The sequence below is a fragment of the Lathyrus oleraceus genome, chromosome 2 (assembly GCF_024323335.1).
Source record: "Lathyrus oleraceus cultivar Zhongwan6 chromosome 2, CAAS_Psat_ZW6_1.0, whole genome shotgun sequence".
NCBI lineage: Eukaryota > Viridiplantae > Streptophyta > Magnoliopsida > Fabales > Fabaceae > Lathyrus > Lathyrus oleraceus.
Window position 1 is genome coordinate 217809730 of NC_066580.1, and position 72089 is coordinate 217881818.

Sequence of the window (72089 nt, forward strand, 5' to 3'; positions counted from 1 at the left end):
TAAACGTATCACCTCCAGCCGCCGTGGTTGCTATAACTCAGAATTGCGAGGTCTGTGGAATCCAAGGCCACACTCCTGCGGAATGTCAACTCTTGACTGGAATCCAAGCAGAGCAAGTAAACTATGCTCAAGGAAGCCCCTATTCGAATACCTATAACCCAAATTGGAAGAACCATCCAAACTTCTCATATAAGAGTAATAATGCTTTATACGCACCTGGACAGTCTCCAAATCAAGCCCCATCTATACCTCCGGGATATCAGAAACCGAATCCTAACAATAATACCCCTAGAAAATCCAACTTGGAAATCATGATGGAAAACTTTATAGCTTCCCAACAACAAACCAATAAAGATTTCTTAAACCAGAACATACACACTGGCGAACAACTTAAACAACTAGCAAGCAAAGTAGATGCCCTGGCTACCCATAACAAAATGCTAGAAACACAAATATCTCAAGTAGCTCAACAACAAGCACCTACTGCTGCACCAACTGGTACATTCCCTGGACAGCCCCAACCCAATCCGAGAAGCCAAGCTCATGCAATTATATTAAGAAGTGGAACGGAAGTGGAAGGACTGTCTGACCCAAGGATAGAAAACCAAAACCCTAAGAAATCTACTGAGGAAAGTGAACCTAAGGAAAAGGAAGAGAGTAATAAGGAAACCCTAGAAAAGAAGGAACCTTATGTACCTCCACCACCTTACAAACCACCTATACCTTACCCTCAAAGGCTTGTTAAAACCAAAGATGTAGGCCAATTTAGAAAATTTGTTGATCTCCTTAAACAATTAAACGTTACAATTCCGTTTACCGAAGCTATTACGCAGATGCCCTCATATGCTAAATTCTTAAAAGAAATTCTTTCTAATAAAAGGAAACTTGAGGATAGCGAAACCGTTACACTCCCTGCCGAATGTAGCGCTATAATCCAAAACATGCCCCCTAAACTCAAGGATCCGGGTAGTTTCTCTATACCCTGTCACATAGGAAAATTTGTCATCGACAAAGCCTTATGCGATTTAGGAGCCGGAATTAGCGTTATGCCTTTATCCATATGTAAGAAACTGGAAATGGGAGAATTAAGACCGACCAAAATGTCTGTGCAATTAGCAGATCGTTCCATCAAATATCCTGTAGGAATCCTTGAAAACGTTCCCGTACGCATAGGTCAGTTTTACATTCCCACTGACTTCACAATTATGGACATTAGAGAAGATGATACGACACCTATTATACTAGGAAGACCATTCTTAGCAACTGCCGGTGCAATCATAGACGTAAAACGAGGACGACTCACCTTCGAAGTAGGTGAAGAGAAAATTGAATTCATTCTTTCCCAATTCTTGAAAGCACCTGCAATAGAAGATACATGTTACTTCATGGATATCATCGATGAATGCATAAAAGAAGTAGAGTCAGGAGAAGACAAATCATCAGACTATCTTTTAGAGGACAAATCTAAACAATGCCTAGCAATAACACCGGATCCTACGCAGTGTCTTAACAAACCAACCCCTGATTTGAAAACACTTCCCAAAAATCTGAGATATGAATTCCTAGACTTAGAACTTGAACGACCTGTGATAGTTAATGCAGATCTAGGAAGACTCGAAACAGAAAAACTCCTACATATCTTAAGAAAATATCCAACCGCACTAGGATACCACATCACCGATCTTAAAGGAATAAGCCCTTCTATTTGTATGCACCGCATCATGTTAGAAGAAGACTGTAAAACCTCTAGGGAACACCAGAGAAGACTAAATCCGATCCTAAGTGAGGTAGTAAAGAAAGAAATAACCAAGTTATTGGAAGCAGGTATTATATATCCTATATCTGATAGCAAATGGGTTAGTCCTGTACACGTTGTACCAAAGAAAGGAGGCATAACCGTTATTGAAAACGAAAAAGGAGAAACTATAACTAAACGAATCGAATCGGGATGGAGAATGTGCATTGACTATAGGAAACTAAACAAAGCAACCCGAAAAGATCATTTCCCTTTACCATTCATTGACCAAATGTTAGAACGATTAGCTAAACATTCACATTTCTGTTATTTAGACGGCTATTCAGGCTTCTTTCAAATACCAATTCACCCTGATGAACAAGAAAAGACAACATTCACATGCCCTTTTGGTACCTTCGCGTATAGACGAATGCCGTTTGGTCTGTGTAATGCCCCTGCAACTTTTCAAAGATGCATGATGGCAATATTCGCCGACTTTCTCGAAAACATCATGGAAGTATTTATGGATGACTTTTCTGTATACGGACAGAGTTTCGAAGAATGCCTTGAAAACCTGGAAAGAGTTCTTGAGCGATGTGTAAAAGTAAACTTAGTACTTCATTGGGAAAAGTGCCACTTTATGGTACAAGAAGGCATTGTTTTAGGACACATCATCTCGAACAGAGGAATTGAAGTAGACAAAGCCAAAATAGAGGTAATCGAAAATCTTCAACCCCCAAGAACCGTGAGAGAAGTACGAAGTTTTTTAGGACACGCCGGTTTTTACCGACGATTCATCAAAGACTTCTCTAAGATAACTAAACCCTTAACCGGACTGTTGATGAAAGATGCTGAATTCATATTCGACGATAACTGTTTAAAAGCATTTCAAACTCTTAAACAAGCATTGATCTCCGCACCCATTATGCAGACACCAGACTGGAATGAACCATTCGAAATAATGTGCGATGCCAGTGATTATGCTGTAGGTGCTGTTTTAGGACAAAGAAAGGATAAAAAGCTTCACGTTATATATTACGCTAGCAGAACCCTGGATGAAGCACAGATGAATTATGCCACAACCGAGAAAGAACTCCTAGCAGTGGTATTTGCGCTAGATAAATTTCGTTCTTACCTGGTAGGAGCCAAAATAATAGTTTACACTGATCACGCTGCTATCAGGTACCTTTTAACAAAAAAAGATGCTAAACCTAGACTCCTAAGATGGATCTTGTTACTACAAGAATTCGACTTAGAAATCAAGGGCAAGAAAGGAACTGAAAACGTAGTAGCAGACCACCTCTCTAGACTTGAGAACCTTGAACCGGAAAGAACATCCATTAATGATGATTTCTCGTATGATAAACTCATAGCTACTTTGGAAGAGAACAACTCCAACATGCAAGTAGAAACCACCTTAGCTATATCTGTCACACCATGGTACGCTGATCTAGTCAATTATTTAGCTGCCGGAATAGTTCCACCTACTTTATCTTACCAGCAGAAGAAACGATTCTTCCACGACATAAAACACTATTACTGGGATGATCCCTTACTTTTCAAAAGAGGCCCCGATGGTATTTTCCGTCGATGTATACCCGAAGAAGAGGTAGAAAATATAATCCAACACTGTCACTCTGCGCCTTATGGTGGACACACAAGTACATCCAAGACCTGCTCTAAAATCCTACAAGCTGGCTTTTATTGGCCAACTATATGGAAGGACGTACATGCGGCTATTAAGGAGTGTGACAGATGTCAACGCACGGGAAACATATCTAGACGTGACGAGATGCCACAAAAAGGTATTTTAGAAGTAGAGATTTTTGACGTGTGGGGGATAGACTTCATGGGACCTTTCCCATCCTCTTTCGGTAACAAATACATACTTGTGGCAGTTGACTACGTATCAAAGTGGATCGAAGCTATAGCTTCTCCAACAAATGACACCCGAGTAGTAACTAGACTCTTTAAAAATATAATATTTCCGAGATTTGGCATCCCAAGAATAGTAGTCAGTGATGGTGGATCGCACTTTATATCCAAGGTACTCGAAAAACTACTACTTAAATATGGAGTGAGACATAGGATAGCAACACCTTACCACCCTCAAACCAGTGGACAAGTGGAAGTGTCTAACAGAGAAATCAAGCAAATTCTAGAAAAAACGGTCGCCACTTCAAGGAAAGATTGGTCATTGAAATTACCAGAAGCTTTGTGGGCATACCGAACTGCTTATAAAACCCCCATAGGGACGACCCCATTTAAGCTCATTTATGGAAAATCCTGTCACCTCCCGGTAGAATTAGAACATAAAGCCTATTGGGCTATTAGAAATTTAAATTTGAATTATAAAGCCGCCGGTGAAAAGAGAATCCTTGACATAAACGAATTAGAGGAACTCAGAAGAGACGCCTATGAAAATGCCAAAATCTATAAAGAAAGAACAAAACAATGGCATGACAAGCGTATATCAAGGAAAATCTTCAAGCAAGGCGACGCAGTACTTTTATTTAACTCTAGACTAAAGTTATTCCCGGAAAACTACGATCCAGATGGTCAGGACCTTTTCATATCACTAAAATCTTTCCCAGTGGAGCGGTAGAAATAAAAGGACAATCTACAGAACCGTTCACCGTAAACGGGCAACGTCTGAAACATTATCACTATGCGGAAACCAACGAGGATTCGCAAATTCTACACTTAGACGAAACGCCCCAGGACTCATAGACTATATTTAACAGTTTATTTGTCGAGCTTGCGACATTTAAACAAAGCGCTTAGTGGGAGACAACCCACGAATTAATTTGTTATTTTATTATTCTATTATTATTATCATTTCCCTATTTTCTCTTAATTATTCTTTTAATTTCTATTTAGTATTCATTATTGATTTATTAAAAAAAAAATATATATATATATATATATATATATAATAATAATAATTATTTTCTTCTTTCGGCATTTGGCCAAATCCTGACTTAAACTCATGTGTCTTTTCTCTAGCTAACACTAACCAGATGGGACATTTTGATCGTATGGGTATCAAGTTCAGAGGAATGGCTCAGAAACAAAAGTTTGAAGAACTAGCCGCTAGAGAGATGCTACCTAGTTTATATGCTGATGATTGGGCTATGACTGCCCTTGGACTGAGACAGAGTGTCCTGTTTTTGCTGAATCAGATAGGATGGGAGACCTCCCCTATCCTGAGACATTTCACCACCTACCGGAGACTCACACTAGAATTCCTTAGTTCATTAATCTATCTACCCAGCCATGGAAAAGGAATTAGCAGAGGTTTTATCCAGTTCAGAATGTTCAATATGGAGTACCAATTTAATATTAGAGACTTCACCAACCTTTTGGGTTTTCCTACCTCCTTTGATACATTCACTGTAAGCCAGGAAGAACTTTTTGAATATAGAGAGCTTGAACACTTTTGGGGTAAGCTGACTGGAAATGATGAGCCCGAAGAACATGAGTTTCTCTCTGGAAACATACATAACCCGGCTTTTCGCTATTTCCATAAGATCCTGACCCACACTTTATTTGGGAAGAAGCCAAATAGTACTTCAGTTTCACGTGATGAACTCTTCATCATATTTTGTGCTTCCCAGAACCGTCCAGTAAACGGTGCTACTTTTATGTTAGCTAATTTGGACCACCTTATCCAGGATGAGCGAGCACCCATTAGAATAGGCGGTTTGATCACTATGATAGGTAATGCTATTGGATTACGTCAGCCTATGCTTGACCTTAGCCCTTTTTGTGGCATTACTACTATGAGTATACCCTTCCTCTTCAACACTATGTCTATAGCAAACATAGGGTATGATGAGTTTGAGCTTATTATTGATAACCAGGTTCTCTGCCTATTCACCATGCCCGATCCTAGAACTAGTGTTCATAACCAAAGGAACTGGCTCTATAACCTGAATGAAACCCCAACTCCTGCTGGATCCACTGAATCCATCCAGGACTATGAGATTTGTGATGACTATGAGCACTATGTTGACCATATCTCTCAAGCTGAATCTGACCCTCAGACACCTTCCGGCTACTATGATAATGATCCTCCTCCTCAGCCTGTCCTGACCGAAGAATCATCCATGCCTGATCTCCGACATCATATGCCAGGAACAGATATTAAAACCGTCATTGAAGCTTTGATGTCAGAACAAGACGCCCTCAGGGAAGATTTCCACAACTTGAGACATGAAGTCCTAGAATACATGAGCAGCACGGCAAGTCAGTTACGTATGTTACGGCATCATGTTAACTCTTTTGCTCCTCCGGCCAGAGATCCGAAGATAGATGGAATTTAGTTCTTTCTTTCTAAGTTATTTAGTTTTAGGCTAGATTTTTCATTAATGTTATTTGAATTCATGTTCGCATTTATTTTCCTTTCATTTCATTGTTTTCCCTTCCTGTATTACATTATGTTAATTTTATTAAAGCTTTCATTTATTTAATTTATGCAATGGCTATGTTCTCTACTGTTCTACTGTTACTCAGAATGAATTATTATTATGAGAAATAGAATAGCATGCAACACAAATTAATTAGCTAAATTAAATAGAACAATCTAAAAACCAAATAAAACAAATAATCAAACTAAATTCATCTCCAGATTAATTATGTGAAGCGCTGCTGAATGCCCTGCCAAAAAGAACTGTGTGACGAGCGTCACACACTCCATGACGAACGGCACGCATAACTCCTGTTACGAACGTCACACCCTTGTGACGAGCGTAACACCCCTCAGACATGTGAACGTTAGGGAGCCGTTGGAGACGAACGTTACACCCCTTACCTTTTTACATTCCCCACTCACTTTTCATTTAACCACACTTAATTACTCTTCAACCACTTTTTCTTTCTATCTTCCAACCCTTCTCCTATAAATACCTACCAAAACTTCCTTCATTCACCACAAAACAATTCTCTCATATCAAATACATTTCTTTTCTTTCCAAATCATCCCTTCAAAAATTCATCACAATGGCGGGAAATCAAAATTTCGGAAATATCATCTTCCGATCCGGAGATGACAACTATCAGCAAGAGCAATTCGAACGTTTCCAACAGCGAGGCGTCGCTTCCACCAGGTACCCCGATTTAACTTGTTTACAACAATTAGGATTACTCCAAGGTATCGAATGGATGCTCCGCCTAGCCGACTTAACCTTCCTTTGCACTCATAATCAACCCACCTACCCATCCCTAACCTTAGAATTCTTAAGTTCATACGACTACACCACTCCCGCCGGTGAAGACGAATTTTTAACCGGTACCGCAACCTTCCGTATGTTCAACACCGAGTACTCCTTAACCCAAAACCAATTGAGTACCATGTTACAATTTCCCATAGAAGGTCAGGTACACCCCAGAATCCCTCCAAACTCAAACTGGAACACAGTTGGCGTTTTTGGCCTTTTTAAGAAAATTACCGGTATAGATACCTACAACTGGGAAGAACTCCTTCTCTCCCATATACATAACCCCACTATCCGGTACTTCATCCGGATCTTGCAAAACACAATTTTTGGAAGACCAAACAACAGCAAGGTCAACTCAAAGGAGCTATTTTTCCTCCAATGCGTCTTCGAACCGGATACTCAGGTAAACGCCGCCTCTTTTCTCTTTCATCATATCCGCACCTTATGTGCTAGAGGCCGACAACCCTTTATAATTGGTGGATTAATAACATCCATAGCACTTGGCCTAAACCTAGGGGATAAACTCCAAACTTTAGAATCCCTACCTCCCCTGTCTATGGATATCAGCTATTGCCGCTCCAGCCGCCTGATTAAAAACAGAGTAGGCGGAGGATATTATCTTATGGTGAACAACCAGGCAGTCCCAAGCGTTGTTCTACCAAATATCGCCCTAACTGATGTCACAAACCCCGACCGCCACCTCTATGATCTAAACGCTCCTGAAACCACCGAGCCTTTACAAACAAACCCACAAACAGATGAGTTTGAAGAAATGGAACAAGGTGATCATCCTCCTACACAACATTCAGCCCCGCTCAACCCTTCCGGTAATGCAACTGGCCCATCCTCCCAACGTCGTCGACGAAGAAGGCCTGCAACCAACGACGACATTATGGATGCTATCGATGGAATGCAGGCACAAAATGCAGAGATGATGCAGATGATGCGTCAAATGCAACAGCAACAGGATGCTCGGAATGCCATAACCGACCAGCGGTTTACTGAGTTGTTTAGCAGGTTCGACAACTTAGACATACGTCAAAGATCACCAGGTCCTAGAACCAGAGGCGGAAGGCAGCCTTAGTTGTTATTTTCTTTGCATTTCCATTTTGTATTTCTTTCCCTTAAAACATTGAGGACAATGTTTAGTTTAAGTATGGGGGGGAAACAATATTCTTCCTATTTCCATTTTTCAAGTATGTTACCTTCCCTTTCATTGTTATTTCCCTTTCTTACTATCTAAAAAAAAAAAAAAAAAAAAAAAAAAAAAAAAAAAAGAAAGTCCGAGTGTGAAATATTTCTATTATCTATTCCCTCAATTTTCTTGAGCCATAACAAAAATTTTTTTAACACACCCAATAAGTATAAAGGTTGCTTACTTTATAAAACTTGAGTGAAATCAAAACAAAATCATTACCATAACAACGCTCTGAGAACCTCAATATGTTAGATCAGGATAAGTACCTATTATACCGATTCCTTGAACTTTTAGTTCTATGGCAACCCCAAGTAGTTTATACAGAAGTCAGCACCATCTTAATAGCAAACTACGTGGAGAGCCGATGAATATAAGTGAATGATCCCCAAAGTAACCTAAGATATATAAATATATCAAGAAATGCACTAATTAAATTAGGTGATCCTTACCAGATCATTTAATCTAAAGGTTGCAGATCATGCAAAAGCACAATACGAAAGATCCATTATGAGTTGGTTCAGTAGGAATCTGGTACTGAACTTGGTAGGGCGGACTACGGTTCGATCCCCCACAATTTGCAATGGACTGAATAATGAAGTTATCCGACTTATGTACCAGAACTTCTAGCTAAAAGCGGATCAAAATCACTAACCGGTTACTCCACTATGTGCGCGAAAAGATAAAGGGCTTAATGTGATTTCGCTAGAATGAAAACGGGTAAAATAAGACCAAAGGAACCAGGATAGCTATCATAGGGTACTTGAACTGATTTGCATAAGGTAGGGTTATCTAAGTTGTAACGGTAGTTGTTGATGTCAAGATTAAACTCAAGTCCTCCTAAACAAAAACCCATTTGCAACCTAGTACGAATTGATGTGTGCTTTGAAATTTCATCTGGCTAAAACTTTTAACAAGTTCTATACTGAATTTTGCTTGAGGACAAGCAAAGATTTAAGTATGGGGGAGTTTGATAACACGAAATTATATCACATTTTAAGACTTAATTCAATTAGATTATATTATCATTTGCTTTAGTTTATCTCATTTTATCAGATATTATGCAGTATTTCCTTACTATTTATGTCAGGTATCCATTTTGAAGCAAAAGTGAAAAAGGGAAGAAAAGGAGGTGTAAAAGGGAATAAAAAGGAAACGAATAACAAAGACCAAGCCCAGCCCAAAGAAAGTGCACGTTATGCCTGTGACGGGCGTCACAAAGGTTGTGACGAGCGTCACACTAAGTACCCTCTCGTGACGAGCGTCACACATGGTGTGACGGACGTCACACCATTCCCTATATTTTTGGCGCAAGGAACTCAACTGACCACGTTGAAAGCTATTTCCACGCACGCTTAACCCTCGGAACGAAGAGACCGCGCATACGGAAACCCTTGGAAAGCAGTTACACCAGCAGCTGTATAAATAGCAGCTAATTGGGAAGTTTCTGGATCTCCGGTTTTTCCACGCTCATTTTGCCGAAGCTCTGCCAATTTTCTTTTCACGCTTTTTGCTTATTTTTTTCTTCTTTCCAGCACTTAACATTGTTTATTTTATTTATTTCTTTTGCAAGCTTTACATTCTTTTTCCCTTGCAAATTTACCTTTCCCGTTTTAGCTTTTAGATATTTTTCGCATAATAGTTTCTACACCGGAAACTATTGTGCAACTTTATACTGGATTTAACCTTACGTTATATTCCAGTTTTATTTCCTTGATTTAATTTACTGTTTAATTGAAGAATCCAAGAACAAATCCTACCGGCTTGTGGTGGAGTGTTCAAGACTATTGTATTACGCATTCAGGTTCTTTAATCATTATTTAATATTTTGTTTTATTATTTATCTATATTATCTGCCTGGAATGAGTCTGTTTATGCATGATATAAATTCTTATTTATTTAGCATGTCTGGCTAATTTGCCTAGGTATCGGTATGTAAAGTAAGCAGAATAAGGGATCAAGACTGAGTCGGTCTATCTAAACTTAAAATCAAAATCAATCTTTTTACGGTCTCAACTTACAGGTTTAATAACAAGATTTTTTACAAAAGTAAAAGACATAAAGAAGTTAAAATCAATAGAGCGAGAGTTTGAGATTTTAACTGGACAGTGTAAGTTAGGCATTAATTCTAGATCAGGGCGAGAGCAAGTTTTAGAGTTAATTAAATTCTGACCTTTTCCAAAAAGTATTTTTAAAGATTGAATGTGAGGACGAGAGTTAAGCATTTGGATTTAATTATATAACCTAAGTCAACAGAGCGAGAGTTTGAGATAAGGGTGTTTAAAACGGTCAGTATTTTCTTAAAAAGAGTTTCTGCAACTTTATTGCTTTCAAAATATGGTTTTTGACTTAATTATAAGTGACAACAACATTAATATAAAATCATGGTTTATTCAACAGAGCGAGAGTTTGAGATAGAACCTTTAACCAATAAAGTTAACCGAAACGATTCATTTTAAAGCCAAGAAACCGACAAAGACTTGATTCCCTAGTTTTGACGAACTACATACCGATATCCGTTTTATTAATATTTAATCTAGATATTAGTTTAGCTCTTAGTTTTTTCCCAAACAATCAAACATTTTCACCTTAGATTTACGTAGTAACCTTAGATAACGGTATATCGATTCATAAGTCCCTGTGGGATCGATATCTTTTAAAACTACGCGATCGAACTGTGCACTTGCAGTTTGTATCCCATTCTCGACTCACCCAGTTGAGCGATCAAATATCATCAAGCTCATACTTCTTGTCTTCAAATTTTCTTGCTCTCTTGTTGCTAGCTTCAAGGTCTCGGTCCTTCTCTTGACGTTCATCCTTCAGATTTTCATTTTCCAAAGTGGTTCGATTAAGCTTAAGTTGTAACTCAAAGTTTTCTAATTCGAGCTCCTTAATTTTGGAATTGAGCTTCTCAATGTCTTCAGGTAGTATAGGTTCTGGCTCGGGAACTGGAGAGGGATCAAATGGAAATGGGAGCTTAACCAGTTGAACTCTCTCTCTTACCCAACGAGTGTAAGGCTCTTTCACAAAGACATTCCTATTTCCAAACTCCTTACTGCTTCTAACAATTGTTTTCTAGGATTTCTTAATCTTCTTCACAATTGGGTTGTTTGCATCAATGTCATGCAAAATGAAAGGCTCTAAAGCTTCAGCTTTTGGAGAACCGTTCATGGAGAAATTGTGTTGCATTAGGGATAACATAGGATTGTAGTTGATGCAAACCCTAGTCCCTATCAAAAGAACATTAGGAAAGTCTCCAATGCTAACAATAATATTTCGGGTCTCCCAATCTCTGATATACCATTTGACATGGTTGGCAATAAGGGAAGTTATCTTTTGAGAGGGTTTAAGTGTTTTGGAGGTGTAGGGTCCTTTTTCAAGCATGTGAGATCTGAACCAAGCATGCAACAAATGTTCGCAACACAGAAGGGTTCCCCCTTTCTTCTCATGATGCTCATGGAGGGCTTAGTAGATATAATCTAGGAGAAAAGGTATTGGATTACCAGAGAGGAAGATTCTTACGGCCACGTGATCTACGAAACTGTCGAGATTTGGAAACAATATTATTTCATAAACCAATAGGGATAGCACGACATGGAATGCTTTCCGTTTTCCATCTTTCTCCAACTTCACAACTTATTCTTCAAAAAACCATCTAGAAAAACTATTGAAGACTCCCTTCTTATCCCAATCACTTATAACCAATTGGACCTCCAGACCCAAACCTGAAGCTATTCTCTTGGCAGTGATACCTTCATCAAACTTGGGAAATGGATCATGGTCCCTCTAATTCCGGCCCACAATTCTCTCTAACTCTTCCAAAGTAGGAGCTAATTGGGAGTCAGAAAAGGAGAAACAACATAGAGGTGGGTCGTAGAATTGAGTTATAGTCATAGTTGTCATTGGTTCCATTTTTTCATTCAAAATACTCAGGATCCTCCCATAATCGTCCACGAATTCAGTGAGCTTGATCACTTTGACACTCAACTTCTTCAAACTGTCAAGGTCTACTTTCTTGTAATTGAATTGAAATGTGCTTCTTCTTTCAAGATTCATTTTCTCTTGCAAATGACTTAGATCCCTGAAGCAAATGGAAGACGACTAAGAGTTTTTCTTTTTATGCATATGCAATGAATGTAGGTGAAATGCAATGTTTTTTTATACAAGTTCAGAGGTTCGAGATAACGAATGAAGCTGATTGCTTTCCAAAACAAGTTCTCACCGGGTATGATCTAAGGCTTTTACAAAGGACTCCAAAGTCATGGATCCACAAGAATGTTTAACGCTCATGGCAAATTCTTACTACGCATCAACTCTCTCAAGGGAATTTATTCTAGGCAAGGTTTTCGTATCGACCCTAACGGGGCATTAACCTCACGAATCCATACTACATAACCATAATTCTTAGTTGGCCAAAAAGGTTAAATGTTCTAAAAGGTCCTTAGAGTCATGGACCCCTATGAAAACATCGAAGCTAACGAGGTATTCACCCCATGCAATAACACTTTCAAAAGGGTCTACTCTAAGTGAGGTTCTCATGTCCAAGCTTACGAGGTATTCACCTCGCGAGTCTGCACTACTCAACCATCATCCTATCCTATGGTTCCACTCAAGACTCGGGTAGAAAGTTTTTACCTCAAGGTTTTGCAATCAGATATCCAAGTACCAATGATCCAATAGAGCCATATAACAATATAACAATAATGAAAGCATAAGGTAAAGAAAATCTACATAAGTAAACAAACATAAGCACACACAACAACCTAACTAGGCCTGATTCACTTAGGGGTGGGAGAGTCCCCAGCAGAGTCTCCATTTGTCATACCTCGAAAAATGAGAACGACCTCGCGAAGCGCAATCGCACGCTCGTGGGATGGACTTAACAGAGTCTCCATCAATCTTTATTTATTCCCATAGAGGGAAAGGGGAAATGTCGAATAAAACCCCTAAATAAGGACAAGGATAAGGTCATCACAACGAATGTCAGGGTTCGGGAGTCGGTTACACAAGGAGAAGGTATTAGCACCCCTTACGTCCGTTGTACTCAACAAGAACCGTTTGGTTAGTTGTACGTGTTATTGTTTGTTTATACTTCAGGCTTCTCGAGTTATTAAGAGGGTAAAGAAGAGGACAAAAGGTTTATATTTTATTAGTGATCCTGACAAGATTTCGCAATCCTGCTCCTACGTATCTCAAAAGAGAAGTCAAGGCACACGTAGTTATGGGTAAAAAAAGTATGTTTGTTGGTCAATTTTAGCGAAAGCTATCTTGTATTAATCGACGGAAGACATTGTTTTACCCAAAACAAGTAAGAAGCAGACATTTGCACCACATTGAATGGATTTACAAATCACATTCACGCCACTTATCTCAACTCAAAAGTTGTGGATGAAACATTGTTTTTCATCTGCTTAAGACAAAATGTCTTTCGTTTTTTAAAAGGTTTTTGGTTGTGCCAAAAGGGAATGAAAATTTGAATGAGTTTGATGTATTTTTGCCGATGCCGAGAGCTTGGATTAGTGAGATATCCATCTTGAATCCTAGTCTCAGGAGCTCGTGGTATTCATCCTGTTCCATTTCCAACTTTATTAAAAAAGTGTTTTGAATATTTTTATGTATTTTGAAGTTTTATTGGGAAAATGCACTCGATGTTGATCGAGGTTTGTTTATGGTTATGAAAAAAATTGAAGTGGTTTTATGGTTTGGAAAATGATTTGAATGCGGATGGTTGATAAATTCAGATAGTGGAAACAGTTTGAAAAGAAAAGTCAAATGGGTTGGTTTTGAGATGATTTTGAAAATAACTTGACGTTGGATCAAGCTTTTGACTTACCTTGCAAAATAGTTTTGAAAATGATTTGGGTAAGTGATTAGAAATTAATTGAAATCGATGGTTAAATATGATGGATACAAATGGTAATATGAAGGGTGCGAATTGGATCGCCAAGGGAGGCAAGTTCAACTGTAGTGACACAAACTCGAGCACAAGGCGTAAATCAAACGCCACAAGAAGCGAATGTACGTACAAGCATTCAACAATGATAAAAAATAAATAATAAAAATAAATACGAGAACATATACAATATTTACATCACACATCCACAACAAATGATTTAGAAAAATAAAGTGGAAAAAAATGCACGGATTAAAATCATGACGCAAAGACGCGAATCAAAGTCGCGTACGCGAAGACATGCAAAGGCAACCACAAGAAATTTAATTCCATATAAACATAACAATGTTGGATCATTGTTCTTAGCACAAATCGAAACATGCAAATTGCTAACGCATAAGCGATCATTGCAAGTCGAATCAATAAATAATAATAAGATAAAAAATCAAATTAAAACATAAAGTTGCGAATCGAAACGCGAATTGGTAAGTGAAAAAAAAAGCGGTTCTCCGCTATACTAAACCATCAAACACGTGTAAAATCGAAATACAACAAAAAACAAATATAGAACCGCACATAAACCAATAAAAATCAACCATTATCTTGCTACACTTAACATGATCATTGTAGTATGAATCAAAATCGTGTTAATCTAAAAAAACCCAACAATGTTGCTAACGCAAAAAAATACGATCATCGCAACCGGATCGAACTAACACAAATGTCACGCATCATGCATACATATATAAAAACAATGTACCGACATGATTCAATCCGAACAACAAACTAAATAAATCATATTAATACACTCTCTCTCTCTCTCTCTCTCTCTCTCTCTCTCTCTCTCTCTCTCTCTCTCTCTCTCTCTCTCTCTCTCTATATATATAATATATATATATATTATATATATATATATATATATATATATATATATATATATATATAACAACCACTTACGAAAACATTAGTGTAAATCCTACACACCGGTTTCTTTTCAAACTGCAATGCACCGTTGGTGTTGGGTTTATCCCCCCCCCCCCCCTCACCTCTCAGCATCACTACTATATATACAAATCAATTTAGGGTTTTTAGTAATTTTGAAAATCCATAAGTGCCCTTGGTGCTCATTTTAGAAACAAAATTAAATAGTATTAACTAAAACTGAATAAAATTAAATATTAAAAAATAACTAAAATAAAAATATAATAAAAACACCAATAATTCTATTTAATTTTTCTAGACATTCTAAAAAAATGCTAAAATAAAATAAAATTGGGCGCAAAAATGGCCGGAAAAAAAATTGACTGTACAAAATGATAAGCATGAAATAAACTTCTCGAAAATATACAGTATTTGATTTAATTTTGAAATATTTTTTTATCGGTTAACAGGCCTAGACTTATCAAAATGCGACCAAAACAAGTCAAAAAAATACAACGAGCATGCTAGGTTAAACTACGTCAAACGTAGATTAATATAATTGACGTTTGCAAGCTCGATTTTGAAATTTTACGTCCACTGATTTTACGCACAGTTGACATTCAGTTTGACCGATCTGTCTGTAAATTCGAGAGATTATTCTGACTGACAATTTGGACATTATGCATGTTACGATATGCATATGACGTTAATGATTCGATGAATGCGTTGATTCGGCGATTCAGGGTCAAAATTGGGGTATGACACATGGTCTCAAAATATTTGCAAATAAGACCTTAGTTACCTTGAAATTTATTTTCTGTGATGAATGTTATGATGTGCATGTATGCATGAATGCAACAATCACACACAAGGGATCACACACAAGGAAAACACAAATAAAGGTCAATGGATGGATAAAGTCATCATCAAGATCAATCATCCATTTTGGTGGATTTAGGTTCTTCACCTTATCAACATCCAAGTTCCATTGATATTGACGAGACTCATCAAATCAACCAAGAATTAAAGGGTTTGTCGTGAGTCATGAGCATGGAGTCGGGTTAAGAACTATCCCCAAAGAGTGTACTAAGGATAAAAACCTGTAGATCAGGTTCTAAAGTTCCCAGAGTCGTGATCCCATATATTGGATACTATAGGTTAGGATGACTAACTCATCAACCCATAGTATTCTCAAGAGAAACTCGTCTGAGTGTAGTATCGCGTAACAACTGTTATCAAGTCTATAGTTGAACAATCTCTGCACTACATCCTAAAATAAGCCAAGTTGGGTTAAATGTTGTATGATCCTCAGCTTCTCAGACCCCCAAATTAGAGTATGTAATGCCTATCAACGACTTACTCGTGTGACATCAGTAACTCCAAAGAGGTCTCCATTGAGCGGGGGATCTCATGTAAACTCTTTCAGGAGTACTCCTTTAAAGCCAACATGACTATACCACCCTCCTATCTTAATTTACACTCAAGTTTGGGTTAGAACTTATCTCACCACACAGAGATCACCAAGCACAACAGACAGAGTATCACACAAACAATATATACAAACAAACATCAAATGTACAAATATATACACATAAAAAAGTAGGCTAAACCCACTGAGGACTACTCCACAGCAAAGTCGCCACATTCTTTCTATAGCGGTAAATTTATGACCATCGAGCTATTAGTTAACTCGACGTTAATAAAACCAAAGTCGCCACCGCACTTTTATTGTTTCCAAAGGAAAAGGGAAAAAGTACGAACGAAACCCAAAGATAAGAAGTTTTCAAATCAAAACTAATAAAATGTGAGAGATTACAGGTAAGGGGGTTGGTTACACAGAGAGAGGTATTAGCACCCAAAGTGTCCTAGGTACTCCTAGGGAGCCCTTTTTTGTGTGCAAGTGTTTTTTGGTTGAAAATGATGTTTGATAAAAAGGAGTGAGGGGATGAGAAAAGAATTCATTAATTATATTTTGTGTTTCACAAGACCTTTTTATGCCTACGTACCAACATAAAAATGAGGGATCAAAACCTCGTAGTTCGTGGTAAAAATTTCAAAGAAGTTGGTAAATTTGTTTTAACAAAGTTTAAGAGAAAAGAGCACCAAAAGGCCAAAGATTTGAATGATATTTTTAGTTCTTTTTGTGTTTTGAAATTAAATTCAATATGATTAAGTTTATTTTCAAGTTTGATTTATAAAAATGTTTGAAAATTCAATGGCATAAGGCCAAAGTGTCTACTCATTAAAACAAGTCTAAGTTGAAAAACACAAACAAGGAAGGTTTGCAAAGGAGGGAGAGATTTTTAAATTTAATAAATAAAGGAGGAGATGAAGGGACAACCCTAGACAAAAATTGAAAGTTAAGAGTTGAAACGATCTGACCAATGGGATGCAATCCACAAGACAAGAATGTCAGATAGAAACTCATTTCCTTTGGACTTTTGAGCAAGCAACAAACATATGCAAACATCCAAGCAATGAATGTGAAGATCAGAGGCATCAAATAAAGATGGCCATAATATACAAGCAAGCATTCCAAAAGCAAGCAGTCTTCAAATGTCTTCAAAGGTATCAGATGAAATATTCCTTATGGCAAACTCCTATAAAAAAATCATCAGACCATAACAATAATAACACTCTAACACTTTAAGCATAGTGACCAAGTGACAGATGAACCAAGGCCCCTCAAGGTTTACATCAGATCAAAGGCACAATCAAGGGTAACTCAGTCTCAAATAGTGGCATTGGCCAACTCCTCAAAGCATAGGATTGTTGCCTACTTCTAAGTCCAAACGTTCATATCAAGTCCAACAATCCACCAGGATTTTTTTTAAGGTTTTTGTTTTTATTAAGTATTCTAAGGTCCTAATACCACAAACAAAAGAAAATCACAAGCACATAATATATATAATCACAAGATATGGCTCAAGTGAGCAAAGTGAAAAGGACTGAAACATAAACATCTTGCATCAAATGTAAATGAAAATGAATGATAAAGGTACTGAAACTTAAATTCCATTAAGTGAATGACTTTAAAGTAAAGCAATATTAATAAGAAGTTATTCAAAGGTTAGTGAAGAGTTCAATTTGTTTAAGTAATTCTTTACAGAACACTCAACCATTCATTCACAAGTATGAAGACATGAACCAAGACATCATCTATGAGAAGGGCTCCAACATGGATCAATCAATAAGTATGCAACTAGCTCTCAAAAATGGGAAAAATGTCAAGTCTTCACACAATGCCATGAAGAATGGGAGACTTACAATCTCACTTACAAGAAAGATATGCCATTTGGGACAGAATTACCTCTATGTTAAGCAATCGTAATTGGACTTATGTAAAAGTCAGAACTATCTGAGGTTGGGCAATAAAGATATTGGTATTAATGCAATAAAGACATTGTACTAGGAACCAAGCTCCTAAAACATACCACACACAAAAACAAAAGTGGGAGGGACCTATCTCAATCAGGCTCATGTTGATTCATCTGACGCAAGGTCATTGATGAATCAACTAGCATTTGACTTGTAGAGAAATCATTTGTCAATGATGGATTAGGGAAGAAGAGGGATACAGATGAAGAGGAAAGGGGAAATAGAAACCCAAATCGATCATAGGAGGAATTTCATCTGATCATTACTATCCATTCATTTTGAGGGATGAAATGTACATTTCATCAACCCCCTAAATCCAATAGTAATGGTCAAATGGAAGTTCAAATCAACCATGATTAAGGCCAAACAGAAAGTCAAACAACACAAGGTCAATCAAATGGCTCAACAATATTTTTAAACAATTAAACAATTAAAAATCAAATTAGAAAATGGAATAAAATGAATTTTAAAATGGGAAACACCTCAAATCCCCTCAAATCACAAAATAAACGGCCAAGGGATTTATCCTAGGTCAAACAAGGTTAAAGGACCTTAGAGAAAAAAATGAGAATTTTTAGAAAGTCAGAAGTATATAAAAATGTTTAAAAACAAGTCCAAAATCATTGAATTCACAAAAAATATCAAAATTAATCCAAAAAATGATTTTAATTCAAAATATGAAATATGAAAATATTTAATGATTTTTGGTGAAATTCCCATATTTTTTGGATTAAAAATGAAATTTATATGAATTAAACAAAATAGGAGCAATAAAAAGAAAATCAGAAATTAAAATAAAAAGCAAAAAACAAGGGTCATCAGATCTCTCTCATTAATTGAGGTGGCATATCTGATGGCCATGCGATTATGGTCCATCATGCACCAAGTCAAACGCACTGGAAAATGTGTCAAACAAAACAAAGGCTAGGATTAAAACGGTGGAGCAAGTTCAAATGGATGGGGAACACACCAACACATCACCGGAGCTAGGGCTCCAATCATCTTCTCCGGTGGACCTCATCGGACTAGTCCACCACCAAAGTTCATAAAAAGAAGAGATGCATACACTAATTTGAAGAGAAAAACACAAGGAGTTCAAATTACCCCTCAGAATTTCCAATTCTGACTATATAGAAAGATCGAATTGAAAATTGAGGAGTATGAACTGAGTTGCTTTGATTTGACCTCAAAGGAACTCAATCTTGTTGCCTACATTGGTAGGTCTACAAACAACAAAAGAACAAGAAATATAGTGGATAATTAAGGGAGAATCGAAGAAGAGAAAATTCTGAAAAATCACCTTCGGTTTGCTTCAATTGAGCTTGATCTTGCTTCCAATTTGGCTTGGCTTGCTTCTTCCAACTTTCAGGAAGTGAAATGGATGATAAAAAGGTTTGGATCCTTGGATTTTCAATCTGAAAACAGAAGTGAAATTGAAACTTGATTTCAAATGAAATCTTCAAGTTTATCCTATCAATGGAGGATAAGGAGTTGCAGGATCAAGGCTGGGGCAACAGGGTGCATATTCTGAGCTCAAGGGAAATGTATTTATAGCCAACCAATTACTTTTCACACACTTTTAATCATATTCCAAAAATAGCAATGTTATCATCCATGCTTGCATGGGGATCCACAAGGGCCATGAAATGATGTGAATAGGTCCAAAATCATGTGCAAAATATCCTGAAACAATAACATGAAGCCATGCATTAGTGAAATTAAAATTGGTCATGAAACTTTCCAAATGGGGCCATGCATTACACCCATGCGCAAGTCACTCAAAAAATGCTCCAAATGTCATAAACTTGGACTCTTTAGAAATATAACATGAAGGGGGACAACTTTGCTGTTGAAATTGTTTCCCTTTGGTGCTTGGATCATGATGAATTTTAAGGTGGAAGTTGGAGGAATCAAACATAGTTGAAAATTTTCTAAGTTAAAAGTTAAATGACCACTTCTTCCATCTTGAATAACTTTTTCTATGAGCTTCAAGTGAAAATGGTTTCTTATTCAAAGTTTCATCTCTTTCTATCCCATTCAATTTTGTCACAAATTTGACACCATTTTAATCTTGCATGAGGGAGTTATGTATTTTAGAAGTTGAGGAAAATTGTTTGTTCAATGATGGTGCCCCAAAATGACCTATAACGTTTTCTCTTGGTACATGCCCTTGCAAGTCGAATTTGACATTTCTCAAAGAAGAAAAGCTGGAGAAGGCATCTTGAAATTGATCATGAACCTTGTATGCCTTCATATCATAAAAATTGAGCAAGTTATGGTTCTTGTAAGTTGACCTTCTATCTAGGGCACAGACAAAATGACCTATAATCTTTCACCATAAAAAATAACATTCCAAGTAAAATTAGCTCTTGATGCCAACATGAAAGTTTCTTGGGATGTCATGAATAGTAACTTTTCTCTTGGAATTATTTTCATATGATAAAAATTGTAGGAGATAGGGTCTAGGGAACCCCAGATTTGACTAGTTGGCTTTTCTAGTCAACCTCATTGAACCAACTTGCCAACTTGAAATTATTTTGATATTTTGGGCTCATGGAGGATCATATATCCTTGAGATGGAGTATAATGAAGTATCCCATGATATCTTTGACCAAATGTTGAAAAAACTTGTTGAGGAAATCACACAAGATACCCAGATGAACTACGGTTTCCATGGCAAACAAGCTTCAAACTGCTGAAGAAATCTTGATCAAATGACAAATAAAGAACATGGGGATCCATATATAATGTTTAGAACTAATGTGGACCTTTTCTTGTTTGATCTCTTGCATTGAGGGTCTCAAAGCCTAGATATGAGTTTCATGAGGCACATGTGGATGCACACACTACCTACAAAAGAAATGAAACTACACTAGACTTATTTTTGATATTTTGGTTAGTAAATAAATAAAAAAAGTATGACATAATCACAAAGTACTGGGTGATCTCTCCTAATACAAACCCAATGAAGGAGGGGTGGGGAGAATACCAAGGTGTGATCCCAAAGACAATGCAAATGATGAGATAGAATGAGGAATCTTAGTGTCAAAATTAGGGTCTTAAAACCCTAACCCAGAAACCCATAAACAATGAACCCTAACCTAGGTTCAGAATGAACCCTAACAAGCCAGATGAACCCAAGGAACCCTAACCTTAACCCAAACCCAGAAATACCCTAAACCTACCCAGATTGAAATCAAATTCTCTTGAAACCTTAAATAAAAACCTTTTCAATCTTAATTCCACATTCGAACAATAAAGCAATAATCAAAATCCTGAAACCCTAAACCCCTCTTAATTTACAATCCCTAAATCTAATCATCAAACAAACACAACAACAATAACATTATGGATACAAACAAGCAGTAACAAAATAATAACGGATTTTTACCAACCTACGGAGAAGAGGCACTCTCCAGTTAAAAGGTAACAACTTTTTTCTTCTTGATTCTTTTTACCCCTCTGGATTTCCCTTCTTTTCTTTCTAAGCTCTTTTTTTTGTGCGAGGTCCTTCGGATTATGATGGTGGTTTAACTCAGATGATTAGGGTTTCAATGTGAAACCCTAATTACTATTTAATTGGAGTTTTAATGGAGGTTTCAAGGTTTTACAAAAGCAATAGTGTGCTAAGGGTTCTAATTTTCTTTTCCCGTCTTTCTGTTTTAGATTTAGGTACTTATAGAATTAAAATTAGGTGTGGAATTTAATTTAGATTGATTGTTTTACGAAGTTTTTCATATGATTGATTATAATAGGAAATATTCAATTTTGATTGATATTGCAATTGATTCAGATTAAAGATTTGACTAGATTTAAGATATGATATGACTTAGGGTTTTTGAAGTCTGATGTATTTGGTCCAATTTACTTGTAATTTGTATTATATAATGAATCTCTGAATGAAAATGGAAAGTTTTGATTGAATTTGAATTTGCATGTTTTTGATCCATTTGATTCCTTTGATTGTGCAATGTCGTACCTCAAATTTTGACCTCCTTTCTCCCCAACCTAAGATTAAAAACACTAACGCATCCAGAGCATGTATAAGTCATTTGGTCAACCTCAATGACCTAAAAAGTCAATGGGGGCCATTTTTACCTTTTTAAAGTCTTTGATCCCATCTTGATTAGCTATTTGAAGTTCAGGTTTTAGTTTGACATAACAAGTGTAATTATTGAAATGTTTGGATTAGTGATATTTAGCTTTTAATCAATTATAGGGTTTTCACTAGTGGTAAATTATTAATTGATTAAATTAATTAAATTTTGATTAATTGAATTAATAGAATTTTGTTAATTGGGTAAATGTATAACTAAAACATTTTTTATTAAGATTAATTATTTTAAGTAAGGGTAGATTAGTTTATACCATTACTTTAACTGTTTGTTTTGTTAACAAGTTTTTAGGCAATGTTTATTGAGTTTTTGTTTAAACTAGTCCAGGGGTTGACTGACCAAGCCCAATTCTATTGGGTCAAATGATTAACCCAAATCCACATTTCAACTAGGTCAAGCAAGACCCAAAGTCCATCATCCCACCAGGTCACACACATGACCCAATTTCCTAAATTTCCCAAATCCTATCTCACGCAAATTGGATGCAGAATCAGATAAAAAAGAAATTAATTTACAATAAAAAAATTCTATTATTCCATTAAGATATATTCAGAAGTAAGAATTACATACAAGACTAGACCAGATACATTACATACGAACTGTTACATTTATAATCAAAAACCTTGAATCAAATCAGGTCAACAATCTAATACAAAATTTCCTAAAACAAATCAATAAGAATTAAAATGAAAACCTAATTTTAAGTCAATAAATACCTAAATCTAAAAACAGAGTAGGGATGAAAATAAAAGAGAAGAAATCCCTAAGAGTGTCATTTCTTCAGCAACCCCTAAACCTCCATTAAAGCTCCAATCAAACAATAATTAGGGTTTCACATTGAAACCCTAATTCTTTCGATCTAAGACATAACACAATACCATCGATACCTCGCAAATAGGAAAAGAAGAAATTAGAGGAGGAAGAAAAGACAAACCGGATCAAGGACAATAAACCTAACCAAAACGATTACCTTTGTTTGACCAGAGAATCTGTCATATCCGTAGGTTTGTTGAATCTGTTGCACCTTTGCCTTCATTCATTTATTCGATTTACATGCCTCTGTTTGATTTATTCTGGAAGTGGTTTGAATTTTAAATTTAGGGTTTTTGGTGTTTGATTTCTGCTAAGGGTTAGGGAAGGGTTGATTTGTGATTGATTGGGGTTCAATCTGGACCAGATCAAAGGTTTATGGGTATTCGTAGGGTTTGGGTTCATATCAACTAGGGTGAGGGTTCTTAGCTTTAGGGTTAGGGTTTTGGGTTGATATGTTATGGTTCATTAGAACCTAATTAGGGTTCATCTGAACCCAATTAGGGTTCATCTGAACCCAATTAGGGTTCATTTGGGAAGTATAGGGTTCTAAGGGTATGGGTTAGGATTATTGAATATGAGGTTTTTGGGGATTGATAGATGATTTATGAAGTTTCTGGTTGAACTTCAATTGGAAACTAAGGGTTCGGAGTGGTTTTAGGGTGGTTAGGGGCTGTGAGTGGTGGCCGGAGGAAGGGGTTTAGATAGAGAAAGCAGATAGTGAGGAGAAGAAGAGAGGGGATGGGAGATAAAGGAAATTTGGAAATAAAGTAAGTATGAAGGAGACGCACTTGTCTACTCCCTCTATATCGTGTCTACGTCAAGCCTATGTGGCGTGCTCCCAACCAATCGTGCTGCTAACTCTGACCAACCGTGGTGTACAAGCACCTACCATCAATATCTATTGACTCTCAATTTTAACCGTTCCTTTGGTATACTTTGACTCTCTCTATGGACAACGCCAATGCGTGGGCTTCAGAGGCCAATGGTCCTCTCTCCAACTACTCGTCACACCTCCTTTTGGGAACCCCATTACTACTTCAGCACAAAATTAGTATTTAATTAATAACTGATTAAATTAATTAAAATAATTAATTTTAATAATCTTGAATTTTATTTTATTATTAATAATTACGAAAAAAAAGTTTTATGATTATGGTTTATTAGAATAATTCCACTATTAATTTTAGGATTAACATTTAGGCATTATTAGGAGTTAATTAGGGTTTAATCGAGATCATATCATTTTTCTTCGATAATTAATCATGTTTAGTATTCTCAAATCAAATTAATTACGTATATCATTCAAGTTAATTTCTAATATTAAATTAATTATGATATTTTTGTAAACTAATTAATTTAAAATAATCAATGCACACACTCAAATCATAAATCCTATGCCCTTATGCATTAAGTCCCTTTTATTTCAAAATTAAACTTTTCACAATCTAAAAACAACCAAAACAAACAAATATCTTCTTGAAGAACTACGGTGCTCTGATCCTTCACTTAATATGGAGGTACATAGGCATAAAATCTTTTCACTCTAGCGAGTAAGATAACTAAAAAAAAAAATTGTGTCTATCTCCATTAATCAATTACTTTCTCTAAATAATAAAATTTTCTTCATTAATAAATGGATAAGAATATAGGCAAACATTCCATTGAGTACAATAGAGGTGAGGGCTGCCTAATACTTTTCCTTTGCATAACCGACTCCCAAACCTTAGTCTCTCCCATTAATTTATAGGTTTTATCATTATTACCATGTTCCTTAGGAACATATAAAAGATGAAGGCGACTCTGTGATTTTTCCAACCGCGACAACTAACGACTCTTATAGGGAATTCTACTTCCCTTAAAAGAGTCCATCATAACCTCTAGTTCTAGGGTATTATGTGTTTACTTTCTCTATTTTATTTATTTGTTTATTTAGTTGCTTCTCTATTATTTATTTGATTTTTTTCTTTCCATATTTTATGTCTTTATTATTATTATATATTTTCATATCATTTGATGGGATTGTTATTATGCGAGAAGCTAAAGCCCCGACTTGAGAAAAATCTAAGTTAAGACATTGAACTGAAATGTTTTCTATGAGCTTCCGCATCTCCAAGATACATGAAAGCTGTTGTACCCCAAAATTTGCCCTCCCCTCTCTCACCTATGCATCCAATCACTTGATCATGAGATGACTTGCATACATTCATAATTCATCCACATGCATCATTCATCATGGATTCAGAAGAAATTTGGGCTCATAAAGCTAGGGTTTGTATAGACATCAAAGTTCAAGGGCATGGTCTAATTACATCATTAGCATAGGTGATGTGAAACCCTAATGATAATGGTGAAGGTTTGATTTCAACAAAGGTGTGTCCAGACAGTCTAGGGCCTTCAAAGCCCTAATTCCTCAAGGCATGACTTCATAGAGCTTCCCCAGGATTTATCTTGGTCTCCAAAGCCCTAATTAGAAGATGGGGAATCAAATGAACTTGGTGGCTTCATTGTGCATTCATGACCCTTCAATCTTTACCCTTTGTCATTTTTGCTTGGCCTAACCCTTCTTGGAGAATTGGTCTTGGTCCTAAGTCAATGAGTTTATCCATATGGTTGTGGATATGCCATTGGTCCTGATCATCTGAACACCCAAATCCCTTGTGCTTCAAGCCATTTGTTGCTCATGCCATTGGTGCACGAGCACTATGTTAAAACCCTAATCTTATGATCTCATTTCATAGCCTTGTTCATGTACATTATTAGTCAAGTTATTTTTCAAAAGTCCAAGTCATAAAACAAAACAATTTGGAAACCAACTTCAAACCATTTGTTAATCCATTTCATGTCATTTTAAACCATTACATGTGATTCTACATAAGAAAATACAAAAATTGACATTTTTTACCAATTGTGGACTTTGGTAACAGTTGACTTTTTGGTCGACTTTGACCAAAGTCAACCCAAGACCCTAATACCCTAAATTTCATAATGATCATCAATTCAATGTCCATTTGCAATAAAAATACAAAAAAAAAAGAATATTTGACCAATTGTTGACTTTGGTCAACAATGGACTTTTGGTCAACTTTGACCAAAGTCAACTCAATCCCTTTCCATCCTAAAACCCTAAATCTCCTAAACCTAACTCAAATTCTCATATCCCATGTTGATCATTTAGTGTCCAATTTTCTTGTTGCTTCATGAGGAAGTGTTGCTGCCACGTTGTTTGTTAAACCAACCAACAATGGCCTACATGAACCCCTAGCTGCAATGCACCCAAGTCAGTCCTGCAGGTCAGAAGTTGCGACAACTTGCAATCAATATTGTCTAAGTCAAAACCAAGCATGATCACATGAAAGCCTAATGCACAAACCAAGCCATGAAGTACTGCTGGCAAGCCGTGAACCAAATGAAGTTGACCTGCTGTAGAACTGCATGAACACACCCTTTGATATCCACAAACTGCAATGCATAACAACTGGATTAGGCCTGCAGAAACGGCACAATCTGCAGCATGACATGTACCAGCAGCAGTTCATGCATGTCCATAGTAAGGTCCTACATTAAACATGCCATTGCAGCAAGGTAAGTGTTGGCAGCACATCAACAATAGCCAGATGCAATACACATTTTGATGTTGCATATAACATGTAAACATTCTGAGCCAGCCTGAAATGGCATTCATCTGCAAAATGCATTTCAACCTGAAACGAAATTGACATAAAATCAGATGAGATTTACTTGCAATAGCTCAATGGAGTTCCACACGCATCATGTTTTAACATACCCATATAAACCATCATTCAACATTTAAAACACATTCCATTCTAACAGTTCATTTCATTGGAATTTAATTTCAACCACAAATGACTTCCAAACTCATAGCAGCCAATCCAAAACCACTTTCAGCAAGGGTTTTCCATGAATTCTACACCATGAACCATTAACATGCACAGGTGAAACACAAAATCAAGCCAAATACTTCACCTGCACATTAACACCAAACTGAAATCCATGGCAAAATCAACCAAGCATCCAGGTTCAGCAGTCCCCATTTCACTAACAAAATCCAGCTCAGTCAAGCCTACTACAATTGACCTATGACCAAAGCAAAAACCAGGAGTCTGCAATGGTCCTGCTTGACCTGTACCAATAAAAAACACCTAAGCCTACTGCCACCTAAGTCATGCTAGCAAAACCACCAGCCATGATAGTGGAAACAAGGTCTGATCCACAAGCCACAAGTATATAATCTAACCTAAGTTCCTTAAGTCAACCAACCATACAACATCAACAAAACTAAACTCATAGCATCCAAATCATCCTTTGCAAGTTCTTGCTGCTACACTACCATAGCAGGTCCACTTCTGCAGAAATTCCAATCCATGAGATGCACATGCCAAAAGAAATAACTTGCAATCAACACCAACATTGCTGAGTTGCAAAACCACCCAAGCAAAGGTAAATCAATGCCAGACTTGCACCAACATGTTGCAATGAAAGACCTGCATCAAAACTACACCTTGTTCAAAAAGAATCAAAGCAACAAAGCATGTTGACCTGCCTTCAAGCCACAACAGACCATAATAAATTGTTGGCAAAGCTACCAGCATTGGGCTTTCAAGCTATGTGCATACTAGATCTTGAGAATACCTAATTGTGTTACACCAACAAAACCAGATTACAAGACAAGACTATCATGGCCATTGACAACTACAGCTTATCCCCCAACTAGATTCATGGCTGCTACAACCAAGTCACAATAAGGAAGACATACCTCAAGGTCTGCAACAAGCCCAAATGGAGTTCCCAAACACGTTGAGTTTACTTGAATCATGAAGCATAAGGCATTGGCCCTGTACCATGCAATAGCCAAAATCAACATGAGCTGTGCACAAAAAAGCCACACTTTCCACCTGCTAAACTGAGCAACATACCTATATGGCATTGCAATACCAAGCCAACTTCATGTTGCAGTAAGAGAATTCAAGGAGAACAGGGTATTGAATACAAATAACTCATGAAACATTGAACCAAAGCATCACATTCATCATTTCAAAATACAAACCAAAATACAATTACCAGTTCAAAAGGTTACTTTAGATCTAAGGACCTGATCTCCTAATTCCAATTTAATGTGTCACCTGCTACAGCCACTTGGAGTATCAAAGCCATCATCATCATACTAAAGCCATTACACCTCATTTCAAGCCAAGCTAAATCACTCAAATCCACCTGTAACTTAGATAACAAGTCACCAAAATCATTCCAACATAACTACAACCTAAGTCTAACCTACAACAACCAGTTAAAATTCATTTCATTAAGTCATTAATCAATTAAAACCAACCTAACTAACTGAGTTCTCATTCATTAACTAACTGAGTTCTCAATTAACTCAATGAGTCAACACCAACTAATTCCATGCCTTCTCCAACTAACTCAAAACCTAAATCCAAAGCTACCAAATTCCCAAACCTAAGCTCTATTTAAGAAACTCAACTCTCACATTTTCAGCACCCTTGGAACCTTGTGAATCTGTGCGGATTCTCTCTGCAATCTCTTCCCTCACCCTCACCAAAGCTCTCTCTCTGTGTCAAGAAGCCATTGAAGCTACAATTTAGCTTGAGCTTAACCACTACATTGCTCACCATTCTCAATCTAGTAGAAGAAGAAGAAGAAAGAGGAAGAAGGAACGGGCAAATTGAGATCGAGAACTCACCTGTTGAAGTTTCCGATCGTCTTCTCCGGTAAGTCCATCTATCTTTTGTAACGTTTTCTTACATTGAGCATATTGGAGCATAGCTTTGAGGCTAGGGAGTTAAAGCCCTATGGTTGTGAGGTTTGGTTAGAGCCAGTTGCTGTTTAATTTAGCTTGTAGACTTTAGGGTTCTTCCCTTTGGAGGCACGATTTGGCCAGGGCAAGGAGTGCCTCTCTGATTCACATCCATCATCGTATTCAACGTGGCATGACGTTTCGAATGTGGTAGATTTGGAGGCCTTAGGTTGTCAACGGCGCCGGCGACGGCCGCCGGTGGGATGAGTTAAGATGGACGGAGAGATTACGCGCATTTGGAATAAGGTTTAGAACCTGTTGACTTATCCAAGTCAACAGGGATGAGTGCGTGGGCTCAACCTTGGAGGCCCATTGCATTTTACACTATACACCTCTATTTTCCTAATGTACCTCCCAACAGCTTTGGAAAGAAATTGAAATGGGCTTCACTAAGCCCATTAATGATCTTGCTAATTCACCCTGCCTTTTAGTATACACCCCCTGTTTGGAGCGTTTCTAAAGCTTTTGGGCTAAAGCAGCCCATTTCCTTTTTGCTATACGCACACCCCTGTTTGGAATTTTTGTTAAAGCAGTGGGCTCAACAGCCCATTCCCTTTTTTGCTTCACACATCACCCAATTTTTGGAACTTTGCTTCCTGCAAAAAAAATGGCAGTGGGCTCACTTTACAGCCCACGAATTATGGTTCAGCCTACACCACCCTTGCTCATTTCACACCTCCCAATTTAATTGTTTTTTAATTTCTTTTAATTGTTTGTTTATAATTTAAATAGGTTAATTAGCAATATGATTAGAGAAATTAGGATATAAATTGACAATTAGAATTTAAAAATTGATTTTTATTTAGCATATTAGGATTAACTAGAATTTCCTTTAGAATTTAATTAGGACTTTTCTTTAGAAATTTTAATTAGGTTTTAGATTCTAATTAGAAATGATTTAGCTTTTGATTAAATTGATAATTACACCATTTTAATATTAGGATAAGACTCGCCTTAGGATTTAATCAACTTTAGGCCATGAATAAAATTAGATATACCTTGTAAATGACCATTTTCCCCTTATGGGCTTATTTTGGTATTTTTGTGATATATTTGCATGATCCCTTAGGGGAATTTCTAACAATCACTAACTCCAATTAGATCCAAACTTAGTTCCCTAAAATAAAAACTAAACCCATGATTAATTAGATCGAAAGCAATTTTGACTAATTAAATCCTTTGAACTTGTGTAATCCAACAGTCCAATTTGAGTGAACAAAAGACCCTTGGTCACTTAATAAGACTTTTCTTCCAAGTTGTGGAGCTCAAGGCCTTAACTCAAGATCTTCAAATGAAGGCATCCTCATCCACACCAAGCAGCGAATTTTAGAAGATAAATCAAAGGTCAACACTTGGTAAATACGATTCAAATTGTACGAAACGAGCCTTAGGTAATGAGGAATGATGAGAGAGAGTATCTCCTACCCTAGCGACTTTGCGTATGGGGCGTATGCCCTGAATATTCAAAGCATTCGCCCTTATTCATAGACTTTAGTACAATACGAATTGACTAAAATACCAAGTCTTCTTCATACAAGTTCAAAATCAACACAAGGATCAACAACAAAAGGTTCTTCACCAACAATTTGTCAGTCAAGAGAAGTATCATGTGTTACAAGTCTTGAGTAATGAGGAATGATGAGAGGGAGTCTTACATACCCTTGTCTAGAGCGACTTTGCGTATGGGGCGCATGCCCCAAATATTCAAAGAGTTCGCCCTTATTCATAGACTTTAGTGTGATTCCTATCAATTGACTGCCAAGTCTCTTATCATTTCACTCTCCAATCCATTCTAATCAATTCAATTCAATCATTCATTTCTTTTGCCTCCTCAATCATCTTGCTTTCAATCCTAGTGGGTTGAACTACGAAAACTCTGATTTCCTTATTGCACTACGAAAGCTCTCATCCCAAACATTTAATTCATTCTTTTTCGGCTAACACGCCACTTTGCTCTTCGATTAAGAGTGTATCCTTCTCTTGGATCCAAGATACTATCCTGATTTGATCTTGAACTATCGATTCCCCAACAAGTGATACACTACTCCTTGTATTCCAATACTACAATCCTTCCGTGACTTGGTGTTTGTCCTGTGAGTTCCTATTGCTTAGACAAACATCTCTCTCTATTCTCGTAGTTCTGAACTACGATTGTTCTGACTTTCTCATTTCATAATGAGAATACGTAGGCACGAGGATGCGAATCCTTGGCGAGCATACTCCTAATTATTTTTCTTCCTCCTTAGGGAACCATTCATATCTTTCATTATTCATTACCTGCCTTCGATCATAGACCGTTAATCGAGTGACATATTTGTCTCTTTAACATCGAAATACACTTTCTTTGGAATTCCATATACACCACTTTAGGACGCCTAACGAATAGTCCGCATTTTATACGAAAAGGTGTTTGGCTCTCACCCCAAACATTTAATTCCTTCTTTTCTATCCAAAATCCTACAGTGGCGGCCTGCTAGTCCACGTATCAGTTAAAGTTATTTCGCTCTATGGTAGAAATCTCACTCCTCTTATGGATTCCAATACACTTTCACCTTCCGATTTTAAATAATATTTCTTCAGTCACTTATTACCAAATATCCAATTATGTGACTTCGGTCACTTCATCCATTCATTCCCATGATACATTCATATACTATCTTCTTTCACTCCATGTGATATACCTATTCTTTGAGACAAATACACTATACATTTGTGCTCCATCTTGTACCTCCTTGTGAACCAAGAGTTTTTTGGCTCTCATCCCAAACACCTAATTCCTCTCTTTTCGGTTGTCCCCGTACAGTAATATAAGTGCTTTACACCCTCACTTGTCGGTTCATACCTATTTACTCTTGGGTTCACGTTTTTCCCATATTTGTTGGAGTTCAAACAACACTGTCCTTTGGTTCAAACCATATTCCTATCACACTTTTTTCCACCTCCTACCTCTAGTTCCTTGAACTACGAAGCTCTGAATTCCTCATTTCACTATGAGGATACGTAGGCATGAGGGCCCTAATCCTCACCGAGCACTCTATCTATTTCTTTTCCTTTTCCCTCATTCTTTTGCGAGTAATCCTTAGATATAACACCTATTCGAGCGAGAACAATCAAAATGGTTCCCATGGAGTACCATGGATGTTTGGGGTGCTAGTACCTTCCCCTTGCATAACCGACTTCCTTACCTAGTATATCTCTTCCCCCTAGGTTTTATTGATGTTTTCCCTTCCCTTTGGGGATAAATAAAGTTTGATGGCGACTCTGTTGTATGTTTGAGCGTGCGATACGTTCGGGTATATTTCCGCTAGCTTCAGCTGGGGATTCTTCGCTACTTGGAGTACTTCCTAGTCGCTAAAAGGAGTCGAGCCTAGTTTAGGTTTTTTTCTCGCTAGTCTATAGGTGTTCATCTTTATACCTTACTCGCTTTATTTTATTTGCTATTTACTTTATTATTGCATTCTGGCATCCTGGATATCTGTATATGCTATTGTTTGGGTTGGGTTGTTGATACATGAGAGATAAGCTCTATACCCGAGCTTGAGTACACACACAGGATAGTAACGTGACTAGAGTCGTGTTTGACCTCCGTGGAGTTATTCCGCGATTATGGTTGACACGAGACATCACACCTAGAGTAGATCCTTTTGGGAGGATCATTGTCCGACGAGTCATTCGTCCAAGACAATGGTGTCTCAAATTGGGTCGCTGACTCTAGGGACCTTTTAGGACCACCCTTTGAGGATAGTACACACCTGTGAGGGGATATGGGTCTTTCTTGCAGGAAACTAAGCCTCTTCATACCCATGTTCTTTCGTATATGCCGAACCTTTGAACCTAAAACTAACAGATTATGCAGTTTATTCAAAGCATTCCTGAATTTTGACTATATGATACCCTGCCATCATTGCATCGCATAACATCATTACATCATTACATTAACCATTACATGTTACATTTGCATTATTCAGGGACCTACTATGCCAGTTGCTAGTGTCAGTGCAGCCATGGATAAGACCGACCGAAGGAAAACTTACCAATACAAATTGTGAGACTCCAAGGTCGATGAGTTAAGGAAGCTCAGTGAGTGCCTTACTGAAGAATACCGAGTAGCCTTCAAGCAAGCCTATGGCAACCTGTTGGGGGTTTTGTCTACCAGAGAGTATTCAGGGTTGATGTTCACGTTTGCACAATTTTATGACCCCACATTACACTACTTCACGTTCTAGGACTTTCTTCTAGCTCCCACACTAGAAGAGTTTGCCCATCTACTACGGTTACCAGTCAAAAACCAAGCTCCCTACATGATTGATGAAGACTTCCCATATTCTGCAGATATAGCTCAGGCCTTGTGCATGAAGAAGGATCTAGTTGAGGCCCACTCTCCGAATCAAGGGTAACACGCAGGGCCTACCGTCCAAATTCCTATTCGAGAACGCCACTATGTTTGCTGACAGTGGAAGTTGGGACACATTTTACGCCAGCTTTGCATTAGTCATCTATGGATTGATGTTATTCCTGAATGTTGAAGGCTTCGTTAAAAAGACCGCCATCACCATATTCACCTCCCAGAACCCGGTTCCCACCTTACTAGCTAACGTATTCTTCTCCTTCCATTGGAGAAACATGAAGAAAGGGGGAACCATCAATTGCTGCATCCCTTTGCTTCAGAAATGGATTGTGTCCCATCTCCCAAAGAAAGGGCCGTTTGTTGATAATGTGGGTGATCTGAAATGGTCGCAAAGGTTGATGTCATTAGACGCTGAGGACGTCGTCTGGTTTAGTCTTGATTACTTGAGAGTGGAGTTGATATTCCGATGTGGGGAGTTCCCAAATGTTCCTCTTGTCAGTACAAAAGAGGGTGTGATCAACTATAATCCCGTTCTCTCATTACGTCAGTTGGGATATCCGCTCAAAGAAAAACCCGAAGACCGTTTCTTGGAAGAACTGATGTTAGCGGAAGAGGTTGAGAGTCTAGAGCTGATGAAGAGTGTGCGTAGAGCATGGGGCAAAATACAGCGAGTGGGAAAGAAAGAGCAAGGCAAACTACTGTGTACCATAACTACCTCCTATGCTGATTGGGTGAAGTCAATGGCCAAGATGATCAAACTGCCGTACCCATGGGAACTTTCCATGTGTATCAAAACCCCCAAGCCACATGCCGCTGTCGCTTCTGAAGTGGATCGCCTCAAGGAAATCACCAAGAAGTTGGAAAAAAAGAATGTCGGTCTCCGTTCCAGCCTGATAAAAGTCACCTCAAAAAAGAACACCATGAAGGCCAGTCTCACTCAGAAGAGGGAACGATTAAACAAAGCAGATACTGATATCCAAATTAAGCAAAACAAAAGGAGAAAGGTGGGAGATTCCCTGAAAGGGTCTTTTGACACCATTGCGAACAAGAAGAAAGAGTTAGCCGAAGCCCAGTATCGAGCCTACAAGCGAGACATTGACTACCAAGGCCAAATCAAATCTCTACAAGACCTATTGGAGAAATCGCAGAAGGAGTTAAAGGACGAGCAAGCCCGCGCCAAGAAGCTAGAAACAACCCTCGCACAACTCTAGAGTGACATCAACAAAAGGTTTGAAGAGATACGGTCTTTGAATCGCCAGGCCCATCAAAACTTGGATGAAAGGAAATAGCTGCAAGAGGAAGCTACCCAATGGGAGATTCAGAGTCGTCACTTGCAAGGTCTCCTGGACCAGAAAGAAGAATTTGTGCAGGATATCCTCATCAAGGGTTTCTGCATCCTTGTACTCACTATATGTACAGATTCTATATCAATAAAATTCAGTTATTCCGAAAAAAACATGTTGTTCTATGTTTTGTATGCAAAATAATTGGCTTGTCTTTCTCACATAATGCTTTAAAATTCCGGGGAATAATAAAAAGCTACATTAAAGATGTGAAAGAATTCTTTAACTTGAATTAACTTTTAATGATAGCAAATTGTGTGATCATCATCCAAATTGGTTGTGCATTGCATTACATGATATATTTGTGTTCTTACTTTGTAATTCATCCCATTCTATTGTTGCATAACCACACATATAAGCCTACATTGAAAATTTCCTTTAAAATAACAATTAAAATGCATTTTATGTCAGTATGTATCAATACATGACCCTTTGCATCGATACATGTAGCCTGTGATTAATCACAAAACAATTCTTGTTCAGTATGCATCGATACATACGAACCATGCATCAATACATGGAAGGCCAAAAACTCTGTGCATCGATACACACGACACCTGCATCGATACATGACTACTTGAGTCAGCCTGTGCATCGATACATACGCATTCAGCATCGATACATATTAGTGTAAAATTCACATGCATCGATACACACGATTCCTGCATCGATACATGATTGATTAATTTCACCAAAAATCTATACAACTTACAGTATGCATCGATACACACCTCTATGTATCAATACACAGAGTTGTTTTAAGTCATAACAGCAACTGTTTCTTAAAGGATATAAATACAGGTTTCAACAGCAGGTTCACAACACGAATTCATTGAGGGAAAAACAATTTGAACACAGATCAAAAGCAGTGTTGGAGCAATTGTTTTGTGAGCACATAGAAACCTGAAAGAGACTTCATCTTCTTCATCTTCTCAATCACTTCTCTTCAAGAACATTTATACATAACAATTCTTGTTCCTTGGATTAAAGAAGCATTGAGATAACGTTCAGTGGTGTGATCAAGGATCTAGCTGTGGGTTGAAGTGGAACGATCGAGGATCTAGCTGAGTTGAAGATTGAAGGGGGTTTCTAGGAAAAACCTATTGGTTTGTCCTTCAAGAACTGGTGTGTTCTTGAGGGTTTGGGAGTCACATTTGCAGAACACATTCAGCCGCAGCGTTGCGTTTGGAGATCGGGGGATTTCGCAAGCAGGTCGTGGAACCGGTGAATTGTTTGCAATTTTGTGCAGGAAAATCTTGATCGAGCTCAGATCAAGTGAAGGTTTATACAAGAAGAGGTTCTTGGAGTTTAGAAATTCTGTCTTTGTATCAAAACCTTGTATCAACGGATTCGGCAATAATTGATAATCAAAGTTCTCAATTTCATTTGAAATTGAGAGGGAGACGTACCCACACGCGAGGACGACGTGGGGAACTTCCTTAACAAATCTCTGCGTATCTTACTCTTACCTTAATCTTCTTTACGTTTCAATACTGTTTTGCAAATTCTGTTAGTGTGTGGTGATTGATTATATTTCTGGACAGCAGTGATAACAAATCCTTTAGTCATACACCATTGCTGTTTATCATCAAACACTCACACACCAACTGTTTGACAAAACGGTTAACCTGATTGTGTTCATTGGAAATAGTATTTGAGGATAAGCGCATTCAATCTGTTAATATTCTGTGTGTATTATTTCTGTCATTCTCATTAAAATCCAGCAACTGCACTTGCGTGTCCGGCTTTCTAGTAGCGGTTCAGAATAGACGGAAGTCGATTCGGGACCGATCGTTCCGCCATTTTTGAAAACTCTGATTAAATCTTAAATCCGTTAATTTTTAAGAGGTGATCTATTCACCCCCCCCCCCCCTCTCGATCACTAGCCACACCGTCTAACAAGTGGTATCAGAGCGCCGGTTCGCTGGTGCTCTGTGGCTGCCTGTAACAGTATGGATTCTGAACCAAAGGGGGCGTATAATAGAGCGCCTATTTTCAACGGTGAAAATTATGGCTACTGGAAAGACTGCATGCGAGTTCATATAAATTCTGTGGATAGGTTAGTATGGGCTGCCATTGAAAACGGTCCGTTTCAAATTACAATGACTAATGCGGCTGGCGCCATAGTACCTAAACCAGAAGATGATTGGAATGAGAAAGATGAGAAAAAGTGGTCGTGTGATTGGAGAGCTCGAAACATGTTAATTTCAGCACTTGGTGTTGATGAATATTATCGAGTATCACATTGCACGACTGCTAAAGAAATGTGGGACGCTTTAGAAGTTGCCCATGAGGGTACTACTGAAGTAAAACAGTCCCGCATTAACACACTCAATCAAGAATTTGAGCTCTTTCGCATGAAACAAGGAGAATCCATCTCCGACATGCAAAAGAGATTCACCCATCTAACTAACCGATTGAATGCTCTTGGAAAACCTATTTCCAATGAAATTGCTACTAATAAAATTCTCAGGTGTCTTAGCAGGGAGTGGCAACCTAAAGTTACAGCAATCAAGGAAGCCAACGATCTTACAAGACTTACGATTACAACACTGTTTGGAAAGCTGGAAGAACATCAGCAAGCTTTGGAAAGTCTTGAAAAATATGAGAATAAAAGTAAGAAGGAGAAGGAAAAGAAAAGAGACAAAGAGGGAGAGAAGAAGCCAATAGCTCTTGTGGCTTCTAGCTCTAAGTTCTCACGAAAAGAGCAAAGCGACAATGATTCAAGTAGTGACAAAGACTCGGATGATGAGGAAATGGGACTGTTTGTAAGGAGATACAATAGATTCATTCGAAAGAATGGAGTCAAGCATTCCGACAAAAATCTCATGAAGTTTCGAAGACAATCCATAAATTCGAAACAAGAAGAAAACAAGAAGAGTAGAGGAAGAGGATCATGCTTTAATTGTGGTAAATTCGGACACTTTAAAACGGAATGCCCTATGAAGTATAAGGACCAAAGAAAAGACTCACCAAAAGGTCACAGCAAGCAAAGGAGAGCGTATATTGCATGGGAAAGTGATAGTGAGTCATCAAACACACAAAGCTCAAGTGATGATGATGAAGCTGCAAATCTGTGCCTTATGGCTCACTCAAAAATTCAGTCCTACCACAAGAAGAAAAGCAATGACAAAAAGGTAAAACAAGCTTACTTCAATAACTTCTCCTCTATGTCTTTTTCGGAATTAAAAATAGCTTTTGAAAAACTGCATAACGAAGCTGTAGATGCTTTTAAACGACTTGCTTCCGACAAACATATCTTCTCTTTTTTGGAAGGTAAAGTAAACAAAGCTGAAATTGATTTAGAAGCATTGAAAACTAGCATTGCAGAAAATTCAAAAACTATTGACATTGACGGATGTAGTAGAGTTAGGTATTGTGACGCTTGTTATGTTTGGCAAAAAGAGGTAAACACTCTTAAGGACAAACTAGAGAAAGCGCTACAACCTAAAATTACTTATGCCGTTGACCCCAAGTTGTTTAAGAAGTCATTGAATCCTCCATATGCAAAATACTCTTTTATTCTAAAGGATTCAATGAACAAGAAACAACTAACACATCATCATGGTTTATGTCATTATTGTTGTCATGCTGGCCACACCATTGAGAAATGCAAATTTAGGAGATTTCTAGTCCCTAAAGGTATTTATCAATGGAAGCCAAAAGGCAACCATGTTAACACTTACCCTCTTGGACCCAATGAAAATTGGGGACCAACTTCTCTCTTTTGATGTTGTAGGATGAGTGCCTTGCCTCCGTAGATAGAAGGTGGTTTCTTGACAGCGGCTGCTCAAGGCACATGACCGGTGACATATCGCTTTTTATAGATTTCAAGGCAAAGAAAAAGGGATATGTTACTTATGGAGACAACAACAAAGGAGCTATACTCGGCAAAGGTAGTGTAGGTAATCCCTCCACCACTACTATTTCAAATGTCCATTTAGTTGAGGGACTTAAACACAATTTGTTAAGCATAAGTCAACTATGCGACATGGGCTATAAAGTTTCGTTTACAAAAACTTGCTGCATAATTGAACATGCTGAACAAAACATTGTGTTTAAGGGTGTAAGAGTAAACAACATCTATATGCTTGACTTGTTTGATGTACCGTTAACAAATACTAAATGTCTAGTCACCTTGAATGATGATTCTTGGCTTTGGCATAGACGCTTAGCTCATGTTAACTTCGATTTGCTAAACAAGGTTGTATCTAAGGATCTAGTAGTTGGTCTACCAAAATTAAAATTTTCAAAAGACCACCTATGTGACGCGTGCCAAATGGGAAAGCAAACAAGGGTGTCTTTTAAATCTAAAAATGTAATTTCAACTTCACGACCCCTTGAGCTTCTCCATATGGACCTCTTTGGACCTTCTAGGACAAAGAGCCTAGGTGGAAACTACTATGGCTTTGTAATAGTTGATGACTACTCTAGATTCACTTGGACTATATTCCTTCATAGCAAAGATGAAACTTTTTCTGCTTTTAAAATTTTTGCAAATCAGTCCCAAAACAAAATGAATTCCAAAATAGTTACAATTCGTAGCGATCATGGTGGTGAGTTTCAAAATTATCACTTTGAGAAGTTTTGTGACAAGTATGGCATTGAGCATAACTTTTCAGCCCCTCGCACTCCACAACAAAATGGCGTTGTGGAGCGTAAAAATCGTGTTCTAGAGGAGTTGGCAAGAACAATGCTTAATGAGGGTGGATTACCAAAATACTTTTGGGCTGATGCTGTTAGCACAGCCTGTTATGTCCTAAACAGAATCTTAATTTGCCCTATTTTGAACAAAACTCTTTATGAACTTTTGAAAGGAAGAAAACCAAACTTGTCACATCTTCATGTATTCGGTTGTAAATGTTTTGTTTTGAATAACGGTAAGGAAAACATTGGGAAGTTTGATGCAAAAGCTGATGAAGGTATTTTTCTTGGTTACTCAATGTCAAGCAAAGCATATAGAGTGTATAATAAGTGTTTACTTACTGTTGAAGAGTCGGTTCATGTTTCGTTTGATGAGTCTTATCCGAAAAATGTCGGAAAAGGTATTTCTTTTGATGACGCAGGTGTATCTACAGAAGACATACTCAAGGAAGCTGTTGAGGAAATTGATCAGTCCAAAACAGCTGCCCATGAGAAGGAGGAAGATACAAGTCATGAAGAAATTGAGGAAGAAAAGACAGCTGAAGTGAATGATCTTCCAACAGCTTGGAGATCCTCAAAAGACCATCCCATCGACAACATTTTGGGAGACATTTCAAAGGGAGTAATGACCCGGTCTAAGATAAGTAACTTCTGTTCTCACTTCGCGTTTGTTTCACAAGTAGAACCTAAAAATGCCAAAGAGGCCTTGATTGATGAATTTTGGCTAATGGCCATGCAAGAAGAGCTTAATCAATTTAAAAGAAATGACGTTTGGGAACTTGTCCCTCGTCCGCGAGATCATCATATCATAGGCACTAAGTGGGTTTTTAGAAACAAGCTTGATGAAAACGGAGTGATTACTAGGAACAAGGCACGCTTAGTAGCACAAGGATATAACCAAGAGGAGGGCATAGACTATGAGGAAACTTATGCTCCAGTTGCTCGCCTCGAAGCTATACGTCTTTTGCTCGCCTATGCGTGTTCTAAGGATTTTAAGCTTTACCAAATGGACGTAAAGAGTGCCTTTCTGAATGGTGTCATAAATGAAGAAGTGTATGTTTCACAACCTCCCAGTTTTGAAAATGCTGAAAATCCAGATCATGTTTTCAAGTTAAAAAGAGCTTTGTATGGTCTTAAACAAGCCCCTCGGGTTTGGTATGAAAGGCTTAGCAAATTCCTAATTGATCATGGATATTCAAGAGGTAAAGTGGACAATACTCTCTTTATTAAACACAAAGGGAAGCACATTCTTTTAGTTCAAGTTTATGTCGACGACATCATATTTGGTTCAACTAACATACACTTGGTCGAAGAATTTTCTAAGGTTATGCAGGTTGAATTTGAGATGAGTCTAATGGGGGAGCTAAACTACTTCCTAGGACTACAAATAAAGCAACTTGATGAAGGTACTGCAGTATGTCAAACAAAATACTGCAGAGAACTACTCAAGCGCTTTGGAATGAATGACTCAAAATCAATCGACACTCCAATGCCTACCAACGGAAATCTAGAAAAGGATGAGCACGGTAAATGTGTAGATTTCAAAAGATTCAGAGGTATGATCGGATCTCTCTTGTATCTTTCTGCTTCTAGACCTGACATCATGTTTAGTGTTTGCATGTGTGCACGCTATCAATCAAATCCTAAAGAATCGCACCTAAAAGCGGTGAAGCGCATATTTAGATATCTTCATGGAACATCTAAATATGGGCTTTGGTATTCTAAAGGAAGTGATTGTAGCCTAGTAGGGTACTCCGATTCTGATTTTGCTGGCTGCAAATCAGATAGGAAAAGTACAAGTGGTACGTGTCACCTATTTTCAAACTCCTTCGTCAGTTGGCACAGCAAAAAGCAAGTTTCTGTGGCTTTGTCAACTGCAGAGGCTGAATACGTTGCAGCCGGTAGTTGTTGCGCTCAGATTTTATGGCTTAAGCAGCAACTACAAGACTTCAACATTCAACTAAAATGTATTCCTATCAAATGTGACAACACTAGTGCCATAAACCTTACTAAAAACCCTGTTTTACACTCACGCACTAAACACATAGAGATTAGACATCATTTCCTTCGCGATCATGTTGAAAAAGAAGACATTGTCTTTGAGCACGTTGACTCCAAAAATCAGCTTGCTGATATTTTCACTAAACCATTGGCAACGGAACCTTTCTTCAACATACGTCGTGAATTAGGAATCTTAGATCTATCTCATTTGATGTCATAAGCATGTTACATCTTAATTATATTATGCCTCACCGTGTGTGACAAGCACTGTTTTAGATGTCAATTATCCTTCACAAGATCTCTCCAACAGAGGTAATATCAAACCTTTCTACAATTTTCTTATTGATTAGTGATTGTGTTTGTTAGAACAAATATGCTTACTCTAGTTGATGTAAAGTTTGCTTGAATATACTTCCTGTCTATAATGTGTGCTCATTAACAATCTGAATTCTGAGCAAAATTATCATGACATAGTGCAACTGCATAATCATACTGCATAAAAACTCATTAAAAACCAGTTCAGCATCAGTATGTATCGACACATACGAAGCCTGCATCGATACATATGCTCTGAAATTAAATTTTTTGAAAAACTGATTCAGTATGCATCGATGCATCTATCGCATGTATCGATACACAAGGCAATTGAAAACACTAGGCATCGACGCATCCATCGCATGTATCGATACACATGACAATTTTGAAATACTTGGCATCGACGCATAACTCTCTGCATCGATACTTACTGCTGTCATCTGAATTAAATGCATTCTTTTTCTCTCTCATGCATCGACACATCAACCAATCATATCATCTCTTATCTCATTACTTCATCTCATCTGCCCTCAAAAACCCCAAAACCAGTGGCTAACCCTAATCCTTCTCATCTTCACTCTCTCACAAACTTGGTAAAACCCTAAATCTCATATCACCATGCCTCCACGCACCATCCCAGCCAGAGCCAAAGGAAAAGGAAAGGGAAAGGAAGCAGCCGGTACGTCTCAGCAACCACCAGATGTTCCTTCAAATGCCTTAGACATTCTTCATCCTGCCATTGCTACTGAATTTGAGGAATCCTTCAAGGCCAGGTTGGTAATGAAACCTCATATCTTTGATAAAACAGATGCTGTTCATCTGCATCTAAATGAAGTAGTTGAACTGTTACATGCACAAAGACTTGGGTCCTTTCTATCTACAAAAGATGACTATCATGAGGATTTCATCCGGGCCTTTTATGCTGGTTTACAAACTGGTACAGGCTATATGTTCCGGTGTTCTATCGGAGTCAGAACATATACCTTTGAAGCCAGTAATTGGGAAACAGTGTTTCAAATGCCGCTTCCGTCGATGGCTTTCAAGTCCTGGCATGACCTGCATTTTGATCCTGAATTTGACCTGAAGGACTTTACAACTTCTATCCTAAAGATTGATAGACCGTTGAGTGAGGACGAACACGTCACGTCAGGTATGATCAAACAAACTCCGCGTATTCTGCACTGGATCATTACTCACATTCTGCGTCCAACCAACAGTGGCCACTCTCGGTTGGATAGGCCTAGCATACATCTTCTCTACATTCTGCAAAATAAGATTCACTTAAATTGGGCGAACTACTTTGTAAAACGTCTATTTTATGTGCGAGACAGCTCCAAAACTGTGGCGCTAGGGTATGCCTCTCAAGTAATGAAAATTCTCAAGTTTTGGAAAGTTACAATGCCTATTGTGCCTCTCCTATCTCCATCTGCAGCTCAAGAATTCGATTCTGCCACTCTATCGCATATGGGATATCGATGGGACAAAGACCGCAAGTGCTTCTACTTTTTTGAAAGAAAATCCAAAACCAGAATTTACAACTTTGACGTGCCTTCTGAACGCATCCATGTTGCTGAAGAACAGCCTGATGAAGAAATGCAGGATGCGCCTGAAACAGATGTGCCTCAAGCTGGGGCCAATACTGGTTGGGGTGAGTGGGTGCCACGAAGGTGGTTTCCCACCAACTACGTACCTGAACCTACAGCCCCTCCATTCGCCGGTGGTACTTCAGCCTCAACACCAAATGCAGACATCACTCACATGCTTCAACAGATGGAAATCGTCAACAAAGAACGCCATGAAGAAGCACGGTACTGGCATGTCCAACAAACTGAATGGCACAACGAGCATCGGGAATGGCATGATGAGCATACACGGATGTATCACAATCAACACGCTTGGCACCAAGACTTGGTTAAATGGCATCAGGTGTTCTACAACGAAATGTCCGGCTTTATGGATGATTGCCGTGAAAACCCTGGGATTATGGACAGCTTTAGAAGCACTGAAGTTCATAATCGATTTAGGCGATACTCCTTCATGGGCCAAAATCCAGACACAATGCCTCCTCCTCCGCCTCCGCCAAGCTACCGAGATCCTGACAGACATGATGAGGAGTCCTGTGGTGGCAACAATCCAAATTAACCAACCACCCTTTCATCTCACTGCATTTCATTTCATATTGCTCATGTTTTAGTTTGTTGCACATTATATGGTTTCGCTTATGTAACCCTTAGACTTGCTCGCACACTTAAAATGCTTTTCAATTTCTGTTTACCTCTATCTGTTATTGCCCTTACTGTTTGATTGATTCTTTGTGAATGATTCTTTAACTTGCAGCTTCTTTCTTTGTGATTGATAGCCTATTATCCATTTTTGCCATGCCCTGCTACACTTTCTGCTTGATAACTATGTGTCTTCCTCTTTTTGATGTTGACAAAGGGGGAGAAAACGCAGATATGCACAAACTCAGGGGGAGTATCACACATCTTGCCAAGAATTTGCCATCATCAAAAAGGGGGAGTTTGGGAAAGAATTCTTTAACTTGAATTAACTTTTAATGATAGCAAATTGTGTGATCATCATCCAAATTGGTTGTGCATTGCATTACATGATATATTTGTGTTCTTACTTTGTAATTCATCCCATTCTATTGTTGCATAACCACACATATAAGCCTACATTGAAAATTTCCTTTAAAATAACAATTAAAATGCATTTTATGTCAGTATGTATCAATACATGACCCTTTGCATCGATACATGTAGCCTGTGATTAATCACAAAACAATTCTTGTTCAGTATGCATCGATACATACGAACCATGCATCAATACATGGAAGGCCAAAAACTCTGTGCATCGATACACACGACACCTGCATCGATACATGACTACTTGAGTCAGCCTGTGCATCGATACATACGCATTCAGCATCGATACATATTAGTGTAAAATTCACATGCATCGATACACACGATTCCTGCATCGATACATGATTGATTAATTTCACCAAAAATCTATACAACTTACAGTATGCATCGATACACACCTCTATGTATCAATACACAGAGTTGTTTTAAGTCATAACAGCAACTGTTTCTTAAAGGATATAAATACAGGTTTCAACAGCAGGTGCACAACACGAATTCATTGAGGGAAAAACAATTTGAACACAGATCAAAAGCAGTGTTGGAGCAATTGTTTTGTGAGCACATAGAAACCTGAAAGAGACTTCATCTTCTTCATCTTCTCAATCACTTCTCTTCAAGAACATTTATACATAACAATTCTTGTTCCTTGGATTAAAGAAGCATTGAGATAACGTTCAGTGGTGTGATCAAGGATCTAGCTGTGGGTTGCAGTGGAACGATCGAGGATCTAGCTGAGTTGAAGATTGAAGGGGGTTGCTAGGAAAAACCTACTGGTTTGTCCTTCAAGAACTGGTGTGTTCTTGAGGGTTTGGGAGTCACATTTGCAGAACACATTCAGCCGCAGCGTTGCGTTTGGAGATCGGGGGATTTCGCAAGCAGGTCGTGGAACCGGTGAATTGTTTGCAATTTTGTGCAGGAAAATCTTGATCGAGCTCAGATCAAGTGAAGGTTTATACAAGAAGAGGTTCTTGGAGTTTAGAAATTCTGTCTTTGTATCAAAACCTTGTATCAACGGATTCGGCAATAATTGATAATCAAAGTTCTCAATTTCATTTGAAATTGAGAGGGAGACGTACCCACACGCGAGGACGACGTGGGGAACTTCCTTAACAAATCTCTGCGTATCTTACTCTTACCTTAATCTTCTTTACGTTTCAATACTGTTTTGCAAATTCTGTTAGTGTGTGGTGATTGATTATATTTCTGGACAGCAGTGATAACAAATCCTTTAGTCATACACCATTGCTGTTTATCATCAAACACTCACACACCAACTGTTTGACAAAACGGTTAACCTGATTGTGTTCATTGGAAATAGTATTTGAGGATAAGCGCATTCAATCTGTTAATATTCTGTGTGTATTATTTCTGTCATTCTCATTAAAATCCAGCAACTGCACTTGCGTGTCCGGCTTTCTAGTAGCGGTCCAGAATAGACGGAAGTCGATTCGGGACCGATCGTTCCGCCATTTTTGAAAACTCTGATTAAATCTTAAATCCGTTAATTTTTAAGAGGTGATCTATTCACCCCCCCTCTCGATCACTAGCCACACCGTCTAACAAAAGAGAAACACTTTGCATTACCGTTGAAACTCGATAAACCTGATAGGTGATCGGTGACTCAACAGTAGTGTACTTGGATACCTGCGACATTCAAACAGCTGGGACACCGTGGGGATTCTATCCTTTCGGTGTTCCTTAACAGGCAGGGAATTCCGTAATGGCAGCATTGGCACCAATTAAAACCTCTCGGCAATGATGTTCTAATTCTCTATGACGAGTCGGAGTTCCCATCACGATAAAGACTCATCCCTACATACGACAAACAAGAAAAAACATGCATCATACAAAATAAGCATACATCATGCACTACATGAAGCATCTTCCCCACTCCGGTAATAGGGCATCAATCACCTAGTCCGACAAATTTCGGGCACATAGGTATTTAATCCTCTTCTACCTTGAATATCTGAAGAGCTTCCGCAATACCTGCATTCAGGTCCAAGAAGATTAAATAGGGGCAGCTGTTGTACCCCCAAATTTGCCCTCCCCTTTCTCACCTATGCATCCAATCACTTGATCAGGAGATGATTTGCATACATTCATAATTCATCCACATGCATCATTCATCATGGATTCAGAAGAAACTTGGGCTCACAAAGCTAGGGTTTGTATAGATATCAAAGTTCAAGGGCATGGTCTAATCACATCATCAGCATAGGGGATGTGAAACCCTAATGATGGTGGTGAAGGTTTGATTTCAACAAAGGTGTGGACAGACAGCCTAGGGCCTTCAAAGCCCTAATTCCTCAAGACATGACTTCATGGAGCCTCCCCATGCCTTATCTTGGTCTTCAAAGCGCTAATTAGAAGATGGAGAATCAGATGAACTTGGTGGCTTCATTGTTCATTCATGACCCTTCAATCTTTACCCTTTGTCATTTTTGCTTGGCCTAACCCTTCTTGGAGCATTGGTCTTGGTCCCAAGTCAATGAGTCTATCCATATGTTTGTGGATATGCCTTTGGTCCTGATCATCTGAACATCCAAATCCCTTGTGCTTCAAGCCATTTGTTGGTCATGCCATTGGTGCATGAACACCATGTTAAAACCCTAATCTTATGATCTCATTTCATGGCCTTGTTCATGTACATTATTAGTCACGTTTTTTTTTTAAAAATCCAAGTCATAAAACAAAACAATTTGGAAACCAACTCCAAACCATTTGTTAATCCATTTCAGTCCATTTCATGTCATTTAAAACCATTACATGTGATTCTACATAAGAAAATACAAAAATTGACATTTTTTTACCAATTGTTGACTCTGGTCAACAATTGACTTTTTCGTCAACTTTGATCAAAGTCAACCCAAGACCCTAATACCCTAAATTTCATCATGATCATCAATTCAATGTTCATTTGCAAGAAAAATACAAAAAAAATGAATTTTTGACCAATTATTGACTTTGGTTAACAATTGACTTTTGGTCAACTTTGACCAAAGTCAACTCAACCCCTTTCCATCCTAAAACCCTAAATCTCCTAAACCTAACCCTAATTCTCATATCCCAGATCCCATGTTAATCATTTAGTGTCCAATTTGCTTGTTGCTTCATGAGGAAGTGTTGCTTCGACTTTGTTTGTTCAACCAACCAACCATGGCCTACATGAACCCCTAGCTGCAATGCATCCAAGTCAGTTCTGCAGGTCAGAAGTTGCCACCACTAGAGCTGACCTGCTGTAGAACTGCATGAACACAACCTCTGATATTCACAAACTACAATGCATAACAACTGGATTAGGCCTGTAGAAATGGCACAATCTGCAGCATGACATTGTAAGACCCCAATTTTGACCATAAGATCCCTCATGCATTTACATCATAAGCATTAGCATTGGGATCATGACTTGGCATCCTCCTTACCCCTCTTTCATTGGGTTTGTTTTGGGAGAGATCACCAAGCACTTTGTGATTATATCATACTTGTATTTTATCATTTCACTAACCAAAATACCAAAAATATGTCTTTGTGTTTGCCTAACTCTTTTGTAGGTAGGGCATGATCTCATTAATTCATCAAGCTCAAATATAGGGTTTGAGACCCTCATGAACAAAGAGCACAACCTATAATTGATTCAAGAATGGTTACAAGCATCATATATGAGTCCCAATGATCTCTACATGTTATATTGATCAAGTTTTCTTCAAGAGTTTGAGGGTGATTGGCCTTGGAAACCCTAGTTTGACTGGGTATTTTGAGTAACTTCTCCAACAAGCTATCTCACCAATTGATCAAATTTCTCAAGGGAAACTTCAAAATTTATCATCTTATGCATATATGATCTACTATGAGCCAAAAAAGTCAAGAGAATTGGAAGTTAGCAAGTTGGTTGATGGTGGTTGGCCAGATGAATTAGTCTGATCAAAACTAGGTCTCCCTAGACCTTATCTCCTACAATTTTCACCATATGAAAATGATTCCAAGAGAAAACTTTCTCTAAATGACATTCAAAACAACTTTCATGTGGAGACCTAGAGCTAGTTTTGCTTGGAAAATCATTTTCTATGTTGAAACATTATAGGTCATTTTGTCTAAACCCTAATTTAAAAGTCAACTTCCCAAGGCCATAACTTGCTCAATTTTTATGAGATGAAATATTTCCAAGTTGAAAAATCAAATTAAACGTGTCTACTTCAACTTTTATTTTTGGAGTGGGAGCTAATTCAACTTTTTTGAGCAAGTGATATGAGGCTACATTATAGGTCACTTTTGACCTATACCATTGATCAAGTGATTTTTCCAAACTTTAAAAATGCACAACTCTATCATTTCAAATCCAAACAACATTAAATTGGTGACCATTTTAAAGGTATTTAAAAGAGCTACAACTTTGATGAATACACGTTTCTCATTTGAAGCTCATGTAAAAAGTTAAGCAAGGTGGAATATTGAGACATATGGCATGACACTTAGAAAAAATTTGATATGTCAAACATTTCCAAACTTTCACCTCAAATTTCTCCAAGTTCCAAGCTCCAAATGAAAAAGTTGTGAACATCAAAGTTGTTCCTCTTGATCTCACCTTTCCAAAGAGCTCAAATTCATTCATTTTGGATGAGAAATGCATAGGCTTCACATGGCTTAAACAGGGTGACATCATTTATCAAAGATCAAACTTCAAGCATCAATCTTCTGTTGCCTTGCAATCCAAACTTACTTCAGAGCATCTGCTATGCATTTTTGGACCTCTAGCAATAATTTCATGGACCTATGTGTGCCCATGCACCATTACATCACCATTTTCCAAAATTGGAAAGTGAAAGAGAGTGTGCAATTATCAACCAATTCAGCTATAAATAGAGCATCAATTGCTAAGAAATTCACACACAATCGCGTCAGCTTTGACCCCCCATTGCAAACCCTCAATTATCAAAGGATAAGCCTGATAAATTCTCTTGAATTTGAGCTTGAATCTCCACTGTTTTGGAATTCAATTCTCCAGGAATCCATTGCTTCTTAACCATTCAATCCTCTTCCTGCAAGCAAGTGGAGTGAGTCCAAGCACAAGCAAGATCCATATCAAGTGAATCCAGACTTCCATTGAAGGTATTTTTTAGAAATTCTAAAACTCTTCGATTCTCTTAAATTCTTGCTCAATTCTATTGATTCTTTGGTTGTCTGAAGTCCTACCAATGTAGGCAAGATGATTGAGTTGCTTGGAGGTCAAATCGAAGCAACTCAGTTCATGTACCTCAAATTTCAACTCCACACATCTCTCAATATATTTGGAGTTGGAATGAATGGAGGTCAAATTCGAGCCCAGTGCCATTTTTTCTTCAAGATCATGTCCTTGTTTTTCATTATGGTGATGGTTCATGGTGGACATGTCCGGTGAGGTCCACCGGAGAAGATGACCGGAGCTCTGGCTCCGGTGATGAGCGACAAGGCTTGAACCGCATGGTCCGTCCCTCACGTTTTAATCTTGATCGTTGGATTTAAATACCAATTGTGCAGCGCAGTTGATTAGGTCCATGTGGAACGCGCGCTAGGGACCATCAGATCTGCCACCTCAATTAATGAGGGAGATCTGATGGTCCACGTAATTTAGATTTTTCTGAATTTTATTTTAATTGCATTATTTGCAATAATTCATATTAAATTCAATATTGATCCAAAAAATAAGGGACTTTCACCAAAAAAATTCAAATATTTTTCTCTTTCATATTCTGATTTAAAATTATTTTTTGGATCATTATTAATATTTTTCATGAATTAATTGATTTTGCATTTGTTTTTAATTGTTTAAAAATTCTTTTAAATGTCCAAAAATTATGAAATTTTTTCTCCAAGGTCCTTTGACCTTGTTTGACCTATGATAAATCTCATGGCCATTTCTTTAGTATTTTGATGAGATTTTAGGAATTGGACAAAACATATTTGATTTAAATGCATTATTTTATTATTTTTAATTGAATAAATGCCAATTAAATTTTGTTGACCAATTGTATTGACTTGTTTGAGTTTGCTTATTGTTGTTGGGCCTTGGTCAAGGTTGATTTGACTTTCTCAAGTTAATATCATTGGATTTAGGGGATTGATGGAATGTACATTCCATCTCCCAAAATGAATGAATGATATTAATTTAATAAAGGTCATTCTTTAACCAATTTGTGATCTCATTCATCCCCCTCCCACTTCATCTCATTCATCTTCTTAATTCATTCATTCCATTTGGCCTATGACATCTCAAAGTCCTAATACTAGTTGATTGAAAAATTGACATAAGTATGGATGAGATTAGGCCACATCTTTTGCATATTCTTTTTGTGTGTGGTATGTTTCATGAGCATAATCCATTATACTTTGTCTCTAACATGCATTAACACCAAAATTCTATTGCCCGACCTCAAATAGTTGTGACTTCTACATAAGTCCAATTACGATTGCTTAACATAGCGCTAAATTTGTGACACAAAAGGCATAAGCATTCTAGTTAGTGAGATTATAATTCTCCCCTCTTTCATGGTATTGTGTGGAAACTTGGCCTTCTTTCCTTCCTTTGGAAGATGTTTTGGTTCAAGGATCCATGCTTATGATAAGTGGGTTGAGTGTTCTCCAAAGAATGTCTTGAAAAGCAAAAGCAAAACAAAACTAACCTCTAACCTACTAACTATTGACTTTTAATTTAAAGCTTTGACTTTAATGCAATTTAATTTTAGCACTTTATTTCATTTGCCATTATACATATCATTCTAATTGTTTATGTTAATGTAATTTTCACTTTGTCCATTTGGACCATATTGTGTGATATTTTTTGTTTGTGTTACTTTGTTTCTTTGTGTGGTCTTTCACCATTAATGTACGTAATAATCATAAAAACCCTAAAAAACTTTTGTGTGGACTATTGGCTTGATCTTGGACAAATGGACTTAGAATCTAGGCAACTGCCCTAAGCTAAAGGACTTGGCCAATGCCAACTTGTTGAAGAACCAAGTGCTTGTAATTTGAACTTCATCTGATACATCTTTGAAGATCTCTCTAAGATTCATCTGCAACATGATCATGGTGTAGCTTTTATTTTGAACTTGTGACTTGTGGAATTCATCTGTTACATGGGCAATTTTTGGAGAAGATCATGGAATGGATAAGCTTGGATGAGGCCATCTTTATTTAATGTCTTGCTCTTCAAGATAATATAATTGTGCATTTGTATGTTGCTTAATTCTAAAAGTCCAAGGGAATTCTGGGTTTCTATTGACATTCTTGTCTATTGGATTGCTACCCATTTGGTCAGATCTTTTCAACTCTAAACTTTTAATTTTTGTGCATAGGGTAGTCTCTTCATCTTCTCCCCATTTATTTAATTTCAAAATCTCTCCCTCCATTTTCAAAGTCTTCTTTGTGTGAACTATTTTTGTTCTAAACTTTGACCACTTTTGCAAAAAGATAGAAACTTTGGCCTTATGCCATTGCATTTTCAAACTTCTTTTCTTAAATCAAACTTGTAAATAAACTTAACTATACTTGACTTAAACTTCCAAAAATCCGAAAAGAACTAACTCATTCAAATCATTTTTTAGGCCTTTGTGCCTTTCAAACTTAACTTTTGCTAAAATCAATGCATCCATTTTGAAATTTGTATCACGAACTACGAGGTTTTAATCCCTCATTTTTATGTTGGTACGTAGGCACAAGACCGAAGGTCTTGTCAAACACAAAAATATAATTAATGAATTCTTTCCTCATCCCCCCATTCTATTTGTTTGTAAACATCACTTTGTACAAAATACATATGCATACAAAAAGGGCTCCCTAGGAGTACTTAGGACACTTTGGGTGCTAACACCTTCCCTATGTGTAACCACCCCCCTTATAGTTGATCTCTGACTTTTATTAGTTTTTATTTGAAAACTTCTTATTATTTGGGTTTTGTTCGTACATTTTACCTTTTCTCTTGGAAACAATAAAAGCGCGGTGACGACTCTTGTTATTTGATCTCTAGCTTGTCAATAGCTTGATGATCATGAATTTCCCACTACAGAAATTAAGTGGTGACTCTGCTGGGGAATAGTCTCCAGTGGTTTTGGCTTACTTTTGTGTGTGAATATATTTGTATATATGTGATGTTTGTATATATGTGTGATATAATCTGCTTGTTGTGCTTGGTGATCTCTAGGTGGTGAGATAAGTTCTAACCCGAACTTGAGTGCAATTAAGATAGGAGGATGGTATAGTCATGTTCGACTTGTGTGGAGTAGTCCTTAACAAGTTGGCTTGAGATCCATCTGCTCAGTGGAGACTCCTTTGGATTTAGAAATGTCACACAAGTATTTATGGTTAGGCATTATTATTTCTAATTGAGTCCGAGAAGCTGAGGACCTTAGAACATTTAACCCATCTTGCCCTATTTACGACGTAGTGCGAAAACTATTCAGGTGTAGACTTGATAACAACTGTTACGCGATACTACACTCAGACGAGTTTATCTTGAGAATATTATGGGTCGATGAGTTAGTCATCTAACCTGTAATATCCGATAGATGGAATTAAGACTCTGGGAACTTTTTAGAACATGATCTACAGGTTTTATCCTTAGTTCACTCCTTTGGGATGGTTCTTACCCAGACTCCATGCTCGTGATTTGCAACAAACCCTTCATTCTTGGTTGATCCAATCAAGTCTTGTCAATATCAATGGAACTTTGGAGTTGATCATAATCCACCAAAATGGATGATTGATGTTGCCAAAGACTTGATTCATCCCTTGACCTTTGTTTGCCTTGTGTGTGATCCCTTATTTGTGATTGTTGCATTCATGCATTCATGCGCATCATAACATTCATCACACAAAATTTTCAAGGAACTAAGGTATCATTTGCAAATATTTTCAGACCATAGATTGTGGACGAAGAAACACTAAGAAGTACAGTTTCAGATGTCCCGACTTGAAAGAGTTAAGGAAGTTATCATCTTTTGTATTAGATCCCTTGGACTTCAAACAACATCATGGGAAGCTTTTGTCCATCTTGTCTGCTGATGTGGTTGAAGGACTCTTAAGTGTATTGGTGCAATTCAATGATCCTCTCTACCATTGTTTCACTTTCCCAGATTTTCGGCTTGTGGCTACCTTGGAGGAGTATTCTTATCTTTTGGGGATACCTGTTTCTAGTAGAGTACCTTTTAGTGGATTGGAGGAGATTCCCCGATCTAGTATTATTGCTGAAGCTCTTCAATTGAAGAAGTCTGAGATAGAGGCTTATTGGGTGAAGAAATGAGGGATATTTAGGATGCCATCTGTTTTCCTCATCAAGAAAGCCACTACTTTTTCTCAAGCTTGTAGTATGGACGCTTTTGAAGCTATCTTTATGTTGCTCATCTATGGATTAACTTTGTTCCCTAACACTGACGGATGATATAGTTTGGTATCATCCGTCCTTAAGTAGTTTGGATATTATTGATAGTTGTGGTGAATTCTCTAATGTGTCTCTCATTGGTACACAAGGAGTAATTAACTACAACCCTGCTTTGGCTCGTCGTCAGCTTGGGTTCCCCTTGAGAGACAAACCTAATAACATGTTGTTAGAAGGTCTTTTCTATCAAGAGGGTAAAGATCCCCAACATTTGAAGCAGAAGATTGTGCATGCTTGGCATAATGTGCATAGGAAAGGAAGATCCGAGCTTGGTTCGCGCAATTGTGTAGCTTTAGAAGCTTACACTCTTTGGGTGAAGAAGAGAGCTATGGATTTGAAGATGCCTAATCCTTGCGAAAGACCTATGTCTATGGTTGTGGTTGAGCCATTAACTCTCCCTAACCAAGATGTAGAGGAGTTGGAAGACGCGCTCGTCAAGATGAAGCAAAAAAAGGATATTTGGGAAGAGCGTTTCCATGCTTTGAGCAAAAAGCATGAAGAGTTGCAGTTGGAGTCTAAGGACAAAGATGCATTGATTGAGCTACTTGAAGACCGAGTGACAAAGAGACCGAGAAAGCCAGAGGTTTCATCTTCTAGCATGCCTCAGCCTTCCGTTGCTTGGAAGAAGATTGTCGATCAACTTGTCCTCGAGAAGATTCAGATGAAGACTTCTTTTGAAACTAAAATTCGTCGCATTCGAAGGAAGTACGCGCCTTCAGCCAGATCTTCTGACATTTTCATTAGGGATCCTTAGGATGACTAGTTTCCTTTTCTCTTGTATCTTTTTATTTTTGGTTTCTAAAATTGTACTCAGTGTAATCCTTCCAATATATATAAATAAAAAGAGATTTTTGGTCATATCAAATTATTGCAATTGCCATTTAAATATTATATATTTGCAAATGATATAGTAAGTTCCTTGGAAATAAAACTAATCAAGCATTGCATTTCATGCATCATTTGCATAAGCAGCTTTTTGCCAGGTGTCTGATTGGTCTTTCTTCTGTGCTTTAGCTAAGCTGACTCACTGGTACAATACTATAGCCAATCATCTGAGAATTATGGAGCACTTAGAGCAAGAGAACAGAGAGCTGAAGGACGAAATCGCCCGGATGACTGCCATGATGGAGTCAGTTCTTGTTGCTCAAAGCCAAGCTTCTCCAACGCCTGCAACTCCTCCCGCGAGGACTGTTACTTCAGAAGTGGTTACCTCTACCGTGCCTGCTGCTACCGCACACTTCGCGCCAACTCTGCTTGCCGGATTCCCGTGGGGAATGCCGCCCAACTTTGTGCCAGAGGGCTTTGCGCCTACCTTTGCTTCCATGCCGACAACTAGCCTGGTCATGTCCGTGCCACCTCCAGTTGTGCACACTTTCCCTCGCGTAGAGGATACCATTTATCATTCTGAGACGTCTGAGGGTCCGAATGTTTATGAGAAGATGGATGAAATGAAAGATCAGTTTCTTGAGTTATGCAAGGAATTGAAGACGCTGAGAGGTAAAGATCTGTTTGGGAAGAGTGTTGCCGAGTTATGTTTGATGCCCAATGTCAAAATCCCAGTGAAGTTCAAAGTGCCTGACTTTGAAAAATATAAGGGGAACTCTTGTCCGCTTAGTCATCTTGTGATGTATGCCCGCAAGATGTCAACTCAGACTGATAATGACCAATTGCTTATTCATTACTTCCAGGATAGCCTGACTGGTGCTGCACTCCGTTGGCATGTGGGGTCGGAAAGTGCAAGCATCCGCACTTTCAACGACTTAGGAGAGGCTTTTATGAAGCAATACAAATAAAATGTGGATATGGCGCCAGATAGAGACCAATTGAGGTCTACGTCTCAAAAAGACAAAAAGACATTCAAAGAGTACGCGCAAAGATTGAGGGAGTTGGCTGCCCATATCACTCCTCCTTTAGAGGAGAAAGAGATGACAAAGATCTTCTTGAAAACCTTGAGTTCATTTTATTATGAACGCATGATTGCTAGTGCCCCTAGTGATTTTACTAAAATGGTAAATATGGGGATGAGACTTGAAGAAGGGGTCCGTGAAGGACATTTGTCAAGAGCTGAGCATCAACAAGTAAGAGGTATGGCAGTGGTTTCAGCAAGAAGAAGGACAGTGAGACCAATGCAATTTCCAGTGGGACGCAGAGGAGGCCTCAGATTAGAAGAAATCCACCACCCCGTCAACATCATCATTATCAAGTATCATCAGTAATTCCAGATTTTCCAATCAACAAACAACACCAATTCAACAACCACAACATCAACATCTACAACAACAACCGCAATAAAGAACGAACACCTACAACAACAACAATACCAACAACAATCATTATCAACAACAGAACTTTGAGAGGAAGAAGTTCTCTTTTGACCCGATTCTTATGTCGTATGTAGAGTTATATCCATCGTTGGTTCTCAAGAACTTGATTCAACCGAGGAACCCACCGCAGATCCCAGAACCACTTCCTTGGTGGTATAAACTTGACCTTCGTTGTGCTTTTCATCAGGGTGCACCCGGGCATGATATTGAAAAATGCTATCCGTTGAAATATGAGGTTCAAAAGCTCATGAAGAGTGGTATGGTATCCTTTGAGGACCGCGCGCCGAATGTGAAAGCAAACCCTTTGCCCTCTCATGGGAACTCTTTAGTGAGTATGGTAGACGACTGTCCTGGTGAGTTCAAGGTTTTTGATGTCCGGTTTATCCGAAGATCTTTGGTGCAGATGCACAAGGATGTCTGTATGGTGAGTGACTGTGAACATGACCATGATGGTTGTGTTGTCTGTAGTGTGAACCCATGAGGGTGTGATGTGGTGAAAAGGGACATCCAACGTCTGATGGATGAAGGCATGATCCAAATCTGTCAATCCCGTCATGTAGATGACGATGTCAATGTCATAGTGCTCGTTTTCCAGCAGCAAGAGCGGTTGATAATTCAGTATGATAGCAGCAGCAACAAGAATGCCAATCAAAGATCAGTATCATCGTTGGTAATATGGTTAGCGGGCCCAGTCTCGTATTCATCTAATAAGGTTGTACCATACCAGTATAATGCTACAATGATGAAGAATGGTCAAGAGGTTCCTTTACCTACGACTAGTTCAATGGTGAGCATTGCTGATGTTACGAAAGTGACCCGCAGTGGTCGAGTGTTTGGGCCGGTGATCCTAGAAAGTAAAGAGGAATTAATTGTTGGTAAGAAGGTGGAGATACCTAGTGTATATCCGGTTGGTTGTTCAAAAGATAAGTTTGGTGAATCCAACAACTTGAAAGCCAATGATGATGATGAGGTACTCCGATTAATAAAAAGAAGTGAATTTAATGTGGTTGAGAAGCTGCTCCAGACCCCCTCAAAGATTTCAGTGTTGTCTCTGCTTTTGAATTCTGAAGCGCACAGATAAGTGTTAGACTATGGCACGGATCTAGAAAGGGGGGATTGAATAGATCCCAATTAAAAATTGAGTCGGCGCTATAGATTTCGAGGAGGAAGTCTTAAGAGCTATAGATTTCTTTTCACTCACCTTTGTTTTGTCCTTCTTTTCTTTCTTTTCGTGTTGTTCTAGGCTCAAGAGTACTTGTTCTTGCTCTTGTAGTTTGCCAAATAATGTTGTCAAGTCTAATATGGTAAGATCATTTGCTTCTTTGATGGCGGTCACTTTCGGCTGTCATTCCCTGTTAAGACATCTCAAGATCTTATTAGTAGCAACATCATTGGAAACCGGCCTACCTAATGAATGTAATCGATTGATGAGATGAGTAAATCTCTTTTGCATGTCAGCAATGGTTTCCCATTGCTCCATGTAAAAGAGATCAAACTCTTGTGTTAGTGTGTTGATTCTTGCCAACTTAACATTGTTCGTCCCCTCATGGGCGATTTGTAGTGAATTCCACATGGCCTTAGCAGTAGGACAATGGGATACACGATAGTATTCATCTACACCTAATGAGGAGATTAGGATATTTTTGGCTTTCCAATCATAATTGTATTTTCTTTCATCATCATCGGTCCATTGTGCTTCGGGCTTTGGCACTAATTCATTATTCTCATTGGTCATGGTTATTTCAATTGGACCATTGAGAATAACGTTCAATATTTTTCTATATATGGAATTTATGTGCACCCACATACAGTCTTTCCAATAATTATAATTTTCACCATTGAAAACGGGAGCTCTATTATAAGCCCCTTTAGGTTCGTTAGCCATTTTCTATCAAAGTTATATTTTGAAGCACGGAGTGAACCGGTGCTCTTGATACCACTTGTTAGACTATTGCACGGATTTAGAAAAGGGGGGTTGAATAGATCCCAATTAAAAATTGAGTCGGCGCTACCAATTAAAAATTGGTTTTGAAAATTTGTTTTAAGTGCGGAAGCGGCCGAGGAAAATATAGTCTAAAACGAACGGTTATTGGAAAACCGGATATGCGTCTAGCCTATGGATTAGTGATAATGTAGAATAAGAATCACTACACTAGTCACACTATCAATGATTTATTTCACTTGCTAGGATTCCTAGTTCCAATGATTCAAAGAGCAAACCAAACTCGATACACAACTAAGATAATTTTGGTTTAGGCAAATTATCAAAAACTTGGTGTGCAAAAACACTCCAAGTTATATTTATGTTGAGTAAGTGATTCCAATTAGTCTAGTACAATATCTTATTGTACTTTGGGTTCAAAAACAGAGTTTTAACTTCTTACTCAATTAATATAAAGGTTTGATAAAAGTGCTTATACAAAAATCACTTATTTTTAAGCCAAAAACAAATATGCTGAAAAATAGAGAAGACAAAGATTTGATGAGGCAGTTCCCCCGTCGTCCTCGCTTCGGGGTACGTCTGCCCTCAATTCTAAAACTAGAATTGAGATTGCTTTAATAGATATCACCTGTTGAGTATAACAGTTTATACAAGGATTGAAAAGCAAATATACAACAGAATTCTCAAGACGTTGAATGTTGCTTCCACTCCTTGTTCTTTGATTCAAGGTGAATCAAGTCCTTCGATTGTTGTTGATAGACCTCCGATTCCAGCCCCTTTGTTGAATAACTCTCAGTTCTTCATACCCTCGGCCCGGCTGATCTCAACTACAACAAATCGAACCCGAAATCTTCCCTTCAATATCACTGAATCCGCTACTAGATTGATGAAGACTTCCTCTTCTCAATCACCTTCGCTCAGCTGAAAATTGATGAAGAAATCGTCCAAAAAACCCCCAAAATCAAACCAATCTTGGAGGACAAAACCCTAAAGGTTTTATTCAAGAAAAAACCTGTCGCAAGCTTCAACCCGAACCGGATTCCCCAATCTCGGCTTCGAACGTTATCACCTTTAACCAATCACAAAGCACTTCAAAAATGGTTGTGTGTAATTGATGTGTTGTGAGATGTTGAAGATGAAGATGAAGAATCTTGGACACCTATTTCACTTTTTTTGTTCTTTGTACACTTGAATCAATTTGTCAAAATGTTGGTTGATACAAGTAACTGAACTTCTATTTGTAGTAACAAACCAACCAACCCACTTAACAGCTTTTCAAACAAAGTGGGAATTACTTAAAAACTGTATTTGCGCGCGAACGGTCGACCATAGCAGGTCTATGCGCCGACGCATAGCCTGCAGTTTTGGAAAATCTGAAAAACACATCAGTATGCGTCGACCATAGGTCGGCGTGCGCTGACCCGTGGGAAAGTGAAACCTTCATGCGTCGACCCTGTGGTCGACTCAAGCCTTCGTGCGCTGACCCGTGAGAAAATGCACTATGTTATGCGTCGACCCTACGGTCGACTCAAACCCTGTAAATCTGCAAAAATTCAGATTTTTGTGGTTTTCATGCATTTTGTCATGACCACATTTTATCCACATATGTTGTATGAAATATAATAGTTTAGATGAACATAGAAAAGGATATGATAGGTGATATGTTGCATTTGTTTTGTAGAGGTGGAATCGAAAATGCCGATTCATCCATGGTGGTAATTTGTCATCATCGAAACCTATGATCGTATGTTGTATGATAGTTTTTCCTTACATACTCCCCCTTTTTTATGATGACAACCTGTGTGAAACCAAAGAAAAACAACATGCAATATTTACACACACTCCCCCTTTCTTTTGTAATCTAAGGCTGGCTGCAAAACAAACTGTTAGTTGTTGTGAGTATCTTGGCTTGGCTTTGGTACATGCTCTTCTCCCCCTTTGACAACATCAAAAAGAGAAAGAGAACTATTATTCAACATAACATGATATTCAGCAGGAGATAGCGAATCATATAACAATACCACACCAAATATTATTACTGAACAAATTGAAAAGGAGATAACATTAAACTAGATTAACAAACAAGCATAACAGATAATAAGTTCAGTCAAACAACAAAAGTACAGATGCACATGCAGTTTTATACCCTAATAGCCTCGTCCTCGACCGTAACAAACATCCGGGTTTCTGTAAGGATCTGCCAAAGAAGTCATTTGGTCAGCAACACTACTTAGATACTTGAGGCCCACATCGACGGACCGCTCCTGTCGTGCAAATGTTTCGGTGAATGCTGCATACCGTTCATTCATGCTGGTTGAGAGGCTATCGAGCCTCTCATTTTATGCTTGAAGTTGGCTGCTTATATGAGCATAGCGCTCATCCTGAGTTTGTATGAATGATTGTTGAGCCAGCTGCATATCTCACATCATATCTAAAAGTTCAGAAGAATTTTCTTGCTGCGGAGGAGACGGCGGAGATTCTTCAGCACCATATTGATACGGCTGATAGAATTGGCGTTGTGTTGACCAGCCCATATGTTGCCATTCACCCCAGCCACCATGGTTGGGGGCATCTTCTTCAGTCGAATAGATATCCTGAACCCAAGCGGTGTTTGTGTAGTCGTGTGTGTCTACTTGTGGAGGACTATCATGCTGCTCAAATGCTTGTCCTGCTCCTTATTCTTCGTTTTCCTCTTGGTCTTTTTCTGCAGTTTCATCACTTTCATCATATTCTTCAACAATCCTAGGAATATTCGCCCTGCGAACAAATCTGTATGTTTTCCGCTCATCACACCAAAAGTATCCCATCATAGAGAAACTTTTTGGGCTGAATTCTTTATCTGAGGAAATGGAGGTATAAGGAAAGGACGGATAATCAACGTCGACTGCAGTAAGAACCTCTTGAATAATAGATCCATAGGCAAGAGCAGTGCCTCGTCCGGAGTCTCGTAAACTGAACATCCTACTAGCAATGTAGTAGGGCCAGTTTATTTTGCGCTGATTTTTCAGGATATATATGAGATGAACCTCATCCTGTTCAACTCGGGAAAGGCCACCCTTCTTAGGCCGCAGGATGCGCGCCACAATCCACTAGAGAATGCGCTCACCTGTTTTCAGCTTACCGGCAGTGACAGTTCGTGGGAACGCATCACTTTTCACAATGTGGTCTGGGTAGGGTTGTTTCAGCATAGCGTTCAAAGCGCTCTTAAACTCATATCCTTCTATTGTGTGAGAATCAGTTACCTCAGAAGGAGGATTTTCATCAGCAGCCAATGTCAGATCAAAATATTTATTCCAAACATCAGACTTGAAAGATACCTTTCTTGTCCCGATCCTGGAGTGAAACTTTTGACCATGAAATTTGTCATGAAGGCAAGTGTAGAACACACGGACCAGGTCTTCTCTATATTTGGGTAGGTCTGCGGGATGAGGAAGCCATGGGTATGAAGGTGAGAAAAACAAGAAAGGGGGTTTGAATTGTTTGGAAAATAAGCGCTTTTTCAAAATGAAAATCACACAAGGATTTTATACTGGTTCGCTTATAACACAAAGCTACTCCAGTCCATCCGGCCAAGGTGATTTCGCCTTCAACAAGGACTTAATCCACTAATCTTGAAAGATTGATTACAAACAACGTCTAAGAGAAAGATCTCTTAGTCCTCTCAAGTATACAGACTTCACAGAGTCACTTGAGGAAATACAACAAAGATGAAAACTTATGTAATCTAGAGTGCTTCTAAGATAAGCAAATATTACAACAGTAAGAACAATGTATTTCATGTTTTAAGCAAAAGCTTTGTGAAGATTGAGAGAATAAAACGTTTTTGTATGTTGATGTTTCAGTATATTCTTGTTGTGTTGTTGTGCTTGTTATTGTATATGCAATGTTGATTTGCAGTCCTTTATATATAGGAGTGAAGTAGTCGTTGAAACTGATGGTCAATGCTTTGAATTAATGCCATAACTTATATAGCTTCTTGCCAAAATGACTTTCTCTCCTTGAATGACTACTTTCCAAATATAGTTCCTTTTCATTTGAATTTGGAGTTTAACGTCTCTTTCTGTATTAGGAAATCCATTTCCAAAACTTTATTTGAAGTTAACGTTACTCTTCCTTATTTGGCAATTCCATAATCAGAGTCTTCGTATTTCTGGAAATCTTGGAATCTTACTTCTGATGTTGATCTCTTTTGAGTTCTGATGGTTTCTTCAGATCTCTTTTGAGTTCTGATGGTTTCTTCAGATAGCGCTGATAGCTTCTGGATTTTGACATACCGTAGTTCAGAGGCAGAAGTTCTAAAGCGTACTTCTCGTTCAGATGCTTCTGATATTTTGCTGTTTTGCTCAGAGTTAGACTTTCTTGAATCGTGTTTCTTCTTCAGATACTTCTGGTCTTCTGATAATTTGTATCTGATATGATTATGTATCTGATGATTTCTTCCTTCTTTCCTTAGAACCCTGCACACTTAGAAACTTTTTGTTAGGGTGCCAATTTTGGTTTCATCCTTTGTTATCATCAAAATCATGGAATCTGTTGTAGAATAATTTTTGTTCTTACAATCTCCCCCTTTTTGATGATGACAAAACAAACTTAATTAGCAGATGAAACATAAACAATATCAGATCAGATAGACAAGAGCTCCCCCTGGGATAGTGCTAGGGAGTTCAGAAGTCCTTACCAGAGCTTCCAAGCAATGAGGTTTCTTGATACCTTCTGCAATTTCTTAAGTTTAGAGTTAGATAAATTTATTTTTAAGAAAAATATGTTGCAGGGTGCTTAAGGTATTTAGACAGTATTTTCATCAGAGCTATTAATGACTTCTCCCCCTTTTTGTCAGAATCAAAAAGACATAGCAAAAATAATAATTCAAGAGAAAAACCATTGTATTCAGATAAAAAACATCAGAGGCAAAAAGACCAAGTAGACATCAGAAACAGAGAAAGCAAAACAACAGGCAAACAAAAATCCTAAGTGCCTAGGGGTTGGGAGGCGGAGGCAATCTCTGAAGCAATTGAGCCAGCATGCTCTGAATGTTGTCATTGACGGTATCTTGTTTATCCATTCTGGCACGGAGTTCCTGCTGATCTTTCTTAAGTTCTTCCAGCGTCTGGAGAACCATAGGAACAACAGATGAGGACTCCCCCTGAGTCAGAGCCTGCTGTGCTTCAGCAGCGGCCTTTGCTTCAGCTTCAGCAGCAGCTTGTGCCTCAGCTTCGGCAGCAGCAGCAGCATCAGCCAGAGCTTTAGCTTCAGCTTCCTTTGTCCTTTCTTCCTCTAGCCTTCTGGCTTCTTCTTTAGCTTCTCTTGCTAGTCTCTCTTCCTCCAGCCTTCTGGCTTCAGCTTCTCTTGCAAGTCTTTCCTGGAGTCTTGCCTCAGCATCTCTCATATAGTCATTTCTGACTTGTTCAGAGATGTTCTTCAGTTTAAAAGCCTCAGAGGTCATCCAGCCAATGACTCTGTTCCAGTGTGTCCTTACAGAGTCAGGATCATCACTGACTTCAGAGTTAATGGTCAGAGACTTGACCTTTTGTACTGAAGCCCCTGCGACCAGCATTATGGCTTTCTCAAGGGTAGGTACAGAAAGGTTAGGTTCAGAGGTTTGAGGTGAAGAGGTTGGAGGGCTCAGATTTAATGTTAGAGGTTCAGGTTCAGGTTCAGCTGAGGTGTTTGGAGGGGTGATATCAGAGGTGTGGAGGTCAGAGGTGTGGAGGTCAGAGGGTTGAGTTTCAGAAGGTTGGTCTTCAGAAGGGATGTTGGTTGTTTGTTCTGGGGGAGGTGAAGTTGCTTCAGATTCAAGTGGAGGTTGTTGTGGTTGTTGAGAGTTTTGGTTTAGAGCCTGAAGTTGGGCTAAGGTTGGAGAGCTAGGGTCAGAATGTTCTGGGTCAGAGGAGAGGATAAGGTATGGAGGTGATTCTGGGGCTGAAGATGAAGAGGAACTGGTTTGGTTCATTTCTTCAGCTTCAGATAAAGGTAGTGTTATATGGGCAGGATTAAATTTGGGTAGAGGTTGTGAGGTTCTGGTTGTAGAAGGTGGGGTTTCATATGATGTGTATATAGGTGGTGTTGGAAGAGGATTAGAAGAAGCCATAAGTTGTTCAGAGGGAATAGAGGGAGCAGACGTACCAGTAGATATTTGCAGAGGTGCTGGAGATCTTATTTCAGAGGTTTCTCCTATCCTTGCTCTCTTTGCCTTTGAAGACTTATTCTTAGAGGGACCTCTTTTGAATCTGACAAAGTCTTCTTCTGAATCTAGACAATCGTCCAATCTGAAGTCAGATATGTCGACTCCTTCATCCTTCAGACGTTGCATGTAGTGGAGGATTGCATCTACGGGTTCATTCTTGAAGAACCTTGCAAGACCATGGGGCAGCTTCCTCTGATCTTTCAAGGCATCCCAGGAGGTGTCCATAGTGGGTATGACTTGAATCTTCTTCAGAATTCCCATGCTTTTCAGATTTCTGGCTTTCAGAGGCTTTCCAGTATCTATCGCCAGGTCTTCCATCAGTCTGTTCTTCTCCAGATGATCCACCAGCCCATTTTCTATGAAGACATCAGACAAAAGCCTTCCCAGAGGGATGTAGGCTCTGGATTTCATGTGGTTTCTGGTCTCCCTTACAGAATCTCTGAGATATCTGAAGAGAAGTGAAGGAAGGCAGAGCTTCACACCCTTGTGAATGCAATACAGAATGCACTTCTGATTTGTATTGATGTAGTTAGAGGAGTTTGATGCTGGACGGTGATGAATGGTTCCCAGAATGATCTTGAGCCATACTCTGAGGTTCTGATGAAGTTCTTTGTTCTTTGAAGGATTTCCTTCAGTGTTGAGTTTGAAGATGGTTGGATTGATTTCTTCAGCAATGCGCCTTGACCTAGGGTTGATGTTGTAAATCCTTTTTCCTCCATCTTTCTTCATGTTCAGTAAAGAAGCAATTGACTTTTCAGTAATCACTATCTTTACCCCCAAAACATAGATGACGATGAAATGGTCATCAGCGTCAGCAAATCTCCAGAATTCTTTGATGAGATTTGGGTAAACAGGGCCATAAAGCCTTTGGAAGTAGTTTTCTCACCCTTGTAGACGGAGTTCTTCAGTAAGATCTACTCCATTTCTCTTCATGTTGTCGAAGTCCACTAGAGTTTCACACAACACTTCCAGTCCCTCAAAGGGAGTTGCTAGGTTTATGTGGGGTTCACGATCAAGAACATGGGGTTCCTTGTACGCTGGAGTAATGGAGACTCCTGTAACTGTTGGAGTTGGAGTGCTTGAACTTTGAGCTGTGGCGTTGGATTCCATTTGTTGAGAAAAGTTGAAAACTTGTTGTTGTTGAGCATCCATAGTTGATGAAGAAGGAGATGAAGATGAAGAGTTTGTAGAAATGCTTCAGAGAGGGTTTGAGAGTGAGTGAGAGTGATAAGTGTGTGAAATGTGAGAGAAGTGTTTAAATACCCCAAGCGAAAACACATGCAAAACGACACACATTTCAGCGTTAGCCCAAGAATCAAGTTAGCACGCTTGGGGGAGACATGATTAAGGCTCATTAATGAGGGTCTAATCCCAACAGTATGTACACTGCTCGAGGAGATCTCAATCGTCTGACTTTTGAATTTCTTCTGGACAGCTGTCTAGAAGTTCTAAAGTTAGACGCTAAGTGCTCCACGTGTTTTAATGTATCTGATCTTCAGGAATACCAAAGGATTGGTTCCTGGAGATTTCTAACTCAGATATCTTCTTAACTTGGTAGAAGTATCAGAGTCAGAGGCAGAAACACATTTGTTTATGTCAGAGTCTCATTTTACATTTTCAGAGCCACACTTAATTCTGGGCAATTTTGAATGTTCAGATTTTCTAAGATAAAAAGAAATCTATCTTCAGCTAGAGGCTTAGTAAAGATATCTGCCCATTGATGATCTGTATCAATGAACTTCAATGTTACTATCCCTAGTCTCTGATAAAATGATGTTTTATTTCAATGTGTTTAGCTCTGGAATGTAGAATGGGATTCTTACTTAGACAAATGGCAGCAGTATTATCACAGAAGATAGGAATGTTACTCTCGAAGATTTGCAGATCTTCTAACTGATTCTTCATCAAGAGCATCTGAGTTGTGCACAGTGATGCTGAGATATATTCTGCTTCTGCAGTAGATAGAGCAATAGTTGACTGTCTCTTGCTAGCCTAGGATATCAGATTGTTTCCCAGAAGCTGGCAATTTCCAAATGTGCTTTTTCGTTCTAGTCTATCTCCTGCATAATCTGCATCACAGTAACCCAAAAGTCTATACTCTGATGTTTTCTCATACATCAGGCCCAGGTTAGGAGTTCCTTTTAGATACTTGAGAATTCTCTTAATTGCTGTTAAATGAGATTCTCTAGGATCTGATTGGAATCTGGCACAAAGACAGACACTAAAGAGAATATCAGAACGAGTAGCAGTCAGATAGAGAAGAGAGCCTATCATACCTCGATAGAGCTTCTGACAAACCTTTGCGCTTACTTCTTCCTTTTCAAGAATGCATGTTGGATGCATGGGAGTTTTTGCAGAGTTGCAATCAGCCATATCAAATTTCTTCAGAACATCTTTAATATATTTGTTTTGATGAACGTATGTAACTTCTGAAGTTTGGTTAATTTGAATTCCCAGAAAGAACTTTAGTTCTTGCATTAAGCTCATTTCAAATTTTGCCTGCATTAACTCAGAGAATTCTTGACACACAGAGGCGTTAACTGAACCAAAAATAATATCATCAACGTATATCTGGCATATCATGAGATCATTGTTAAGGTTCTTACAGAAGAGTGTGGAATCAACTTTCCCTCTGATAAAATTGTGTTCCAAAAGAAAATTGCTTAAACGTTCATACCAAGCTCTGGGAGCTTGTTTAAGTCCATATAAAGATTTTTTAAGTTTAAAAACATGTTCTGGAAAATTTGGATTTTCAAAACCTGGAGGTTGGTTGACATACACTTCTTCTGAAATATAACCATTAAGAAATGCGCTTTTGACATCCATTTGATATAATTTAATAGAATGATTAATAGCAAAAGATACAAGAAGACGAATAGATTCTAACCTTGCGACTGGAGCAAAGGTTTCATTATAGTCAATACCTTCTTGTTGACTGTAACCTTGAGCTACCAGTCGAGCTTTATTTCTGACGACTTCTCCTTTCTCATTCAGTTTGTTTCTGAATACCCATCTGGTTCCAATAACATGAGTGCCTCTGGGCTTTGGAACAAGATCCCAGACATCATTCTTTGTGAATTGATCTAATTCTTCTTGCATGGCTGAAACCCAGTCGTTATCTTGAAGTGCTTCATCACAGGACGTAGGCTCAATCAGAGACACTAGTCCCAGAGGAGTATCTTCAGAGGTCCTGAAGGTAGATCTGGTTCTGACAGGTTCGTCCTTGTTTCCCAGAATCAAATCTTCAGATACGTTGATACGACTTTTAACTTTCTTTGGGATTCCTGGGGATTTAATTTCTTCAGAGTTCTGAGTGACAGTTGCTTCTGGAGTTTTATCAGATCCTGCAAAAGTGATTTCTAAATCTGCAAAATTTTCAACTAGCTTTGCCTTTTCAGGGTCAAGCTTATCATCAAATCTGACATGAATTGATTCTTCCACAATTTTGGTTTCTGTGTTGTATACTCTGTAGCCTTTAGAGCGTTCTGAGTATCCTAACATAATACCTTTCCGTGCTTTGGAATCGAACTTGTTCAGATGTTCTTTAGTGTTTAAGATAAAGCAAGAACATCCAAAAGGATGAAAATATGAAATGTTTGGTTTTCTTCCTTTACACAGTTCATAGGGAGTCTTTTCCAGAATAGGTCTTATAGAGATTCTATTCTGAATGTAACACGTTGTATTTACAGCTTCTGCCCAAAAATGCTTTGCCACATTAGTTTCATTGATCATGGTTCTGGCCATCTCTTGGAGTGTCCTATTCTTCCTCTCTACAACTCCATTTTGTTGTGGAGTTCTAGGGCAGGAGAAATCATGGGATATTCCATTAGAGTCAAATAATTCTTCAAAATCTTTGTTTTCAAATTCTCCACCATGATCACTTTTGACTCTAATAATTTTAGCGTCAAATTCTTTTTGCACTTTGGAGCAGAAACTAGTGAATACAGAGTGAGACTCACTCTTGTGCTTTAGGAATTTCACCCATGTCCAGCGACTGTAATCATCAACAATGACTAGTCCATACTTCTTTCCATTGACTGATGTTGTTTTCACAGGACCAAATAAGTCAATGTGGAGAAGTTCCAGAGGCTTAGAGGTAGAAACAACATTTTTCTTTTTAAAGGATGTTTTTGAAAATTTTCCTTCCTGACATGCTTCACACAGAGCATCTGAAGAAAACTTCAGTTTAGGTAGGCCTCTGACTAACTCGAGTTAATTTAGCTGAGAAAGTTTCCTCATGCTAATGTGGCCCAAGCGTCTATGCCACACCCATTGCTCTTTGTGAACAGACATTTAACATTTTGTTCTTTTAAATCAGAAAGATTAATTTTATAAATGTTGTTTTTCCTCTTGCTTGTGAAAAGGACAGAGCCATCGTTCTGATTAATGGCTTTACATGTTTTTTGATTAAAGATTACATCATAACCGTTATCACTTAATTGACTTATGGATAACAAGTTATGCATTAATCCTTCTACGTAAAGGACATCAGATATAGAGGGAAGAGTACCATTACCAATAGTTCCGGAGCCTCTGATCCTTCCTTTCTGATCTCCTCCGAAGCCTACAAATCCAGCGTCTTTAAGTTCCAGACTTTGGAACATAGACTTTCTTCCCGTCATGTGTCGCGAGCATCCAGAGTCCAGGTACCATGACTGGTGTCTGAACTTTGCTGCATAGGATATCTGCAACATAAACAATCTTATCTTTCGGTACCCAGAATCTCTTGGGTCCTTTCTGATTAGTCTTCCCAGAGTTTCTTATAACTTTGGGTTTTCTAGCATTTTCAAATTTTTGTTCTTGTGTGTGTGTATAGTGATATGAAAATGGAGATTTAAGTTGGTCACTAGAAGAAGTTTTAACTTCCTTAGGATCATACCCAATTCCCTTTTTATTGTTCTGACTGACTCCATAAATCATGGATGCCATAATACTCCTACCTATTCCATTTTTCAGAAATTCTTGAAAGGCTTCTTCGTATTCATAAATTAATTTATTTGAAGTTTGTGGTGCTTGAGACAACGCTTCTTCTAATTCTAAGCTTTTTCTTTTTGCTCCATCTCTTTCTAATGTTAAAGATCTGATTGTATATTCCCGTGCTAGAATTGTCATCTCAAGCTTGCCACATTCTTCAAATTTTGCTTTAAGACAGCCTTTTATGTTTTTAAGCTTTTGTTTTAATTTCTGATATGAGCTAAGAGTTTCTGACAAGCATGATTCTAGATCAGATCGAGAGAGTTCAGAAAATACCTCTTCAGATTCTTCATCTGAGCTGCTCCTGGATGTGGTAGCCATAAGTGCCACGTTGGCCTGTTCATCAGAGTCAGATTCTGATGACCCAGATTCACTATCATCCCAGGTAGCCATTAATCCTTTCTTTGTCCTGAAGGTATTTTTCTTGAAGCTTTCTTTTCTAGAATTGTCTTTCTTTAGCTTGGGGCATTCATTCCTGTAGTGACCTGTTTCTTTACATTCATAACAAGTAATATCTTTGTTAGTTTTACCTTTTGAGGTTGATTCTGATCGATCCCCTCTGGGTCTTGGTCTTCTGAAGTTGTTGTTCCTCTTTTTCCAGAGTTGTTTAACTCTTCTGGTCAGGAGGGACAATTCTTCTTCATCATCAGAATCTTCTGGTTCAGAGTCATCAGTATCTTCAGTTTCTTCCTGAAGAGCTTTGGTTCTGTCAAGTTTGCGTCTTTCATATCTGGACTTTAATGCTACGGACTTGTTCCTTTTCTGAGGCTCATCTTCCTCTGGTTCTATCTCATGGCTTCTGAGGGAACTGACAAGTTCTCCAAGACTGATATTGTTCAGATCTTTTGACAGCTTTAGAGCAGTAACCATGGGTCTCCATTTCTTTGGCAGACTTCTGACTATCTTTTTGACGTGGTCTGCAGTTGTGTATCCTTTGTCTAGAACCTTGAGACCTGCAATCAGAGTTTGGAATCTAGAGAACATTGCCTCTATGGCTTCATCATCTTCCATTTTGAAAGCATCATATTTCTGGATAAGCGCCAGAGCCTTTGTCTCTTTGACTTGAGTGTTTCCTTCATGAGTCATCCTCAGAGAGTCAAGTATGTCTTTGGATGTTTCTCTGTTGGTGATCTTTTCATACTCGTTGTAAGATATAGCATTGAGGAGTATGGTTCTGGCCTTGTGATGATTTTTGAAAACTCGCTTTTGATCATCTGACATCTTACTTCTGGGAACTTCAGTTTCATCCTCTGTGACAGGAGGTTTGTATCCATCTGTGACAATGTCCCAGAGATCAGCATCATAGCCTAGAAAGAAACTTTCAATTCTATCTTTCCAGTAATCGAATTTCTCTCCATCAAAGACATGAGGCTTAGCATTGTAACTATCCTTTTCATTTGTGTGGGCCATAGTTTTTCTCGTTCTGGATCTCTCTACATTGTTAAGTGTTTGATTAGAAAATCAATAACAGAGCCGGAGCTCTGATACCAATTGAAGGTGAGAAAAATAAGAAAGGGGGGTTTGAATTGTTTGGAAAATAAGCGCTTTTTCAAAATGAAAATCACACAAGGATTTTATACTGGTTCGCTTATAACACAAAGCTACTCCAGTCCACCCGACCAAGGTGATTTCGCCTTCAACAAGGACTTAATCCACTAATCTTGAAAGATTGATTACAAACAACGTCTAAGAGAAAGATCTCTTAGTCCTCTCAAGTATACAGACTTCACAGAGTCACTTGAGGAAATACAACAAAGATGAAACCTTATGTAATCTAGAGTGCTTCTAAGACAAGTAAATATTACAACAGTAAGAACAATGTGTTTCACGTTTTAAGCAAAAGCTTTGTGAAGATTGAGAGAATAAAACGTTTTTGTATGTTGATGTTTCAGTATATTCTTGTTGTGTTGTTGTGCTTGTTATTGTATATGCAATGTTGATTTGCAGTCCTTTATATATAGGAGTGAAGTAGTCGTTGAAACTGATGGTCAATGCTTTGAATTAATGCCATAACTTATATAGCTTCTTGCCAAAATGACTTTCTCTCCTTGAATGACTACTTTCCAAATATAGTTCCTTTTCATTTGAATTTGGAGTTTAACGTCTCTTCCTGTATTAGGAAATCCATTTCCAAAACTTTATTTGAAGTTAACGTTACTCTTCCTTATTTGGCAATTCCATAATCAGAGTCTTCGTATTTCTGGAAATCTTGGAATCTTACTTCTGATGTTGATCTCTTTTGAGTTCTGATGGTTTCTTCAGATCTCTTTTGAGTTCTGATGGTTTCTTCAGATAGCGCTGATAGCTTCTGGATTTTGACATACCGTAGTTCAGAGGCAGAAGTTCTAAAGCGTACTTCTCGTTCAGATGCTTCTGATATTTGCTATTTTGCTCAGAGTTAGACTTTCTTGAATCGTGTTTCTTCTTCAGATACTTCTGGTCTTCTGATAATTTGTATCTGATATGATTATGTATCTGATGATTTCTTCCTTCTTTCCTTAGAACCCTGCACACTTAGAAACTTTTTGTTAGGGTGCCAATTTTGGTTTCATCCTTTGTTATCATCAAAATCATGGAATCTGTTGTAGAATAATTTTTGTTCTTACAATCTCCCCCTTTTGATGATGACAAAACAAACTTAATTAGCAGATGAAACATAAACAATATCAGATCAGATAGACAAGAGCTCCCCCTGGGATAGTGCTAGGGAGTTCAGAAGTCCTTACCAGAGCTTCCAAGCAATGAGGTTTCTTGATACCTTCTGCAATTTCTTAAGTTTAGAGTTAGATAAATTTATTTTAAGAAAAATATGTTGCAGGGTGCTTAAGGTATTTAGACAGTATTTTCATCAG

The 72089-nt window shown here is 38.2% G+C and overlaps 1 protein-coding gene across 1 annotated transcript; it reads left to right on the forward strand.

The window, feature by feature from the left end:
• Positions 1 to 33542: 33542 nt before the first annotated feature.
• On the forward strand, positions 33543 to 34661 carry LOC127122648 (uncharacterized). Its single transcript, XM_051052949.1, has one exon. The coding sequence runs from the start codon at positions 33543 to 33545 to the stop codon at positions 34659 to 34661; it is 1119 nt and encodes a 372-aa protein (XP_050908906.1).
• Positions 34662 to 72089: the final 37428 nt, after the last annotated feature.

Excerpts from the sequence above, each read along its gene's own strand:
- LOC127122648 (XM_051052949.1), top strand. The coding sequence starts at position 33,543 with ATGTTTGCTGACAGTGGAAGTTGGGACACATTTTACGCCAGCTTTGCA.